Raw genomic sequence first — 72,089 nt, forward strand, 5'->3', positions numbered from 1 at the left:
TCATCACATACTGACCATCTCGAGTGTTACCCCACCCACCATCACTCTCATCACATACTGACAATCTCCAGTGTTACCCCATCCACCATCACTCTCACCACATACCGATCATCTTCAGTGTTACCCCATCCACCATCACTCTCATCACATACCGACCATCTCCAGTGTTACCCCACCCACCATCACTCTCACCACATACCGACCATCTCCAGTGTTACCCCACCCACCATCACTCTCATCACATACTGACCATCTCCAGTGTTACCCCACCCACCATCACTCTCATCACATACCGACCATCTCCAGTGTTACCCCACCCACCATCACTCTCACCACATACCGACCATCTCCAGTGTTACCCCACCCACCATCACTCTCATCACATACTGACCATCTCCAGTGTTACCCCACCCACCATCACTCTCATGACATACCGACCATCTCCACTGTTACCCCACCCACCATCACTCTCATCACATACCGACTATCTCCAGTGTTACCCCACCCACCATCACTCTCATCACATACTGACCATTTCCAGTGTTACCCCACCCACCATCACTCTCACCACATACTGACCATCACCAGTGTTACCCCACCCATCATCACTCTCATCACAAACCGACCATCTTCAGTGTTACTCAGACACCATCACTCTCATCACATACCGACCATCTCCAGTGTTACCCCACCCACCATCACTCTCATCATATACAGACCATCATCAGTGTTACTCACACACCATCACTCTCATAACATACTGACCATCTCCAGTGTTACCCCCTCCACCATCACTCTCACCACATACCGAACATCATCAGTGTTACCCCACCCACCATCACTCTCACCACATACCGACCATCATCAGTGTTACCCCACCCACCATCACTCTCATCACATACAGACAATCATTAGTGTTACTCACACACCATCACTCTCATCACATACTGACGATCTCTAGTGTTACCCCACGCACCATCACTCTCATCACATACCGACCATCACCAGTGTTACCCCACCCATCATCAGTCTCATCACATACCGACCATCTCCAGTGTTACCCCACCCACCATCACTCTCATCACATACTGACCATCTCCAGTGTTACCCCACCCACCATCACTCTCATCACGTACCGACCATCTCCAGTGTTACCCCACCCAACATCACTCTCACCACATACCGAACATCATCAGTGTTACCCCACCCACCATCACTCTCACCACATACCGACCATCATCAGTGTTACCCCACCCACCATCACTCTCATCACATACAGACCATCATCAGTGTTACTCATACACCATCACTCTCATCACATACCGACCATCTCCAGTGTTACCCCACCCACCATCACTCTCATCAGATACCGACCATCTCCAGTGTTACCCCACCCATCATCACTCTCATCACAAACTGACCATCTCCAGTGTTAACCCACCCACCATCACTCTCATCACATACTGACCATCTCTAGTGTTACCCCATCCACCATCACTCTCACCACATATCGATCATCTTCAGTGTTACCCCACCCACCATCACTCTGATCACATACTGACCATCTCCAGTGTTACCCCACCCACCATCACTCTCATCACATACTGACCATCTCCAGTGTTACCCCACCCACCATCACTCTCATCACATACCGACCATCTCCAGTGTTACCCCACCCACCATCACTCTCATCACATACCGACGATGTCCAGTGTTACCTCACCCACCATCACTCTCACCACATACTGACCATCTCCAGTGTTACCCCACCCACCATCACTCTCATCACATACTGACCATCTCCAGTGTTACCCCACCCACCATCAGTCTCATCACATACCGACCATCTCCAGTGTTACCCCACCCACCATCACTCTCACCACATACAGACCATCTCCAGTGTTACCCCACCCACCATCACTCTCATCACATACTGACCATCTCCAGTGTTACCCCACCCACCATCAGTCTCATCACATACCGACCATCTCCAGTGTTACCCCACCCACCATCACTCTCACCACATACAGACCATCTCCAGTGTTAACCCACCCACCATCACTCTCATCACATACTGACGATCACCAGTGTTACCCCACCCACCATCACTCTCACCACATACTGACCATCACCAGTGTTACCCCACCCACCATCACTCTCATCACATACCGACCATCATCAGTGTTACTCACACACCATCACTCTCATGACATACCGACCATCTCCAGTGTTACCCCACCCACCATCACTCTCACCACATAGCGAACATCATCAGTGTTACCCCCTCCACCATCACTCTCACCACATACAGACCATCATCAGTGTTACTCACACACCATCATTCTCATAACATACCGACCATCTCCAGTGTTACCCCACCCACCATCACTCTCACCACATACCGAACATCATCAGTGTTACCCCACACACCATCACTCTCAACACATACCGACCATCATCAGTGTTACCCCACCCACCAGCACTCTCATCACATACAGACCATCATCAGTGTTACTCACACACCATCACTCTCATCACATACTGACCATCTCTAGTGTTACCCCACCCACCATCACTCTCATCACATACCGACCATCTCCAGTGTTACCCCACCCACCATCATTCTCATCACATACCGACCATCTCTAGTGTTACCCCACCCATCATCACTCTCATCACATACTGACCATCTCCAGTGTTACCCCACCCACCATCACTCTCATCACATACTGACCATCTCCAGTGTTACCCCACCCACCATCACTCTCATCACATACCGACCATCTCCAGTGTTACCCCACCCACCATCACTCAAATCACATACCGACCATCTCCAGTGTTACCCCACCCACCATCACTCTCATCACATACTGACCATCTCCAGTGTTACCCCACCCACCATCACTCTCATCACATACCGACCATGTCCAGTGTTACCCCACCCACCATCACTCTCATCACATACTGACCATCTCCAGTGTTACCCAACCCACCATCACTCTCACCACATACCGACCATCTCCATTGTTACCCCATCCACCATCACTCTCACCACATACCGATCATCTTCAGTGTTACCCCACCAACCATCACTCTCATCACATACTGACCATCTCCAGTGTTACCCCACCCACCATCACTCTCATCACATACTGACCATCTCCAGTGTTACCCCACCCACGATCACTCTCATGACATACCGACCATCTCCAGTGTTACCCCACCCACCATCACTCTCATCACATACCGACGATGTCCAGTGTTACCCCACCCACCATCACTCTCATCACATACCGACCATCTCCAGTCTTACCCCACCCACCATCACTCTCATTTGATACCGACCATCTCCAGTGTTACCCCACCCACGATCACTCTCACCACATACCGACCATCTCCAGTGTTAACCTACCCACCATAACTCTCATCAGATACTGACCATCTCCAGTGTTACCCCACCCACCATCACTCTCATCACATACCGACCATCTCCAGTGTTACCCCACCCACCATCACTCTCATCACATACTGACCATCATCAGTGTTACCCCATCCACCATCACTCTCATCAAATACTGACCATCTCCAGTGTTACCCCACCCACCATCACTCCCATCACATACCGACCATCTCCAGTGTTACCCCACCCACCATCACTCTCATCACATACCGACCATGTCCAGTGTTACCCCACCCACCATCACTCTCATCACATACCGACCATGTCCAGTGTTACCCCACCCACCATCACTCTCATCACATACTGACCATCTCCAGTGTTACCCCACCCACGATCACTCTCATCACATACCGACCATCTCCAGTGTTAACCCACCCACCAACACTCTGATCACATACTGACCATCACCAGTGTTACCCCACCCACCATCACTCTCATCTCATACCGACCATCTCCAGTGTTACCCCACCCACCATCACTCTCATCACATACTGACCATCTCCAGTGTTACCCCACCAACCATCACTCTCATCACATACTGACCATTTCCAGTGTTACCCCACCCACCATCACTCTCATCACATACTGACCATCACCAGTGTTACCCCACCCACCATCACTCTCATCACATACCGACCATCATCAGTGTTACTCACACACCATCATTCTCATGAAATACCGACCATCTCCAGTGTTACCCCACCCACCATCACTCTCATCACATACTGACCATCTCCAGTGTTACCCCACCCACCATCACTCTCATCACATACCGACCATCATCAGTGTTACCCCACCCACCATCACTCTCATCACATACCGACCATCTCCAGTGTTACCCCACCCACCATCACTCTCATCACATACTGACCATCACCAGTGTTACCCCACCCACCATCACTCTCACCACATACCGACCATCATCAGTGTTACTCACCCACGATCACTCTCACTACATACAGACCATCTCCAGTGTTACCCCACCCACCATCACTCAACCCACATCAATGTCCGATCAGACCCACTTATTCCACAGTATGAATCTATAACTTGTTCCAGCCATTGATTTAGCCTCATTTCACATATCGTGAGTGGTGATTCTTTTTGCCAGCCTGCTATGTATGGTTCTTTATGTTAAAGTTATAAGTTGTCGTGCATACAGTGTATACTATAACTAATTTCAGCCATCATGTTCGGTGTTTTATCGTTTATCATCGGTAAGCATCGTTGATCTCCTACCGCGTGTTTCAACTAATTTGTAACACTGGTTCATCAAACAAACCAACAGCTCCTTGATTTTAAGTGTACAGTTCAAAATGTTTGATATGCAGAGGCATATATGTAAGTTCAATCTTAAGTCAGAAAGGGTAGACATGAGAACAAATGAACTGATCACATGCGTTCAGTTCTATCCAAACACTAAAGAAAGAATTCGATAATATAGTGGTACCTGTTATTTACATCCGTGAGCATCCAGGGGAGAATTGGCCTTCTGCAACCCATGCTTGTCCTCAGAGGCGACTATGCTTGTCGTAAGAGACGACTAACGGGATCGCTGACTTGATTTATGCATGTCATCGTATCCCATTTGCGTGGATTGATGCTCATGATGTCGATCAGGGTTTCTCTGGTCTAGACTCGATTATTTAATAAAAACAGCGTTCAACAAGAAACAAACCTATCATTTGATTATAGTTTGATTCAGTGCCAGCTATTTACTAACATACATGTGGTGTGGGTATGTGTTTGTACCAGAAACATCAGCTCGCCATTCATTTATAGACTGTTTCAGTTATCTGGTGAACATATCAAGATACCTTTCACCTATAAAACCTCGCATCTTTATTTACGTGTTAGCAAGGTTGATTCTATTTATGTCGCATAACTAGTCAACTAACGACAGTGATTGATCGGTTTCTGCACAATAAATATGTAGCTATTCTAAAAACTTCACGAATTTATATGCAGGTATATTTCTGTTAATTGACTCAGACATGAACTGACCGAAATTCACTGAATTTTATTTATACAATATTGTAATTTTAGTGTGCTACATGCTACGCAACAAAACCCGGGTATGTCCGTGTGTGTGTACGTGTGTGTGTGTGTCTGTATGTGTGTCTCCTCCATCCACACGGAGTAAATCCACACATGCCACCTCCAGGCTGCAATATCACGGCGGGGGACACCAGAGATGGGCTTCACACATTGTACCCATGTCAGGAATCGCATCCGGGTCTTCGGCGTGACGAGCGAACGCCTTAACCATTAGGCTACCTTACCGCCCGCATGGCTGATTGATTCATTAGATTATAATCTACATATATGGCCCTTTTAGGACACCGTTTGCCCAGTCGACTAAGGGGTCGAAGTTCGCTGTGCTGAGTCAAAACGACTGGACCTGGGTTCGAATCCCAGAATCCCCCTGATTAAGATCCTTGGTTTGTTAGATCTTTTTCAAAGTAAATAAAAGCGACAGTACTCTTTCCGAAAGCATGAGAACCAACTGATGGTCATCAATTGTACGACCCCGACTACATCGAAAGCACTCTCAAATAGTGTTTGATAACATTGGTTCCTCACACATCAAACTGATGCAAATGTTTGGTGATTTGACTGACATACTGTTCAAAGCGGTCAAATATCAGTCGGCGTCAAATAAAATTATGGAGAAAGCCGTTATTCAGCTTCTCAATCCTATACATCAGTGGTGACGAGCAACAACAGCTATCATGTAGAGTGTCAACATGTTTTATTGTCTGTAGACATGGTTACACTCTCTGATGACAGCGTGGTGTCCGATCACGATCTGAAAAGACGAATGCAGATTTGAAGTAAACATGGATGCCCCCTCACACATGTGCGCGCGCACGCAACCGTGAAGTTTTGACGATGTACTAAACTGGTATAAATGTACACTATGTACGCTGTTTTGATGTGTAATTGAAAGTAAATACGTCATTGTAGAGGCAATAAATTATTATTTTGGAAAACATTGATTGTTTTCTGTCAAATGCAAATTTATAAGGTATATTATAAGCCAGACTTATTGTGTTGCTACTCATATCAAACACTGCATACCAGATTCTAGGGTCAACCAGGACAATCGGACAGACCGTTGGGACGTCCAAAGTGTAGTTCAAGTTTTCAATAAATGCATTCGAGGAAGAGTTGTAAACCTCAAGATTTCTGCAACAAAATAAACATTATACAGGTATAAAGTACGGTGTTTTTTTGCAAAAAACAGCTGATTGAGGCAAGGTTATATTTATGATCAGGAAGGTAAACAAAATATGTAAATGATGAACAACATACATTAACGTAGCTCAGAAAATGAATGGGATCCTTTAACCCAATGATCATCCATTCCTTGTAATGACGCGGGGATACCGTCCTTGAAGGATTCAGTTCACAGGACAGTGCTCTCTCTCTCTCTCTCTCTCTCTCTCTCTCTCTCTCTCTCTCTCTCTCTCTCTCTCTCTCCTCTCTCACACACACACACACACACATTCATACAGGCGGTGAATATTTGTCGCAGACACCTTTGATCAATGCACCTTTTCTTTTGATAATCCTTAAACCCATGATTATTGTATTATCGCACGCACGAAGGCAGCCTCGCAATAAATTGAAGAAAATATTATATAATCTGACACTCATCCTTGTGAAAGTACTCACAAATGAAGAATTGTGTGTACAAATGAGCCATCAACAAATCATATCCCCCCACTCTACGTGCACAAATACACAAATACATCGTTATGAATCACCTAAGTCAATAATAATCACAGAAACAGTCATTATCGGGAACGTATCAATATACAATGATGAGGCATATACATCTCGATACCATTATGCAACAACACCACCACCGACCTTGTATCTATCAATACTGATCTTACAAGTTCACTGAAAGTAACAATAACCACATGATTATCCAAGTTGTGATCAGAAGCCCACAACAATACAGCTTTTATCTCTATAGTCAAGTTAACAGTTTGTGTCTAGCTATCCATCATCGGAGCGGCCCAGTAGTGTAATGCCTCGTTGTGCAAAGTCCCTTCGTTGTGCCAGGTTCCTGTGATCGTAAGTTAAGGGTTAAAATGTCACACAGCTTGACAGAGTTACCAATACCAAATGCAGATCGAACCTATACAGGTTAGTGTGATGTTGAACACTGAAGTAAAATATTGATAATTTTGACAGCAATGTATGTGCAGTTATCTTGTAGGTCAAACAACTGTACTACATACAACATATAACAGTTTTGTTTGGGAAAAAAAAGGTTTACTTACGACTGGCCATCGTATGCGACGTAGATAAGGCCATCAGAGGATAAATCGATTGATCCACAGACTAGGCCTGGGGTTGGCACTTTCAACTGCATGAATGATCCTATGGCTGGTTTGAACACAAATAGGGAGCCAGAGCCGTCACAGAACACGATGTTTTCTGTATCATAGACATAAATGACTTGCATAACAGAATTGACGCAGTGATTCACGCAAGATTGTCACAAGTGGAGACAAAACTAGAAATCAGTAGTCACAATGTTGATCTTGGGGATGTTTGATGGCCGATTATCATGTACAGTAAACTACGGTTACAACGAACTCAAGGGGACCACTAATTTTAGTTAACTTTGTTATAAACGTAGTTCGTTATAAGCATTTCAACTAAAACAAACAGCAAATGTCCGGGACCTAAAAATCAGTTCGTTATATCCGTTAGTTATTTTAAGCATGTTCGTCATAAACGTTAAATTATTAAAACCTCAACTGAATTTGCAGTGCCATTTAGCATACTTATACGCCTCAGAAATGCAGCATGTTAACTGAGCATCACTGTTCTTCGCAACAAATATATGTACAAAGAAACAACAATCGAATAGGAAGGACAATGTTTCTAAGTTTCAAGACACTTGTTTCCATTCCTTCACTCTTTCCTTCCTTCCTATTGTTCAGTCCCATCCTACTCACCATCATCATCAACTGCAAACGCAATGGGATCTATAGGCCAAAACACTATTGTCGTCCATGAAGTGTCGCCTTCCGTAATCCTGACGACCTTCAAACCATCAGCCATATAGAGAAAGCTGCAAGAAGAAACACGTGATTGAATTGGATTTGATAGACTCGTAAGACGGAGGGCTGAGAAAAATCAAATAGGCAGCTACCTTTCTTATAATGGGACAATAATTATTCTATAACGTACATTTGAACATGTAGATTAGAAGGTCGTATCATGAGCAAAGTTTAGAAACGTCTATTTATCGTAAATAATATTTGAACCTCCTACGAAGGCTAAATGGGGTCATTGTGTAAGGTTGACATTATGCAAAGTCCATCAAGGAGAAAGCAGTATTTCAAATTAGTTGCCATACAAAGCGACCTCATCCTCATCTGCATTTAAAAGACAACAGTGACTGTGAGAATCAGTTCTCGGAATCAAGGATCATTTCCTAATGTACGTTATCTACATACTCTCCAGATAGGTAGAGCAGCCCAGTGGGGCCATCAAACGGGAAGACCAGCCTGATATCCGGAAAGCCGGTCCTGTTGAAGGCATAAACCCCATTCAGTGAGGAGTTGTCAAATGTAATGGCCACATACACTTCATTCGTTGGCTCAAAGTAAACAATGCCAGTTCCAACAGCTGACGCTGTTAATGGCGCATCTGTCAACAAAAGCGTACAGACCTGTTACATGACATGCACTCGCTATGAACAAAGGAGACATAATTCATTTGGTTTCAAAAACACGTCGGGGCGGTGAGGTGGCCTAGCGGTTTAAGCTTCCACTCATCACACCACTATAAGTTCAATGTGTCATTTGTCATTTCTCCCACCCCCACCGTAATATCACTGGAATATCGATAAAGAAGAGGTAAAACCACACTCACTCACACACTCACTCATTCACTCAATGCCAATAACAAGAAGAAGAGTATTGTTATTGGGAGCGGTTGTACAATGTATACGAAAGATAACTCATAATTAGTCAATGACATTAGAGGGTACGTAAAATATCGTCTTCCATGAAATTGCAGTTAGGGACCGGTCATTTCACAATATTGAGTGCCATCCTAAACCACCTTATACACTTCCCTGTGCCATCCTACACTAAACGACCGCCTCCGTGGTCTAGTGGTAGTGTGTCCGCCCGGAGAGCGGAAGGTCCGGGGTTCGATCCCCGGCCGCATCAGACCAAAAGACGTTAAAAGATGGTACTTGTTGTTACCCTGTCTGGTGCTCGGCATTAAGGGGCTAAAACATGGACTGGTCGGCTCGGAGTCAGTATACTGTGTCTGAGTGGGGTATCCATGTTAAACTGCGGCATGGTATCTCAGTGAGCTACCACTATAAATCGGCATCAGTCCGGACTAGTACAAGCAGCCACACAAACACACACACGTACATGCACGTCGCTATATAAGTGCAATAATTTTGGACGCGACGTTAAACCCCATTTCACCTCACCTCACCTACACTAAACACCATAAAATGTCCACCCCAAATCGCCCAATCTTACTCATATATATACCTCTCAACATCACCCTACACCTCACCACGACACCACACCAACATCGCACAGTTTACTATGGATACCCCATATGGCTACTCACTCCTAACCGACCAGTCTTTGTTTGATTTCCTTAACGTTAGGCAGGGCCGCACGTATAATTTTTTAATGTCTTTTGATATATTGTGGCAGGGGATCAAACGACGACCCTTCCACTCTCGACTCTCTATCCACTAAATCCAGTGTGATTAAGGACTGAATATAGAGACATTGATATCAAAGGTTGTAAATAAAGAGAAGTTGTCATTAACATACCAGAGCTGTTACCCAGAATAACCTCGACACCACTTGGCGTTTGTAGACATCGGAGTACAAACGGATCGTTTGCAAAGTAGTCAAACTCAAACGAGCTCGCAGTAGTCGGTCCCACCGTCCACCCCGAAATATTCGAAGATAATTCAAAGCCATTTTGGACGACACCATTAGGATCCAGCTCCGAAACAGTAGTGGAATCACAAGCGGCCACGAACACCGAACCGGTACCTTGAGAAAAGGAATTGGAAAACAAATAAACACATATAGAATATGCATGTTCTCGAACCAACAATATACTTACCATATTAAAGATTGTTTAAAGCTACATCGAACACAGGTGGCACATGTGATCAGAGGGATGTGTGCAAATTCCCTTGCACAATTGCCCTTTGATATAATGACTGTAATTCATTGTAGTCCAAGGCGTCGCAATTCATTTTGCTACTGGAGTTAAGTCGTCGGTTCGAATTCCAGATTCGCCCTGGTTATGTTTCTTGGGCTTCCACACCATACCCGCGCTCGTCGGTTTCATACCAGAGCCGGCAAAGTGATATATTTACATGCCCTGTTCCAGACATGCTCTGACTGTCGGTATGGTCCAGCCGAATGCCATGGATCTGGTCAAATCAACACTTGATGAGTGGTTTAACCATATATAATATTTAGTGTAATTGACCTAAAAATACATACGGTTGGGGCAAGCTGATGAGCTGGCATTCCCGAGAGATTGGAGATTTCTAATTAAGTTATTCAAGTGACTTCTGAAGACTTCAACCTTCGTTTCAAAGCAATCCACATCTTGAATTGTTTCGTTTCCAATAAGGGTTACGTCATCTGCAAGAAGATTGATGATTCATAAGGAAAACAAACATTACAACTTGTTCTTCCGTTTGCTGTTTAGCACTGAACAATATTTCAGTTATATGCAGCTGCCAAGTTAATTTGCCAACCCACATTTGTTTACATTCTGCAAAAACACCGCGCAAAATGTAAGTGTACCTCTGATGATGCTGTTGTGTATAAACACTGTATGTAGAAATTTGGACATGCAATTAACTGCAAACATCAGACGGTGCGAAATGACCCCATCATCGAGCCAAAAAGAGCGGCAGATATATGAAGCTATTTTTAATCGTACACCAATAAAAGTCCCGTGCGATGATAATGTAATTTAATGTGTCGGGGTAACGTAAATTGTGACAATAGATATACTGCCTAATATCCGAACGCCATAATGAAGACAGACTAAAAAGTCACATGAGCCCACAAGGCATTGTAGACCATTTTGTCACTCGATTGTAATGGTGAAAATTCGTTACTGTTCAATAAATCTCTGTTTGCTTTGCGAGTTACCAAACTGTTGCCACACAAATACTGATATTTAAACAATACACTTAGGTTTAACGCCCAAGTCCTTAGTGCAACAGCTTAATAATAGCGGCCTGTAGATCAAGTATGGATCAGACATATCCAGCGATTGATATTATGAGCAACGATTCTGGCCGTCGGGCTACGTTGACGTGCTATCAACTAGGTCACCGAGCCTGACTACCACCAGTATAGTGAGTGAGGTTTTACGCCGCTTTGAACAATATTCCAATAATATCACGGCGGGGGACACCAAAATGGGCTTCACGCATTGTACCCTGTCGGGAATCGAACCCGGGCCTTCGGCGTGACGAGCGAACGCTTTAACCACTAGGCTATTCGACCGTCACACACCCAGTAGAGAATGCTGGGGAAAATTTCTAACTTGGAAACACCACGGACTAAAAACAAAACTTTATGCTTTTTGCCATGAATAGAATAGCAATCACTGTTTAAAAGAATTCAAAATACGAAATGATAAGCATTCTGTCCCACCGATGGCACCCGTCACAAACACATGCAGAGCCAAGTCAATTGTCCGCAAGAAACAAATCCAATACAAAAACACACGGTCCAAGTGAAAATTGTACCTGACATCATGCATCACTTATGACAATAATAAAACCATTGAAAAGATTGAGTAAACCTATGAATGTTTACTGAAGCCGGATCAAACAACGTTTGAGCAAGAGTTTTCACAAAATTTGGTGTGTTTTTTGTTTAACGCCACACTCAGCAATATTCCAGCTATATGACGGCGGTCTGAAAAACAATCGAGTGTTGACCAGACAATCCAGTGATTGACATCATGAGCATCAACCAAGGCAATTGGGATACGTGGACATGCATCAACCAAGTCAGCGAACCTGACCACCCTGTCATCAATAAGAATTAAGAAGAACATTCAATTAATTCCCCACACCAGTAAGCGAGTGCGTGTGCTTTACACGACAGTCTGTTAAAGACCAACGCTTCCCGGTTTGATGACCCACAATCTACCTGTTCGCACACTGTGTACACGCGATCGTTATTTAAATCTCCCCCTGGATATTCCTGGTGTCCAAAAGGTCTCATGGGTCTGTGAATCCCGTTAATACATTTATTCCCAGCACTTGGTTATTCTATGCGAATCATAGTTTATTTGTTTCCCCACCTCCAATTACCGTCATTCTTTGAATGTCAAAAACCACTCACTCAGAAACACACACGCACATACGCACGCACGCAAGCCCGACTATTAAAGGAAGCCTCAAGTCTCCTTTTCAGAGCTGATAACCTGATGTGTATTTTATTAAACAAATCTCTAGGGGCGTAGGAGTCAAGAAATAACTCTTTGATCTGTCCATCTCAAAAGTTCTCAGCTTACCCCTATTCGAAACTGCAACTATAGGTATATTTTGGAACATGCTATCTGTTTCTGCTATTTTCGTTCCTTTTGGACAGGGGGCACGGGTGGCCCAGTCGTCCAAGGCGTCGCAATTCGCTGTGCGGAGTTGCGTGTTTTCGGCACGACAGAAACCTATGATTGTGGGTGTCGAATCCCAGTTCGCTCCGATTATGTTTTTAGGGTTGTCAGCACCATACCCATGCTAGTGGTTTTCACCGAAGTGGTAAACGTCTAAGACCTGCATCACTTCGGGATTTCCTCCCACATTAAGCTGACACGCCGTGATATAACTGGAATACTGTTAAACGCGGCGTTAAGCCCAACTCACTCACTCAGTCCTTTTGGACATGGGGATGGGGAACACCAAATGAGATGGATAACCTTACAGGCACACTTGTACAGGTGCTTTATTGTAGAACTGGGAGGAGCATGTTGTCTATCCGGTAGACGCTATTAATAGATACAAGCAATATTTGGGTTGGGTCAAAGCGCCACGATCAAGATCCGTGACTGACCATATCTACAGAGAGTATATCAGATACAAGTTTGTAAGTTTCTGGCACATACCATATCCTGATGTTGTTACGGCTCCGAGTTAATAATCTTAACGCAAAACAGCAACACGAAAATAATTGAAATAAACTTTTGAACACAATATTGTAACTCGGAAAGTGCCTCATCAAATCCTGAAAACACACTTAACAACATCCGACAGGGTGTAGAACAAAGATGAGGAAAACATATGTTCATTTATCACCATGCTGCTTAGTCATGAAAAGGGGATTCATGGAATGTTTCAAACAAATATAACAAACACTGCAACGAACTAAATATTTCATATCAAGAACTAGAACCTAAATACTAGTATTCGAAATAACGAGAAAACTCGAAATGTTGCAAAACATGAATACTTGAAACAACGAGAAAATAAATGAAAATACGAGCAAAAATCTAAATTTCGAAATTCTGTATAATTTTACGACGCGAAAAGATCCTCGAAATTTCGATTTAAAAATGAAATTATGCAACCAAAGAGGCAACATTGGGCCTTACTAGTAAAGCGCTATTTCAATCGAGGTGCAGATTGACAGTGCGTATATATGTAGCTCCTATTAGAGACAGACAGCAATTTAAGGAACGTATGTATCTCCCTCTCATCAGCCGACATATGCTTCGTGGGCATTCACCATCGAGTGGGGACATTACACGATAGCCACGTACAAACAAAACAATATCAGTCACGTAGTTTTCTAAAATACTAGATTCACCAAAATGGGGATGTGAGACACGAGGTGAAAGGGAGATGAAATGCGGGCCGAAGGTTTTACATTTTCAACCCCCGATCTCAAAGGGTTTACATCCCAAAGCATAACCGACAAATAGTGTTTTAAACATAAAAATAACATGCCGAAAGGGACAAATATTGTATTGGAGTCTATATTGGACACGTTCAGCGCCACGTTAACTTCGCAGGTACAACAACTTTCATTTATTAACAAAGACAATTAATATTTTAAAATCCATAAATCTTATCCTTACGTAATTAATATTTTTTTATGAAATCATTGAGACGCGATTCCACATTTAAGTTTAAAATCAAAACTCACAAGAAAAAAGCATATTGTGTTGCATGTTCAAAATACTAATTAGTATTATTTCCAAAGTATTATTTCAAAACGTTTTCTTTCTGTGCATAGGACCTCAGCGGCCGAATTGTTACAAGAGAAAAAGCAACACGTTTGTAAGGAAGTATGTCAGCGGAGGTACAGGTTAACAAACTGACTTAACAAACTATTACGAAGCGATTCAATGTCCTGGGGGGTCAGGTTTGTTGATTTTGTGAGTGGTGTATCATTGCTGCCCGATGGCGTACATAGTTACTGATAATATCAATCACGGAATTGACAGACAGACAGACACACACACACAGACAGACAGACAGACAGACAGACGGACACACACACACACAGACAAACACACACAAACAAAAACAAAACAAACACACACAAGCACATAGACGCGCGCGCACATTCACAGAGAGAGGTTAAATTGTTAGCTTTTTGGTACTTGAGGTGCTCCTTCAATACCTATGCAGCCACTATAAATAACCGTATATTGTATTACTTACCAAGACATGGACACTGATCGTCGGTGACGTCCAATACGCCTCCAAGTTCGGAATCAACTGCATCAAGAAATGTCAAGAGAGCATTAGTTTTCTCCTCTATGGTTTCTGATGCTGCCGGAACGAGTATGGCTAGTAAGAGACACGGGAACCAGTTGGAGGCGAACATCATCTTCATTCTTGAAACAGCTACTAAAAGTAACAGCCAGTTACCCAAATTTATACTGATGATCAATAGCCTTAACCTTGGTCGCTTGAACTGTGTCACTCAATTGATTTTCGTGAAACAGAAGTTTTACGGGGTTTTTTTCATTTACTCATACAGGTTGTCACACATTACCGATGGTCGTTTAACCTAGATATTATATATATCTAAGAGGTCATCTCTGTGAACTACTGACGTTTTTCATAGAATGTTTAACGTCATTAGGGCAGAAAAATTAAAACACATGTATGCAATGACATTGATTGTTTAGAAAAGCGAATAACAAATTAAAAAGACATGTTTAACATAAATATGCATACATTTGTCTAGGCGCGGTCCGACTAACAAACTTAACTGTTTGGTTCATCAAATTGAGGCGAGTAACATGTATATCTTTAATTACTGGTAAATGTATATTTCGACCATTATGTTACATAATTTTTCTACATGTAGATTGATATCCTTGTCAAAACCAATCAACTCTGTTTTACTCCGCCTTCAGCAATAACCAAGTACTTTCACGGCGTGATTGACCATAAATGGGCTTCACATATTGCAGCCATGTGGGCAATTGAATGCGGGCTCATATCGAATAGGGGCCTGGGATTTTCTTTGGCTCATAATTTGTAATTACCAAAAATATCTGGTTTTGCAGTCGTTGCTTAAGAAATATCTAGTCTCAATGCAAAATCCCATTTCCCCGAATATCAAATGGTCGATGCTTTAGTGCTGTATGCACCCACTAAAAAGGATTGTTAAAACAACCAGGTCAACGTAGGTTTGGCAGAACGTAGGTTTGACTATGCACAGTGGGCAACATATTGTACCAAATGTTACTTTTACATCCCGTGGGTGGTATTAGTCAGATGTCTGCTGATAAGCGTCAGGTTGACATGAAACTTCTTATAATATTCAACATCTGTTGTCTTTACACAATCAGGATACAAGCTTTATGACGAAAAGATTTACTTTTCACTCGGCCCGCTACCGTCAAGTCAGGGGATCCCTTGCAGACGCCTCCTTTAACTCGGGGAAACGTTTTTGTGTGACTACTATCCCCTTTTGAGAAGACATTCAAATTGCATCATCTCAGGAATTTGAAGAACATTATAGGCTTCTTAAACAATCATGGAAGTAATTTTACCTCCCTCGAACTAGATCAATACCGGCCTTGTGACCTTATTTATGGAAATGTGTGGGCGATAGTTCTGTTTCAAACGTTCAACTTGTCGCTTTCGTGCTGATTTCCCGTAAGTAAAGAGGAAATTAAATACTTCAATGTTACAAAATGTTATTGAACAAGTAATAGAAACATTTGGATTTGGATTTGGACCAAATATCATTAAATGGATAAAGATTTTAATTGATAATGCATCAGCATCTGTTATACAAAATGGGCATCTTTTATCCTTTTTTATGTTAAAAGGGGGATGTAGACAAGGAGACCTGGTTTCTCCCTATCTTTCCTATTTGTAGTCGAAATATTCGGTTTAATGATCAGGGATAATTCTTACATAAAAGGCATTACACTAAATAGCCTAGAACGCAAATTAGGACAATATGCTGACGGATCACAACTCTTTCTGGATGGATATGAAAATAGCCTAAATGCTGCCATAGAAACATAAAAAAAATTCTATAACATGTCTGGCCTTAGAAATGAATATAGATAAGACTGAATAATATAACATTAGGTAAAGATTTTAAAACTAGCCTGGCACAAAGAAAATCTTAGGTATTAAACTAAACCCTTCTTTAAAGGACCTATGGGTGATCAATGCAAAGAAACGATTGGATATCATGAACAGAATATTTGGTCGAAGAAATTTAACAATAATAGGGGAACTTAGTTATAAAAACGTTGGCTGTCTCTACTCTCGTACATATTTTCTCTGCACTACCTAACCCACCAAAAACATTCATGAAATCAACACATTTTTTTATAATTTACTTCGAATGACAAAAAGGATAAGATTAAAATAAAAAAATATGATTCGAGCATATTGTGACTGTGGTCTTGACGGTGGTCAATTGAAATTGAGTCTTTTATTAATGCTCTTAAACTGTCCACCTTTAAACGATATTTAAAAGAGAATACAGGTAGCAATAACATATTTCCCATAAGGCATATATTCTGACTCGGCTCTAAACCCCTGAAGATCCGGGGTAGAATAGGTCTTAAGCAACCTATGCTTGCCGTAAAAGTCGACAATGCTTGTCTTAAGAAGCGACTAACGGGATCGGGTGGTCAGGCTCGCTGACTTGGTTGATGCATGTCATCGTATCCCAATTGTGTTGATCGATGCTCATGATGTCAATCACTGGATTGTCTGCAGCAAACTCGATTATTTACAGACCGCTGTCATATAGCTGGAACATTGCGGAGTGCGGCGTTAAACAACAAACAAACAAACAAACATCATTCTGATAATCATGATCCAAAATAGTAGTAAATAAGAGAAATGTGTCCTTACAATTATGAAATCATACTGACTTCTCCAGGAAGATGTGTATGGTACATAAATAGACGCCCAACATTATTTGAATGTGAAATGTATGGAAAAAATATACTTATAGAACATTGTTACCATGCATTCTTTTATTAACTTAAGATCAGTCACAAATCAAATAATAGTTGATCACCTTATCACGATAACACGTCATTACATCATTTTAATTACTATTATCCAGCATATGAAATAAAAAAACAGATACAATTATCAAAAGCCTAATCACTGAATATCTATTATTATGGTCATGATGAAAGTATGCCTTGCGTTATAAAAAAAGTCCAAACGTTTTTATTCAACATGTATATGTCTCAATCTGTTTATGTCATGAATATCAACAAAGATCAAAGGGCATAAACAAAAACATTTACTGGTATTACCACTTAATTATCAAATCATGTAAATAGTATTTGTTGAGTTCAAGTGATGAACACACTGGTGTTCAAGATTGTTACACTGTGCCTTCGCGTGCTGTCGTTTTGTTTATTATTTTATTGAACTATGAACCATGAACATGGATGTTTTTTTCTAGCTGAAGCATGGGCGTTGTTCTGCTGTACGGTAAGGAGACCAAAATATAAAGCGGCACACATCAACGTCAAGTCAACAGTGACATATGGGCTACGATCAAGTCTTTTATCCGTAAGTTAATGTTATTATTTGTACCCCCCACACACCACGTGGATAATTGACATGTGTATGTGTGTATCAAGGTGTGTGTGTGTGTGTGTATGTGTGTAGGGGGGTTGGGTGTACGCTGCCAGTATGGCTGAAGTGTGTGTGTGTGTGTGTGTGTGTGTGTGTGTGTGTGTGATTGAGTGATATGTATGTATGTATGTATGTATGTATGTGGTGGTAGCACTTACTCATTACCTCACTGTATTGTCACAATTTGTGAGTGAGTGTGTGTGTGTGTGTGTGTGTGTGTGTGTGTGTGTGTGCTTGACCCGAGCAATTACGGCCGAGATGCATGATGGTGAATTTGAGATTTTACGTGCGCTTCCCGACCTGATGCTTATTTTAACACGGGCCTGTCATGCCATTTAGTGTGTGTTTCAGAAAATGGAGCGAAGGACTTGACCAAAAGGAGAAACCCAAGTGAGGCAGCGTTAGGGTAACATATTTTAGATTTTGGAGAATTTTGATATTAGAATTTTGCCAGAGGTCGGAGGAAGGAGGAGAGAGTGGGAGAGGGGAGGTAATATATTTTTTTATTGCGATAGTTTGGTTTTAAGAATCGTTGTGATTATAGGTGTGATTATATCCGACCAAGAAAGCCAATTATAATTAGGACGATGCCTAAGGCTATAAAGGTTTGTGTGTTGTTTAATGGGCTAAGGAATGTTTGTAATTTAAGGTGTGTGTTAATGTCCAGTGTATTTGGAAGCGTCGTTTTGTGTTTGTAGTGCGAGCAGTGAAAAAGGTTGCGGGGTGATCGGGTAGCCTAGTGGTTAAAGCGTTCGTTCGATTCCCGACATGAAGCCCATTTTTGTTCTGTTCTGCAGTGTGTGCATTTGCCCGTCTTGTGTTTCTTAATTTTATGTAGGTAAGAGTTTAGTGTGGCGTGTCTATTGTTTTAGATTTATGATAGTTTTTTAGTTTTTTTGAGTGGCTTTGGAGTATCTAGTTTGGTTTACAATTTGAATTTTGTTAATTTGACTGCCGCTGTCGGGAATTTCTTTGTTTAGAGAAACTTTTGATTTCGCTTTTAGAAACTGGTAGGATTAAGCTTATTTCTGATAACTTGAGGACCTCTTTCTTCGTTCCCAAACACTCCGACGTGGGTGGGGGGGCACTCTAAAGGTACTCTACTTGTTTGCCTCGTGTATTAGTTGTTGTGTGCTTTTCAGTTTTTGGTAGGTGGGGTGCTGGTATTTTTGTGTTTAATTGCGTGTCCGTTACTAAAAGGATTTTATCGTGTTGTTTGATGAGCGGGTTTTGTAATGCTGCAGAAATGCTCTGCCGTGAAGAACGATTCCTTGTCTGAGAGCCTGTTAGATTTAGATTGCCTAATAGGTTGTGATATAGAATGTTTGGCGGTGCTTGGTATTTTCAATATTTATTTTAGTTGAGTGATGTGTTTATTTTAGGGCTTTGTAGTCTAGGTGTGGAGATATTACAGAGCTTGGTGTTTTGTTTTGGATTTGTTAGGTAGTGATTAGTTATGTATGCCTCGTGATATGGGGGATAGTAGTGGGTGTTTGCGAGCAAGCGCTTGCAGTTTTGGGCTTGAAGTTTTGTTGGCTTATTAATGATTTGCTTGGTTGATGCCAAGAAGTTTATGGTTAGTTGTTTTCCACCAAGCATCGGAGGTTGTTTAGGTCTTCAGGGCACCTGTTATCAGATTTGTAACGTGGGTATCCCAGGTTAGATGCTCATCGAAGAGAGGTCTGGGAATTTGGTGGGTGTTTTTGAATTTGATGTTATTATTTTGTAGATGAATTAAGGGCGTAATTGGACGCATGTGTTTATGTAGGAATACTACTCCAGTGGTTCTTTCGGCATTTCGAGACAAAAAAATTATCAGTCCATGTTTGGACCTTATTATTGTCAGCAGGAGTAATGTTTGTGCACCCAGTAAGTTTGACGTTTTTACTTTTGGGGATATTACCTCAATGAGGTCATCTTTCATTATATTGCAAAGTGGGGCTTAGAATGCTCAGGGGACACTGGTCGGATAGAGTTTGGTCGATCCCCACGTTTACTTTACGTTTTAAGAGGAAATACGGGATGTAATTAACTATTTGACCACAGAGGCGTGATTTTTGAAGTTTTTGGATAAGCCCATTACGCCAAACCAGGTCGAAAGCTTTGGAGAAATCCAGGAATATGCCTATTGTGTATTGGTGGTCCAGCTGGCCCACTTTTATATCCTGTTCTAGGCAGGCGAGGTTGTCCAGAGTAGATCGAACTGGGGAGTAGCCGCTCTGGTTCAGGTTTATTAGTTTACGTTCGTCTAGATAGTGCTGGAGTCGTTTATAACCATGACATCCATGATTGTTTTTCAAAAGTTAGAAGTAAGGGAGGTTGGTCGATAAGAGTTCGCCTCGTCAGTGGGTTTTTGGGGGGCTGTCGTATGAGAATGACCAATTCCTGTTTCCATGAGGAGGGAACCTAACCGTTTTGGTAAATCAAATTTCATAGCTTTGGTAAGTAGAAAGGACGAAGTTGTTTTATTATTTGGTAAGAGGTGAGGTCAATTAGTACATGAAGCAGTTCCTCCAATGTATTAGCGTGGTTTATTTCGAGGTTGCTTTTTAGTTGTTGTTTTTTTGTTTTTTCTTTGAAATTCTCCTCTGAAGTTGCTTTTGCTACTAACGGCGGGGAAATGATTTGCTAGATATTTTGCTTTTTCTGTGTTTTTGTGCGTCGCTTTTTGCCCCAAATTACATGTATTTTCCGACAGACGAGTCTAGCGTCGGTGTGGTTGTTTAGTTCGGCACAGGACTGCTGGCAGTTTTCAGTTTTGTACTTTATGGCTCAGTTGATGTGCTATGTGAATGTGCGAGTAATTCCGTTCCGCTTGATCAAATGGGCTTTTGTGTTCTTTTCTGGCCTTTGTGATTTCCTCGGTCCACCAGGGTCCCGAAGGTTTACCTATTCTTAGTTTTCTAACACGGGTCCCGAGCAATTGGGATACGATGACATGCATCAACCAAGTCAGTGAGTCTGACCACCCGATCCCGTTAGTTGCCTCTTACGAAAATCATATTGATGTTTGAAAGAATGCAAAGATGATATCTGTTGTTAACCTGCCTGTTTGGCATTAAGAGGGATTACCTAAAAGTCTGGACAAGAAAAGCCCGGGTGAGCGGGTAATACTTAAAATGGATTTCAGAATTTTAAAACGAAACGTGCGTGTCTTGACAAATATATAATTTTATCTCACGGTCACAGCTGTGTACATGTAGTTTTGCTCCAGGACTTGAGTTTGAATCAAACTGTCTAGTCAATAGTATAATCTGGTGATAACTATGACTACATACCGTAAGTCCCCATGGAAGAGCCAGTGTCTTGAGCGTATGTGTTTTGTTTGATATGTGTATGTCCGAAGGTTTCTCATTTACCTTAGCATATGAAGTTTGGGGTCCTGGGCAGGAAGTGACAGTGTGTTCACAACGTTTCGTTCATTAATTAACGTGTTGGACCTACCTAATTAACTTTTACTTTTTTGTTTTGTACGTGCAGAATTCTGTGGTAACTTGGGTAGACTTGTAAGATGTTATTGCTCATGGAGAAGAGTATATACTGAACCGCAAAAGAAACGTCACCATGGATAGATATATGAGAAACCTTATTAGTCTCACTCTGTAAACATACTTTGAGACATGAAAAAGATGAAACTGAGCAAAAAGGTTGAAATTAAAGTGTCAAATGTTCCGGTCCGTTTGTCCAGCTTGCAATCGTCCAAGGGCTTGGTGTCACTGATTGCTTGTCAATCTTGGCATGTGGTAAGAATTCAATAACGAATGAATGTTATCCGATCTCAGTGGATTTTTATAGGGCAATAAATGGGGGAACGCATGGTCATTTCAATTTGCACGGAACTCACGTGCATCGGGTTACCATGGCCGTTGCCGTGATGCGTTTGGGCAATCGCTTTATTGTCATCTGCTTTGTTTTTTTATCATCAAATTTCATTTTTCAAGGTAATGAAACTTTGACAAAAATTACCCAGATATTTAAATGACAACGTTTCATGCAGTGTTACTTGGGGTGACGTTTCTTTTGCGGTTCAGTATATTTTGCATCTTATCATGTTATCATTTCATATCAGATTTGAATTATGTTCACGTCATTTTGTTGTATTGTTATACTATTGTTGAATTGCACATTGTATTGTCCGATGTATCAAACCAACAACTGAATAAATGTATTGACTGTTTTTTTAGTTTGCTTTTATTTATCTTGACAACAACAAGAGAATAAAGTAACAGTCAAAAATGTATTTCCCTCCACCATGATATTCACATGATACCAGTCAAGAGTCGAGGGGAAGGCTTACGTACAGCATCTTACAGGAAATTTTACAGTACAGTAGGTTATCAGTCTGTGTCTGTCTCCTGATCACTTGCTCCTCTGTCAAGTCTCAGAGCGGTCGACATGAGAAGGTGTATCTTTCACAAGAGGCTTCATCCTCTTCTTGATGGTAGAGGAGATCTCCTTCGGGTCGGCATCTGGGTCCATGACTATCTCTTTATCTCGAATAGGTTAGAAAAGAGGTTCATTGCTAAAATAGCTCACAAACTGCAAACAACTCGGTCCAAAAAACGTCTCCTCCAAACACTTTTGCAGTTTCTTCTCAATCCATCTCTAAGTCCATGCTTGTTCTTCATACTATTCTTTTTTGACCAGGATACAATTTTTGCAAACTGTCAGTGTTTGCTTCCCAAAATACTCCAATCCTTTCATTTCTGTTTCCTTATCTGCTGCACTGCCTTCAGCGTGAGTGAGTATGGTTTTACGCCGCTTGTAGCAATATTACAGCGATATCACGGCGGGGACCACCAGAAATGGGCTTCACATATTGTCTGGTTCAAAATTATTGAGAATTTAATGTCATATTCAAGGAAGTATACATAAAATATCAATATTGACAATTGTTTAAAATTGAGGGATGGTCAAAGGGAAGCAACTCTTCTTCAATTTTAGTAGTTGCAAATTAGAGTTATCTCCCTTGATTATGGAGCAGACGACTTTTCCTGATATATGTCAGTAATGAGGGCAGAGGAGAAAAGAAGGTTGATTCTACAGCTCCATGATGAAGGCATCACTGATGCTGCTACATTAGCAAAGAGCACAGTGTATAGAGTTAAGACGAATATTGAGAATGGTTCAGGAATTGAGCACAGAAAAGGAGCGAGGAGACCTCGAAAACTGGTGTTTGGTGATCGTGTGAGACTGTGTATTTTGGCTTCTAAAAACAGAAGGGCGAGTATCCCAAATATCCAACATGAAATGGTAAATAGAGGGACAGTAAATGTATCCAAATCTACAGTAAGAAGAAATTTGATTGAACTTGGATCGGAAAAAAAGAAAGGAATTGCCTCTCCGCTCTTGAAACAAGAACACAAGGATAGACGTGTAGAGTGGTGTTTGGCGCATGAAAACTTTGACTGGAACAGTGTTATTTTCACAGATGAGAGCTCTGTATGGGTGTATCCTAACAATGTTAAAATGTGGACAAAATGTCATTCCGTTCCATTGTACCAGAGACCAAAGTACGGTCCGAAGTTTCATGCTTGGGGAGGGATATCTTCACTTGGAACGACGCCTATGTGTGTCTTTGAGGGTAATTAAACCAGTGAAAGGTATATAGACATTTTGGAAGCTCACCTGATCCCAAATGCAGATTTTTTTTACGGAAATACTTGGATTTTGCAACAGAATAATGACCCCAAACACACCGTAAGACATGCGCGGCAGTGGTTTGTGGACAACAATGACCGTTTTGGACTGGCCTAGCTACAGCCCGGACTTAAATCCTATGAAGGAGTCGGTGAACCAAAAGGGATTGACAAAAGTTGATGACATGAAGCGCGAGGTGGTGCGATATTGGGACTCTCTCACCCACGAGACTCTAAACTCTCTCATAGGAAGTATGCCCAATCGTATAAAACTGTGTTTGGAAGCAAATGGTGGTCTGATAAAATATTGATGTTACTGTGATGTGATTAAAGAAGGTTTGTGCTCACTTAAAATATGTTTTATTTTTGGGGGGGAAATTTTCATATTTACAATTTTAAAGATTTTTCAATTCTCAATAATTTTGACTCATACTGTATTGTACCCATGCCTGGAATCGAACCCGGGTCTACGGCGTGACAAGCGAACGCTTTAACCATTAGGCTACCCCACCGTCCCTACTGACTTTAGAAGTTACGGGATGTAAATATCAATGTTGTTATCCTGATCTGAGCTAGGGGACTTTCGATGGTTTCCTGAACGGTTCGGTATCGTTTTCAGTTCACCACATTCTCACATGTAGCTGTGAAACATGATTGTTCTCAAACATGATACCACACTCGTCACAGGAAGGCCTGATGTCACTGTCAGCGTCACTGTTGTCTAACTGAAAATTATGTGCAGCTATTGTTTCTGCTTGAGGTTCAAGAGAGGTCTGCACAGGTGGAGTCTTAACGAAAGGTGTTTTCAGGAATTCAGAAGTGAAACCTCTTCCCTATTTGTGAAGTCGATTGCAATTCATTTGTCAGACTGTAGGCTGATAAGGCTGTTTCGTCGCTTCTTTGTATACAGACATGACTCGATATTGGGATAAATGTCTTGCAAATACATTCTCCTGTTGTCTGTCCACGCGAGAATTAAATAAACTCACATAATGAGAATTCAAAGCAATATTAGGTGACTTCCTGACTCCCTGCTTCTTGGAAATAGGTTTTGTAATGGTAGGACAATAATATTCTTGTGATGAGAGGTGCGTGTGAACAACATACTGATACGTGTATCATCTTTAGCCTCATACATTAGATCATCTAAAATGAAAATGAAACTAATCTTCAACATGTAGGTTAAGTGGAATATCTTTCACAAATTGAATATGGAGCATACATTTTTACAATTATGTAGTAGATTGGTTGCTATTCTGTGTAACACCATCTGATGTCAGGGATGGGTTTGATACGTCTTTTGTAGTAGAGTATACACAAACATAGTCTTGCCACAGCCACTGGGTCCCACGATGACAGCATTTCCTGGAGCATATAGTTACTCAGTTCTCGTCCGTTTGTTGTGGTTGTGATGGCCGTAAATTGGCGTTGGTTACTGGCTGCCCCTGGTTTCCAGCTGCTGTTGGTGGTGGTCATTGTCTGCCATTTCTTCTCCACCAAGGAACAAGGTCGTGAGGCTAGACATACCTTTTGGATGTTCATATTCATGTTGACACATTGTTGTAAACTGAACCATAACTGTCTTCACCCCACTGTTTGTACTTTTCGTAGATTTCCTCCTGGGATCCAACTATTAAATTGCTTAGGGTATCCTTTCCACTTGACAAACATTTCTTTCTGACCAGCTCTCTTCCTTCTCTTATGTCCGTCTCCACACGCCACATAGTGTCAGCTGATTTATCAACTTTCTGCAGTTCATTGCCATAGAAACTACCCTGTATAGGATCATCTGCCATTTCGTTCAACATGTAGATAGGTATCTCATCACGTTTGCATTGTTTTCTTACAAGGAAGATTTCCTCAGATTTATTGATAATTTCTTTGAAAATGGTATTTGAAATGAGAGATTCTTCTTTTTAGCCTTACGATTCATTTCCACTTTGGGATTGTCTGATTTCTTAAAGGCCCAATGCATACTTACGGTTGCTTCATGCTTCTTATTACTGTCTGAGGGGGTTCTATGCTTCTGATATATGTGTGGTCCGTCGATGTAACCGATCACAAGATCTTGCAAAATATCTAAATAATGATAAGTCTGCGTTTGGATGAAAAAGGTGAACATGGACTTCGTAAGGGTACGGATTACTTGCTCTGCATAGGAGGCTTTGGTTTCATTCTATCACATAATACCTGATGTCTTTCCTTCCTTTTTAAATCCTTCTTAAGTTCTCACTCTCTTATAATTAAATTCTCGCCCCTGATACGTTCTGATTATATTGGACATTGGGGTACTTGTAAATATTTCCTCAACCCCTTAATGACAGCATCTGGTGTTTTATTTTTCAAGAGCTCCACCCTCAGAAAACGTGTGAATACATTGATAGCTATCAGGAAGTATTCACACCATCATTGTCTACAGCTGGGTTAGATACGTCAGCTAAGTCCATATCCCAGCGGTCAATCAGACCGGTTCTAACCACTCTATTTTTCTTAGTCGTATTTAAACATATCAAATTTGCCTTCCATTTTAACCATGAATATAGCTTTGATGGCCCCGGAATGAAGCTCTATGTTTAGGATTAACATAAATTCTGTACAAATTTTCTTTCCCACCTTCAGCAGGCAAGGACCATAGAAATTATGTATCACTGACACGCATCTATCTCTCTGACCTCATTTCGCTGTATAAACATACTCTCAGGGCAACCAAAATGTCGATAGAGAACAAACTCGGAACAAACCGTTCACTTAAAACTCTTAATTAATGCTGCAGGCGAACCCATTCGACAGGCGCATGGTCAAAGAACACCCCCAAATGAAACGCGCAATAACTGTTTAACGAGTAGTATTTGCGTATCATTTAAATTACATGTGATATGCATAAATTCTAAGCTTGCAAAATATCAAAACTTTCAGTAGTTAATATCCCTAAAAAAGAACCCATCGCGAGTGAAGAGAGCTTCGGCCAAATTTCTCGGCACACAACTACCAGAAACAGCCATTGTTGACCTTTGGCACTCCACGCTGAGCGGCTTGCAGTAGTAAGGGTAACTTCATGATATGTTCGACAATAATTTGTGAAAAGAAAATTATAAACATCATCAATTGGATGAAAGACTATTACAATCCTTTTGATTTATCTAAATAATTTTCTGGAATTATCTACATGGATGTATGAGTCTTTGTAAGAAAATATCTTATGTTTATCAAGTTTGCAAATGATTTCGTTTTAAAAAAACTTTGAGACTTTGACAAGCGTAAGTGACACTAAACTACTGAACAAAGTTCAACGAACACTGAGATAAATGCTAAAATATTGGAAGATACGCAAAATCTGAACTGCTTTGCATTCTAGGTGAACCATTCAATAGTAAAATGATGCAAGTAACTAAGAAAGTAATCAAACTACTTGCAATTTTGTCTATCCTTGCTGAAACCGGAATGTCAAACATCGTGGCAAAATATGAAAGAGTTGGTAAGCTATCATCTAGAAAGAGATTCCGAAAGAGATTCACATTCAGAAGAAATTACATAATTTACTATATATCGTCACCTGTTGACTATTTTTTGACCTGGGTAGCAGACTTCACTCCAATGTTTTATATGTTTTCGTGATGGCACCGGTGCGTAGCATCAAATTTGTAAGTCTATATCCGAAATCGTAATCGATTCCACGCTCGATGATTTTCGAATTATTTTCTGAAAACAACGACAGCGGGAAGCGATATAACATTTTGATATGACATGATTATAACAACATAATATTGTGACTGAGTGAGTTGGGTTTAACGCCGCTTTAAACAGTGTCAGCTTAATGTGGGAGGAAAACCCGAAGTGATGCAGGTCTCAGACGTTTACCACTTCGGTGAAACCCACGAGCACGGGTATAGTGCTGACAAACCCAGAAACATAATCGGGGCTAACCGGGGTTCGAACCCACAATCATAGGTTTCTGGCCTGCCCAAGGGACGCAACTCTGCACAGCGAATCGCTGTGCCTTTGACGACTGGACAACCCGTGCCCCCGGACATTTTAGAAATATAATTTCTTTCGTTTGAGGGACGAATTAGAACGAAATTATTTTCTCCTAACGTCGGAAAGCACAACAAAGGGAGGTAACCTGGTTTCGTAATGGGTATATAAGTAAAGGCGGGAAGTTGAAACTTCATTCTCAGGTGCGGTGCAGTCGGGCTGGCTATATTAAACATGGACGCTGACAAGCCCATATCGGAGAAGTTAGATGAGATTCTTCGCCAATTGGAAAGATCAAAAGCCGAAATAGCGCAATCAGTTGAAGATCGTTTACTTGGTTTTCGTGAAGAATTTGAGAAAACGACCAAAGAGATATCCAAGTTGAAAGCTGATAAGGAATTTGTGTGGAAACGAGAAGGTTGTAGAATACAACACTCATTCAATACTGAAACTTTGGACAATTTAAATCAGTTAAAGTTTGCCTTAGAATTTAAGAAATACGACTACGCGGCGGAGCTTGTTGAGACTGAAAAAACTCGGATCGAGCAGAGAAACAAACTTATTAAGATTGCCGATACGTCGGAGGGTGGATGGGAGACTGTAAAAAATTATGTTGCACGAGATGTGGCGTCCGACTCCGAAGACGACAAGAAAATTACAAGAGCAGAAAATAAAGCTGTCAAGAAAATCAAGTCCAAGATGGGGCGTTCTGCACGCTGTCCGTACTATAGACCACGTGGTGGTCGTGCTCCTAGTGCTACTGTCTCTTCTGCAGAGCCAGCGGCAGTCAACAGCTTCTCCATGTTCAATCAGCCCTTTCGGAGGAACTCATCAAGTGGAGCGTGCTTCTCATGTGGGGGATTTGGCCATTTCAGACGTCAGTGTCCGATGTCCGGAGAACAACAACCCGCTCAGACTACAGGACGAGGAGGAGGATCTGCCCATTAATAAAGAAACTGACTCACAAGTTAAGTATGACGTAGGTCATAGTGATAATCTGACTGATGATTATTTTGAATATGAACAGGGCCATGCAGAAATCATTGTGAAGGATAGGCTAAAACAAAACATTGCTTTTTGGCGTCGAATCGGAAGTTCAGACTACGTCACTGATATCATAGAAAATGGATACAAAATTCCGTTTTATTCAACACCACCCAATACGGTTTTAGGCAACAACAAGTCTGCTAGATGGCACGAAGAGTTTGTATCAGAGGCTGTGTCTCAATTACTCAAAAAAGGTTTAGTGGTGCAGTGTGATATAAAGCCTACATTTGTTAATCCTTTGTCAGTGTCAATCCAATCTTCAGGTAAGAAGAGACTGATCTTAGACTTGTCATGGGTCAACAAGCATGTATGGAAACAATCGGTGAAATATGAAGATTGGATGACAGCCATGATGTACATAAACAAAAATGACTGGCTTGTAAAGTTTGATATTCACTCGGCTTATCACCATATTGACATATTTCCACTTCATACCCAATACTTAGGTTTCTCATGGGGGACTGGTCAAAAAATGACATATTACAAGTTTCTTGTTTTGCCATTCGGGCTTACATCGGCGCCTTATGTTTTCACCAAGGTGACCCGTCAGTTGGTAAAGTATTGGCGTTACAAAGGCTATAGAATTGTTACTTTTCTTGATGATGGTATTTTGTCCAGTGACTCTATGGCTAATACTACGATTATTGGAAATGCTGTCAAGCAAGATCTCATAAAGTCCGGTTTTGTACCAAAAAGTGAAAAATCTTTGTGGGCTCCATGTCAGGTTATGGAATGGCTAGGCTTAATAATTGACACGAAGTGTATGAAACTATCAATCCCTCGTCGGAAGGTTGATAAGTTACATCAGAGTATCATCCCGTTATTGAAAGGAAGCGGTATTGTCCCGGTTAGAAAAGTGGCTTCAGTCGTGGGGCAGGTGATAAGCATGAGTTTGGTTGTAGGATCTGTCGCTCAGCTCATGACTAGGGCTTTGTCTATGCAGACGGTGAGTATAACATCATGGAATGAGTTTGTTGTGTTGACACAGTACAGCAAACATCAACTCGAGTTTTGGTTACATGAGATAAATAAATATACAGAGAGAATATGGTGTGATCAGTCCATAGTAACGAGAGTGGTATACAGTGACGCCAGTAGTGTCGGCTACGGAGGGTATTGTGTACAGTTTGGTGAGGAACAGTCTCATGGGCAGTGGTCGGTGGAAGAAGCTGCGTTGAGTTCTACACACAGGGAATTAAAGGCAGTGTATATGGTTCTGCAGAGTTTTCTCCCTTTGCTGAAGTCACACAGAATCAAATGGTTTTCTGATAATAAAAATGTTGAATCGATTGTAGCTAAAGGATCTATGAAATCTGGGCTGCAAAGCATTGCTATGGACATTTTTAATCTTTGTCTCCAAGGTCAGATTCAGTTGGAAATGCAGTGGATACCCCGGTCAGAAAATGAGAGATCAGATTATCTTAGCAAGCTTGTGGACACGGACGATTGGGGAATCAGTGATTTTGTATATCAGCACATACAGAGTATGTGGGGTCCATATGATATAGATGTATTTGCCTCGTATTATAACAACTAGGTTGCTCGGTTTTATTCCATATATTTGAATCCTGGATCATGTGGAGTGGATGCATTTACCATGAGTTGGTCTGAAGGCAACAATTGGATAGTGCCACCTGTTTATTTGGTATCTAGGTCATTACGGCATTTGAGAATGTGTCAAGGCAGGGCTACGTTGATAGTTCCTGTTTGGTATTCAGCTACTTTTTGGCCATTGTTATGTCCTAGGGGAGAGTTTGTTTCACAGGTGAAGGAAGTGGTTTATCTGCCTACTTACAAAGATGCATATGTCCCAAGCAGACAAAGCAATGGTCTGTTTGGTGTTCATGATTTAAATTTTATCATGATGGCGATTCGGGTTCAGTTTTGATTTTCCTGTTACAGGTGTTTTTGATCATGTGTTTGGTGACGAGATAGCAGAGCTACCGCCGAGTGTGAAGGAATTAGCCAAAGCAATACCGGGACTGCTTAATCATGCCAGAGCGACTTCCACGTGCAGAAAGTACAAGTATGGTTTCCGTGCTTGGAGAAAGTGGGCTGTTTCTAACGGTATGCCTGTAGGGTTACCGTTATCTCCCTTACATTGTGCGCTTTATTTGCTGTCAGTTATACAGCGGTCGGGTTCTTTTTCGCCCGTGCAGTCAGCGTTTTATAGTATTCGACACTTTCATGTTATTGTTGGTTTGCCCACCCCCACGGACAACACGTTGGTGATAAATTTGTTGGAGGCAGCCAAACGGAAGTTAGTTAAACCCGTTAAAAAGAAAGAGCCTATTACGGTTGAAGTACTTGAAAGGATGTTTGATTGCAAAATGCAAAACCAAAATGTATATAATTTGAGAACTGTGTGTATGTGTTTGCTTGCATTCGCAGGTTTTATGCGGTCTGCTGAGGTGCTTAATATTAAGCATGGCGATTTGTTGTTTTTTGATTCTCATATGAGAATATGTGTTTATAGAAAGGTCCAAGACCGATGTATACAGAGATGGAGCTTGGTTGGTTATTGGTAGAACAGGGACAAAGATGTGTCCTGTGAAGTGTATGGAATGTTTCTTGGAAAAATCTGGATTAAAGAAAGAAACTAAATTCAGAAACTTATCTTTTCAGAAATCTGTCCAAGACCAGTGATGGCTATATATTTAGAGCCGAAAACAAACCGATGTCTTATACTCGGTTGAGGGAATTATTTATTGAAGCCTTTAAGCCTTATGTACGTGACATAAAATGCTACGGTTTGCATAGTTTGAGGTCAGGTGGAGCAACAGTGGCAGCCAATAGAGGCATCCCTGACAGAATGTTTAAACGACATGGTCGCTGGAGGAGCGAGAGTGCCAAAGATGGCTATGTTAAGGACAGCATCGAAAATAGATTAATAGTGTCTCTTTCTTTGGGGCTTTGAATTGCCCGTTCTTTGTTTCCTCAGTCAGTGCACCGTACAGTACCCCAATATGTTGTAGTTGTGTATTTTGTTGTGTTAAGGGGGAGAAGGAGGAGAAATATAATTTCTTTCGTTTGAGGGACGAATTAGAACGAAATTATTTTCTCCTAACGTCGGAAAGCACAACAAAGGGAGGTAACCTGGTTTCGAAATGGGTATATAAGTAAAGGCGGGAAGTTGAAACTTCATTCTCAGGTGCGGTGCAGTCGGGCTGGCTATATTAAACATGTTCGGTTATCTATGATGCCGTTTGGAGTACACGTCGGTTGAATCTATATTTTTTATTATTTATGTGTGTAGTACCTGCGGCTGTCAATATGATGATCAGGATGTTATGCGTTGCTTGCAAGTTGTGCTGGCGAGCCATGATAATACGTCGTGAGATGGATCGGTATCCATAGTTGAAATCTCGAACACTCCAGTTGTGAGAGTATGGATTTGGGATATACTCTGATGAGTATGCGCTGACGAGCCATTAGAATACGTAATAAGGCGTCGATGCCTGTGTATATGTACACGTTGAAAATATGAAGCATCGAATCTATATTCATGTAAATTACGGTTGGTTGATGGTCATGATGCTGGTGATGTCCCTGATGCGGACGATGTTCATGATAATGTGAATACTTGTTGAAGAATAAACTGCGGTCAGTCAGTGCACCGTACAGTATCCCAATATGTTGTAGTTGTGTATTTTGTTGTGTTAAGGGGGAGAAGGAGGAGAATATCAAAGGAATATATTAGATGTTTTTAAAACATTTGTTACCAAAATACTTGGTGATTTTGTACCCAAGAAAATATAACTAAACCTATATTATCATTTTTATTTTTTCATGCTTATTGCAAACAATGAGCACAGGATTATCATAAAACATTTCATCAAGTTCATAATACAGTTCGTGGTACTTGAGTGAGGTCAGTCCACATTGGCAAAACTCATATTGATTGTTTGGTTTCGATAGGAAAGTGACTCTTGTCACAGAAGAAGAGGCCATTTGTTTTACCTAAGTTGATTGTATTGTTTTGATAGGAAAGTAGTCATAAAAGTAATGTGTATTTGGGAAACTAATATACAATTATTCTGGGTACAAGATCACATACCGGTTTGTGTATTGTTTGTTGTTTAACGCCGCACTCAGCAATATTCTAGCAATATGACGACGGTCTGTAAATAATCGAGTCTGGACCAGAGAATCCAGTGATTTACATCATGAGCATCGATCCACGCACTTGGGATACGATGACATGCATCCACCAAGTCAGCGAGCCTGACCACCCGATCCCGTTCATCGCATTTATTTTGAATTTTTCTGCATCACACTGACTGATAGACGAAAACCTGTTGACCACAGTTCAACAGGTTTTCCTTTAGAGACATGCATGAGCGTCACTTTCACACACCTGAGCACACTGCAACAAACCTGGAAAGTCCTGCCAGACTCATTTGATTGGTTAGAACCCAGGAACAAATACATGAGGTAGGATATTTTCCTTGTACTTTTCTCCAACAGAAGAGAACTGCAAGAATTGTCAATATATGTACATATATATATGTGCCCGATTCCTTTTTCAAACGATGACATTCTCTTATAAATATATGGCTACCTCGCCAGCTGAAGTGCAACCCCGGTTCTTGTGATTAAACAAACAATAATCACCTGCACTGTTATTCTATCATATTACAAGTATACTTTTGAATTGTTTGGTTTGGAAACAAACCACTTAATACACAACCTTATTGTCTATATGAGTTTTGTATGTATATGTTAAGGATCTTATCTATTTAGTTATTATTAATGGATTACTTAAATAAAACAATGACATCAAATAGTTACTTATTCACATAATTGATGTTCAGGTGAAAGATAATAATTCAAGACTGATCAGTTTCACTGTGCTGATGCAATAACCAATACCAAGTGTCTGTGCACATATTTATTGTGGAAAACATAACTACAGTCAATGCTCGTTAATCCGACACTCGTTAATCCGATAATCGGCTTTATCCGACACTAATCATGGGAACCGATTCAAACAGAGCTATTTAGACCCGTTTATCGCACTCCGACTCCGACACACCTCATTTGCAACGAATTACCGAAATCAATCATTAATTAGCTTCAATCCGACACAGTGATCAGCGTACTCCGTGGTCATCTGCCCGCGAGTCCACAGCCCGTGTTTTGATGCGAGGCGAGTCGTCTGGTAGCTGCATATTACAACAGTTGCAGAGATAAATTGTGTAAATGTGCTTAACAATAAACAATTAATGCTTTAAATAAAGAAAACAGGATTAATTTAATCACATGCTTAGAATACCTCAATCTCATTAAAGTCAGATACTAAATATAAAAATATAACTTAAAATTTTACAAGCTGCCGATGGATGATATCCGTTGGCGTATTGCGTGGGACAGAATTATTATAGTGAAAACAAATTCATCAGGTGTGTACATCGCGGATACATGAATCATATCCATTTGTACTCAACGTAACATCGCATGGTGATCCTTATATATAAGTTCAAATAAATGATACCGAGAATTGCAGGTGGCATGTTTATTTCTAGGTAGGTAGATACAATGCTATTCTATAGATGCAAGTGCATTTGATGATACATCAGTGACGCTCGAGTTGATTTTGAAAGCCCGGCCATGTCGGACTGAACACTTGTCAAAGAGACTACGTTGAGAGTATGAGGAAAAGTGGGTGGGTCAAATGGGGTTTAACGTCGCATCCAAGATTATTGCACTTATATAGCGACCTGAATGTACGTGTGTGTGTTTGTGTGGCTGCTTGTACTAGTCCGGACTGATGCCGATTTATACTGCTAGCTCACTGAGATACCACGCCGCAGACTCCGAGCCGACGAGTCCTTGTTTTAGCCCCTTAATGTCGTGCGCCAGACAGGGTAACAACAAGTACCGTCTTTTGGTATGACGCGGCCGGGGATCGAACCCCGGACCTTCCCCTCTCCGGGCGGACGCTCTACCACTAGACCACGGAGGCGGTCGTATTGGTAAAAGAGCTTCACTTTTACTCACGTGTCTGCGTAAAATACGACGATCAGTGACATCATAAAGTGGTATTCACTTAAACATAGTACTATTTAAAAGATGTAAACGCTATGCAGGACAGATGGAAATTTGTATCACGATAGTTGGAAGTACTTAAAACGATTCAAATCCTGTTGCGTTTACCGATTCCTCTTTTTTGTGTAACATCGCTCAGCAACGCGCACAGACTGTCCGAATGTTTGATGTTCAAGCGATTTACTCGCAATAACCTAATTATCCTACACGTGTTTTGGTTTGTGATTGTCATTAAAGCCATGTGTGTATGTTGATTAATAAAATGTATGTATGGTCGTCGATGATGGAGTAATCTGCCAATAGTCACCGTGATCCGTCTTGACCCACCCCGGCCCGACTTTCAGGCTATCCCGCATTAAAAGGATAAAACAAGTTATGACAGCATGTTCGGCTCGGAGTCAGTATGATGTATCTGAGTGGGGTATACATGGCTATCAGCGGCAAGGTATCTCAGTGGGTTAGCTGGCACTACAAATCCAGCACACACACGTCCACGCGCATGCAGGTCGCTTCATAAGTACAATAATGTTAAACCCCGTTTCACGTAGAAATGGTACCCCTATTGACACCCTCTGAGGTATCTAAATCAGCCGTGCCACCTCTGTGGCAAAATTTGACAGGTCAGACTGCAGTCGGCGGCTTCACACAGGTATCTGCTTGTACACAGGTAATATGATGTTAACCTGAATAACGCTTCTGTCAGTATACCTGACACTGACAGTTAATTAATTCCAATACATTGGTATCGAGAAACATTTGTTACAGTACTGTGGACACTTGAGAGACGTGTTGCTGGGTCAGGGTCTGTACGTGTCTATCTCCGCTTGACAATGTACTTCAGAAATCACCAAGCAGTACTGAGCTTCTATTCAATGGCTCGTATATAGAGAATACTAAACGAATACCAATGTTATGAAACGAGTAAATAGTTTAGGTATCGGACGAGCGAAAGCGAATCAGAGTCCAGAACTATTCACGAGTTTATTGGTGTAAACACGGGAGAGAGTTTAGTATTTTGTTTATTACTTGTCGTTTAATTATTACTTTTGCTAAATAAATAATGCTCATCATGTTAGTGATCTGTCATCTCTATAGGCAATGTCGTTGAAAAGGCCCAGGGATGTTTGGGAGTTATTTTATTTGTTCGTGAACTTTGTTCCCTCAGTACATACCGTACTTCCTCTATTATACGCCCGGGCTTCTATTTATTTCGGACAAGCCTTTGACCCGGCGTCTATTAGAGGCCCGGCTTCTATTTTTGCACTGAACAATTGACCCGGCTTCTATTAGAGGCCCGGCGTCTAATAGAGGCAATACGGTAAGCACTAGCTTTGGTATTACGCAATGTACAATACAGCTGTATGTTTACTGAACGGGTGAGCTCTTCAGGGGTATAATAAAACCAGGTTGTAAATGTAAGCAAACACGACACTGGTTGTTCCACTAACGTCGACTGTAAGCCCAATGTCAATGTTGAAATGTCATTAACTGACTTCCCTTAGGGCGCCTGTAGGGTACATGTATTCACATATCACAATATATAGACCCTGTCTTCATTCACAAAAAGCTGCGCAGTTATTATCAACAACGAGATTTCGCAATATTCAGTCCATAAGGGTAACCTACATCTGCCGCTGTCTCCTAACATTTGTCGATAAGTATGACCTATATTTGCCACTGTGTGAACCGCTGTCACGTGAGTAAATGTCTGGATCAAATATTGTCCGGTTAGGTAGACGTCCTACTGTACGTGACTAACGTTCCAGTGTGAGATAATGTCCGATTTGCATACAATTATCCTACCCGAGTACATATTGTGCCAGTGCATCCTATAGGCATAGTAGATGTTAAATCCCAGCGGACTTGTGACCGCTAAGTATGCCCCGAGGTTTACAGAATGCAGACAGTCATAAAGGCACATATTGGGCGTATTTGCAACACATAACATCGATAAAGTGATCGATCAATAATCACTATGTTTTGCCTGTCATCTCGGGTGTTGTTTAGCGCAGTTTCATGCTTCCTGGCCACTTCAGTTGATATTGAAACATGCGTTAAATAATGTCAGAGGTAAACAGGATTGTGTATTTAGAGTCATCCACAGTGACAAATAGGTTCCCGCTCGTTTAACTGTATTTAACGATCCCGTGTTTCCGTACCAAAGCCCAGTTTGAAATGTTACTGGTTCATATATGATAATAACCTCGCTTCTTAAATATCTTGATGTTGGAGTGTGTACTGCAGGTTCATGACGCTGGATATGGAGTTGCTACAGAGGCTGCCTTACCTGGAGCAGCTACTGGACTGGATCAAGGGGTGGGAGGAATGGTTGCCTACAAGTCCCACCGCCCGGGCTGTTCTACTGGGACTAGGCGTCGGAGTAGCCGTTTATCTGATCACCAAGAAGAGGTACAAGCTACCCCCTGGACCCCGTGGATGGCCGTTGCTTGGGAACCTCTTGGGTAATGTTATGAGAAGCTGTGCTGTTAATCATAACCTGAATACGCCATATGTAGTGATATAAATTATACATCGAATGTCTACGGTCATATTCCAACTACACCGGGACATTGAATGTCACTGGTAACACTCTAACTGTATAAGGAACACTGCATATGACTGGGAACATTCTAATTATATCGGGAAGAATGTATGTCAGTGTCAACATTCTAACTAAATTGTATATCGGGAACAGAACGAATAACGTCTACTAATTTCTAAGTTTTGAGAAAGGGTTTCTATATCAAAGGTGTGACAACGCTAAAGTGTTGTGGACAATATCATTGCTCCATGTTTTGTTTAAAAAATAAAATTCATAAATATACATATTTTATCAAGCCAGCTTTACTTATAAATAGAATACCAATTTTCATACCTTTCTTGGTATCTTCCCGTTACCCAAAGATATTGTAAATATTATCATGCTGACCTTGACTTGCGTTTGCATCGACGAAGGAAGATATATTCACATTTTCTCGAACACCCGGTGTCATCACTAATTGATAGTGATTCATAAACACGTGCTTTATGAAAAAGTCGGAATTGTTTGGACTCATATTTCATATCATAATGTATATGTATCTGCACAAAATAAGCATGACTAAAAGAATGCATTTCGGCATCAGCAGTAACACCCACATTGTTTTCGAGTAAGTAAAACATATATATAAGTTTGAAGTAGCAACATACAAGTATGTTTGTTTGCTGTAATGTGTTATTATGCTGCCTTTCACGACGTCAATTTGAGAAACGCAATTGCTATGGAATTAATGTATGGACATTAATAACATGATCAGGGACAGTAGTTGTCCCACAGGAAACATGGTCTTAAACGAAGTTATTACAACTACAGAGTTCCGGAATGCAACTATCTACGAGAAGATGACGGAGTGGAAGGCTCGGTATGGTCCCGTTGTGAGCTTTAATATGGGTATGTCAACCGTTACACATCACTGATACTTCTGAACGTTTGAAAACTAAAATATAAGCTTTAACCCCCATCTTTTCTGTTCCAGTGTTTTATATCTCCTTATAACATATACCCTGGACCCTGTGACCATAGCTTTGTGTTGAGCCCGATTCGAATGTCCAGTCCAGTCAAATGACACCTATGAGCAAGAGTGAGTGAGTGAGTATAGTTTTACGCCGCTTTTAGCAATATTCCAGCAATATCACGGCGGGGGACACCAGAAATGGGCTTCACACATTGTACCCACGTCGGGAATCGAACCCGGGTCTTCGGCGTGACGATCGAACGCTTTAACCACTCGGCTCCCCGACCGCCCCTTATGAGCGAGAGAAAGTGATGAGAGAGATGAGGATGGTGAAATCACTTGGTGAATCTACGGTAGCGAATGGATGAAGGATGTTCAACATGTTCAGTGTGAAGATATATTACACTGGATATTAGTGGATTCGAAACTCAGAATCAACAGAATAATATTTGTTGTGAAGAATGCAAGGCATTTGATCCATGACAATATCGAATTATATTCGTGTCATAACATCATCGAAGAAGTCAGTCCTATTCAGTTCTCGCCATGAGGCTCAGATGATCCCAAGCAAACACTGAGGAGGTTTTATTACATGTGCAACTTAAGGAAAAGGTAATTTGATTTTACCAGTGTAGAAATTGATATAATAACAAGAACGTTTTCTCGTTACAGGACCTATGACAATGGTGGCCCTCAACAATATAGACGTTGTGATGGAGGCGATGGTCAAGCGACAGGCGGACTTTGCAGGGCGCCCCAAGTCTTATTCATGTAATTATAAGAGCATTCATTCACAGTTTCATAACTATTTCCTGCTCAACGATGCTCATCAAACACGATATGCGTCATTCTGCCTTGATAATATTTTCGTTTTACAAATAATTTTAAAGATCTGCACGTCTGATAGTGATCGACATTGGCTTGATGTCCAAACAGTCTGTACATCTATTTGTGCTAACTGAATACGAACATTGATGCAAAAAGAGGATAATTTGGATAGCCCGTCTGCTTTTATCCCTGTTTTACCCATGCTTTACTCCATTGCATATGACGACATAGAACTATCCAAACCCTCCTGTTTGAATGACCAACTATTTTCAGAAAATGGCTGTATGGGTGCCTATGTCAGTTGTGGTAGTCGTAAATAAATGTATTATTGCCGATTGATTCATACATACACGTGCACCCTGTATCAGGGAAAGAGTAAATACACAATGGTTTTACAAATTGTTTTAAATATCTGCACATATGGTTGTGATCTGTGTTGAAGCTTGATCCCATTTAGTCTACACAATCTGTACAATCCTTGGTGTTGGCTGAACAAGAACATTTCTTGCCAAAAGGGTAATTAAAATTGTGTGTTTGTTTGCTTGGTGTTCAACGCAGCACTCGGCAGAATTCCAGTTATATGACGATGGTCTGTAAATAATCGAGTCTAAACGAGACAATCCAGTGATTGACCTCATGAGCATCGATAAACGCAATTGGGATATAATGACATGCATCAACCAGGCAAGCAAGCCTGACCACCCGATCCCGTTTGAAGAAACAAACAAACAAACAAACAAAATTTCTACTATCCTTCCCGCCACAGTGTGTAGCGACATAGGAACAGCCAAATCCCTTCAGTTGAATGACCAAATCAAAAATTGTAGGATGTGTGCCTATGTCAATTGTAGTAGACAGACATGAATGTAAATTCATTATCCAAGAAAAGCGTTAATATTCAATTTGTTCACAGACTTACATGTATATGATGTTTCTGCCTAGCGCAACTCCTCAGCGACGGAGGTAGGAGTATCGCCCTCGGAGACTACAGCCCTACTTGGAAACTACACAGGAAGCTGGCTACAAAAGCTTTGAAGTGAGCTACTTGATATAAGAGAGATAGTCACATCATGTATCAATTTCGCAGGCTTGCTGAAATATTTCTGCTAATATTGAGGTGTGTTTCCACCCATGATTTCACAAGGCAAGATGAGCTTTTAAAAAATGTAACAAACTGTCCTTAATATCATTTTTATAGAATAAGTATCACCAATAAGTACTATAGTTTAAACATTTTTCTATTGAATTATTGAATATATGAAAATATGATAAGTTTTAGTTATTGTGTTCTTGTTAATGGGAGATACCTCCGCCAATACTAATATCGACTGTGTCGACCACAGATGCCTCCAGCATATATTAATAGTCAGTTTCACAGCATTCGGGTCCACTCCGTTTATTCAGCTACCTACGTTATGGCTGGACACTAATGGAGTAGTGACATTGTGAATTCACCGTAAACGTCAGATTCCGCCACATATTGTTTATGAAGACAGATTGTCCCATATAGTACAAATGATGAAGAGAAGATAGTGTTCAACTCTTTATTGGCCGAGTCCTTCGTAACAAATCATAAAATAGGTTCTGAAAAATGAAATAAATACACTCCTTAGTGATAATAAAGCAAATAAGTCAACTACAGTTCTTGAAATGTATTTAAACATTCATAATTGAGAATGGAAGCAATCTTTCAGGAGGCAATTCAGCCATCACAGTGGTATGACCAGGCTGACGTAACTTCCTGCACACAACATAATCTTCATAATACTCTTGGCTTGGTTCCGCCCGCGCACAACCCAATAATATATCCCACTCTCGCACAATGTTCTCTCTGGACCAGCATGACCCATTTGCACATGAACATCACACATTATCAATCTGCACACATGGTGACCTGGAGACAATAGCACTGGGTGAATCTGATCACACTGCAGTGGAGAATGTCTGAGTCTACCTCCTACTCGAACAATACCCTTTTCCTCAAAGGGAGCTAGATCACAGAAGTCACTCTTCCAATCACTCATTCAACGTTGGACACACTTGATCCAATACAATTCCGCTGCTTTCATCTCTTCACAACGCACTGTCATATCATTATCCTTATTTGTGAAACCTTGTGTATCTTGTCCTTGAGTTTCCTTACAAACCTGAGGCAGTATGCTGTAACTCGCAGAAGTCGTTGCCATGATGAAAACTTATCTGCTTCTATGACAGGGTTGATTGGTGCACAAGCAGCAAAAGTTGGACACTTCCTTTTCTCTTCACTGGATTCTGTAGTTGCTGCATCATGGGGCTAGATCGGCCACTCATAAGCTGGTAACTTCAAGAATTCTGAATTCTTCTACCATTCAATTCCTCCACTGAAATTCCTCTACTAAGACCATCTGCAGGATTTCAATATGTTGGCACATATCTCAACTGAGATTGCATCTCGGCTATGCAGATACCAACAAAGGCTTTGAATGATATTGATTCTGCTCTGATCCAATGAAGCACAATTTGTGAATCTGTCCACATTATTACATATGACAGCTTCTGTCTGATTTCTCTTTTGATCGTCGTAGCCATCCTTGAAGCAATCAATGCAGCAATAAGCTCCAATCTCCGTATGGTTGTCTGATGCAATGGTGCAACTCTAGCCTTTGCCATGATCAACTGTGTTGAAGTCTCATTTTCTGTTGCACATGTGAGATATGCTGCAGCTCCATAGGCTATCATACTTGTGTCTGCAAAGACGTGTAGAGGTGTTGTGTTCATGGAATCAGGAGGTTTCAAACAGAGTGGAAACTGAACATCTCTCAACCTTTGCAGTTCCTGAAACAGGTTCGACCACTGAACACACGTGCACATGTCTTTGGGTACCTCATCATCCCAGTCCAACGATTTCTGACGCCAGATATCCCACATAGCTACTCTGGCTTTAATCGTGATGGCTAAAGCTAGTCCAAGTGGGCCGTACAACATTGACATTCTGGATAATACTTGTCTCTTAGTGTATTTCTCTGCAACCAGATTCTGTCCAGTGGCTAACATAGCATTAACCTCATTGATTTTCTTCGTAACTTTTTCTGGGGTTTCACACGAATGAATCAGGTCGTCCATATACCTGTCATCTCTCAAAATTGCTGATGCATCAGGATATCGGTCCTATTTCTCTTCAGCAATTCGAAGCGTTACATAACTTGCCATGTCTAGAGTTGACTTATCACTGAAAGCCACCCTGAACAATCTGTACACTGACGTCTCTCCATAGGAATCTGTGTAAATGAGTGTCACTCTCTCTCAACCTGATCTGAAGATACATCTTAGTTACACCAGTCGGATGCATCTTTAATTGCACCAGTCTCATGGCATCTGTTAAATGTGCTTTATCATGGAAATGAATTTTGAATCTTTCCATGACATTCACATATTCCAAAGGATCCCCCGAATATTTAGGAAGAGTGATATTTGGTGTGTCCCTACTGGCTTCAATCTTGATCAATGCCTCCGCTACACTCATGTTTGGGGTGTTGCTTAGACAGTGTGTTGTCGCTTGATACTCCTTCAGTGAAGTTATCCACCCATCAAATCCTTCACTTGATTATAGCGGAATGAAAAGTCATTTGAAGCAATTCGAGGCCCATTTCGTGGTACAAGAGATATCAGAAAACAGGAACATAGTGGTCAGTTTGCATCCCTCCTGGGAGGACAACATACGGGAATTCTTTTACAATCTACACGATGTTACAAAGAAAGCTATGCTGATGCAAGTCAATCATTGAGAAGGGGGTTTGGTAAGGAACAATATGTACACAGATTTCAATTAGATTCAGCAAATAGAATGCAGAAAGAAGGTGAGACACCATCATCAATACGATTTGCACCAGAAACATTGTGCGAGGAATTATTCTCTGACATTAAGAAACTTGAGACCAGATTGTGTTGCCGACTGACATTGATGACTTTCGCAGTGCTGCAGTTGCTTATGTGGGACAGCAGCGGATGCTTATTGGGGACAGCAGCAAATACGATATGCTTCTCAAAAACGCCGACAGACTCCAGCTTGGCAACAAGATTGTGAACTTTACCTTGATTTGCCTGATTCAGGACCATACAGATTTTGAGCAGTTGTAAATAGTATTGCATTCATTTTCTGTACATATAGATTTTGTCCTGAACAGTCCTGTTCACAAGTCAAAGTTAAATGTTTCATGGAATGTGCATTAATATGAAGGAAATCCTGATGGGTCTTCATGGGTAGGGAGTGTCAGCGTCAGGCCTTCACAGTCTGGCAGTTGGGGGATGTTTCTGTTGCTATGTAAGTGTAAGTAATGCTTAAGGTTTCAGTGAACGGTAAGCACATGAAAACATGGCAGCCAGTTAAGTGCCTTAACGTGTGACACATCCTCCCAACCAAAGGAGAGCTCCTGATAACCTTGCTTGTCATTAAACTACATCCCGGCCATTATATATCACTCGCTCTGATCATATCTGTATGTTCTCTCTCACTGCACAGACACTACATGACGGGTACCCGCCTAGACCAGGGGATAGAGCGCTCCCTCACTAAAGGCATAAAGCTGATACAGGAGATGAAGGGGCCATTCAATCCTCATCACGTCGTCTCCCTCATTGTGTTCAACATCATCAACAATATCTGCTTCAGTGTCACGTGAGTGGAACATTTTCCAATCTTCTTACGTTTAGACGTAAGACAATAATGACTTTGAATAGAATCCCCAGGAGCGATGTAACGATGTATCTCATGCATTGATATACGAAAAAGTGATACGTTCTGGATATGTGTACCCAGTTTAAGTTTATACTATCCTTGTGAAAAGGGGTAACGAACCATGTGTGGATATGATAGAGGGGAATGTATGATATAATAATGTAATGTGTTATTGTAAGGTACTTATGTGCTTCCTTTTCTCCAGCATGGACACTCAATCGTATAAGATGTCTTAGAAATAACTGACCCGTGAAGACTTTTACGTGACAAAAACGGTTTCTCATATCAGAACAGAAGCGCCAACCAATGTAGATATTAGGTATTATATGGGTTTTTGAATGTCGCTGTTTGGTCAAGAGATACACTGTCAGAGAATCATATAAGTTTCGAATGGATTGTTTACTTTTTGCTGACCGAGGAGATAATTGGAATTGCCGACACATCTTATGCCTGAGAATGAAATAGCAATTGATGGGTAAAGCTGATACGGTTATAATAGAATGCTTTTATATGGTAACTCCAAATGTGGATCTGGGGCTGTTGGTGTTTTAGTGAACGATTTAAACGGTATCCCATCTTCTGTGCCGAATAATTTTATATCGTTACGCGAGTGTGCAGAAACACTAGACCAGGTTGTACAGACACTATAGACGCGTCAAGTTTGAAAAAACTACGCGTATGATGTATTTGCTGATACTGAAACTAAAGAGATGCAATGTTCTCTCCCTGGTAAAACTGTGACCTCTTCAAATTGGAACGCTAAGAAAGAACGTATTAGAAAGGAGTGGTTGAATGACAATCTGTCTGTGTTGTGGAACGACATGTGTGAGGCCGAGAAACGTTGGCGCGAATGTAAAGAAGCTCGTAAGAATTGTTTTAAGAGTATTTATGTATCTAAACTTAAGCGTTTCGATAAAGCCATCCACAGGGCTAAGCGAGATTAAACTCGTATGACGCTCCAGGAACTAAAGGATGTGTGTGATTCCGATAACAGCGAGTTCTGGAAGAAGTTAGGATGTGTTGTTGTGGGTTACGAAAGAAAAATGAAAATTCTCATGGAAGTCGAGTTGGAGGATGGAAGTACAAGCAGTAACACAGAAGTAGTGTTAGATGCATGTAAGAGGGTATATTGTGATTTGTTGAACTGTATAAGTTTGTGAATGAGAATGCAGTTTCTGCCCTGAAATCACAAATTACATTGCAGGAAGTAATACACGTTATTCATCAATCAAAGGGAGGCAAAGCATCGGGATTTGACAATATTACAGCTGAGTTACTAACATATGAGAACAGTTGTATATTTCTTCACACAAACTTCAATAGGTGGTTTGAATCTTGTGCAATACCCTGTCCCCAAGTCATCTGGCAAGCCTAGATATCCTCTAGCCTACAGATGAATCACACTTCCACAGTATAGAATATGTCTGTGGCATCATAAAATATCCAAGCATGTTGAAGATAATGAAATAGATCACGATGCACAGAATGTTGTCTGGACGAGGTGATCAACAACTGAACATATATCCATCAAGACATCAATAATTGATTAAACCTTGTTAGACCTGCTTTGAGGTTTTATGTTTGAATTGTTAGACCTGCTTGAAGGTTTTACAATTGAATTATAAGACCTAGTTCATTCTGACAAAATCGTTTTTCACATGAAATTTCCATGAAGTAAATCGAACCTGCGCCCTCACATGTCATTTCTAATATTGTAAACCACTGTTTTCCCATTGAGCCACCCATAAAGGCGAAGAAAGGGTGTTCAATCTGACATGACATGATGACTCCCTCGTGCGCTGTGATAGAATTCGTTTTATACCGCGACTGCTTTGTTGTTTCAAGGTATCCAAATGCAGTCCTCGGTTTTAGTTGAAATTGTAAATCCTCAAGATCGTGCTTTTCCCTCGCTCTCGTTTTTACCTTTTCCAACGAAAGCAAGGAGGGGTGCCTTGGTTATAGCATCATGATGGAGTAGCCATGTCATTAACATATTCTCATATAAATACGTTAACTTTGTGAATCCCATTAATGATCCAAGCATATTTATAATATATTTAGTATTTAAATTACTTTGAGCTTAGCCTTCCATGTTGCACTGGTACGACATGGTACTGTCAGTAACAGTCTGAACCACTCTTTCAGATGCGACGTTCATGACAACTACTTCAAAGAGATGTTGCATATTCTGGATGCCTTTCTGGATGACTTCGGCAATGGCTTTCTTGAAGATGTCATTCCTCCCCTGCGTCTCTGCCATACCAAGAAGCTGAACACTGTATTGAAACAATTTGCCAAATTCTTTGGCAACTTGAATGAAGGAATTGACAAACATCGACAGACTATATCCAAAGGTGCATAATGTTTTATTAGTTCGTTTGAGGTTCATTCTCACGCGAGTTGTCAACTATTTTACATCACCCATTCTGGAAAAGTCATTTCCTAATGCTCTCCTTGATGACAAATTATTATTAATACCCCCCAAATATTATTATTAATAATAATAATGTAAAAATGTAATTAAATAGTCCAAATGTAATACGGCGCCAGGACCTGATGGTATTAGAAACCGGTTTTGGAAACTGTTTCCTTATGTCCAAACACCATTACTTCATTGTTTTAATTCTCTTGTGGATACAAGGGATGTTTTGCCTTGCTTGTGCAAGGGTCGAACAATACCAAAGAAAGGTGATTTGACTGATCCCCAAAACTTCCGCCCTATTACTTTTTTGAATACACAGCACAAAATATTTACAGGATGTCTTACAGATATTGTGTCATACGCATCCGATGACATTATTTTTTGGATTTTGAGGTCACTGGAATGTATTGAATTCCCCAAGCGACTACATGTTTTACTAAAGTCTTTAATGAATTGCTGGTCAACTCAACTTGAGATGTATTCGCAGGGGCAGGTGGTGACTTCGGAACCCATTTCCATCAGAAGAGGCATATTCTGTTTGTCACTAAATCCTTTAAGGTTTTTGCTCAGCAAAGAGGAAGTTTATCATGCTGGACCTCCTCAGCACAGATCCCCAGCACCAATTGCTCAACTCCTTTACATCGATGACCTTGAACTTATTGCCAATGGAGGATATCGGCATGTCCTTCGGACTCGACAAATGCAACATTTTTTATTTGAAACGTGGCAAGGTAGAAGAGGGACGATCAGTCAGTTTACTTGGAGGAGGAGTTATTGACCATCTCGAGGAAGGCCAGTCCTATACGTACTTAGGGATGCAGACTAGGGCAAACTCCTGAATGCACATATGAAGGAAAAATTTCGGGCAGAGTACAAATGTAGACTTAAGAAAATCTGGAGTTCAGAGCTGAATGCGTGCAATAAAGTAAAAGCCACAAATACTTATGCTGTAACCATCCTTTCATATTCGTTTGGTGTTGTTGATGTGGACCAAACAAGAAATTCAGGTTAACGCTGGGGCTGTTCATGATAGAATTGTTTTGTGAACTTTGTACACATTTATTTGTCTGATGATCCTCTTGTGAAGCATGTCAAGACTCATGATGAAAACAAGGCATTCCACAGTTTAGTACGAGCCAAGGATGTGGGACATAATCTCAATGTCGGTGTTGATTTTGTTGATCGTTCTGTACTGCTGGACGGTACAGAAATTAGTGTCAACCAAGCGAAGTGCAATATCAAATCGGCCCAGACTCAGTTTTTATAAAGGAGAGGCTTTCTGAACGACCACTGCATCGAGTTCATGTGCAGTGTGTTGAGAAGATCAGCAATCCTGCAGAGTCCTTCTCATGGATGAAGTCGTCTGGCCTGAAAAGTTAAAAAGAAGGCTTTCTGTTTGCTGCTCAGGACCAGTCACTTCAAACTCAAAACCATCAATGTGTGATTTTGCATCAAAATGTAAATATGAAATGTGGATTATGTACGGAATTTAATGAGACTGTCCAACACATTGTCAGTGGATGCCCAGCTTTGGCACAAACACAGTATCTTAAACGACATGATGGTGCAGCTCGATCATTTTATTACCGTCTTCGCCATGCTTGTTTGACACAGAAGTCCACCCATGGTACGACCCGGAATATGTAGAGAACATGATAAATACCAAATTCTTTGGAATAGGCCCGTTGACAGCTTCAGACGTATCTAGGCCAACAAACCTGATCTTGTCCTTTTTGATAAATCCAATGAAATCCTTTATGTCATTTAATTTTCTGTCCCTTCTGACACTAATATGATTGACAAGATTGAGGAATAACATGGCAAATATGCAGACCTCGCTTTCGAAATGTTACGCTTGCATCCCAAGTACCAAGTTGTCCGACTCCCCATTGTTCTCGGTGCCTCAGGTTTGGTACCTCCCAATCTTTTGACTGACATTGGGAGAGTACCCGGGTTTGCTACCAGGAATACAACCCTTCTGACAATCTGGGTAATGCAGAAGGCTGCAGTGTGCGGGAGTTTTCACATTGTATGAAAAGTTCTGGTAGGGTTTGACAAGGCAGCGCCTCCTGGGAGAAGTCCAATTCGCTGTCTGGGCTGCGTGTAGAGGGGGCAACGGCCCTGAGCTGATGATGAGCCTAACCAGTCTGACTGTGCCAGGATCACCCAAACCCTCTTTGCTGCATTTTTTTTAAATCTGTACATAAAAAACACATTTCTTTCCGCAAAATGATATGTTTCGAAATGTCAGCGAAAGGTTTCAAGAGTTTTAGAGCATCTGAGTCTGATAGGGATTGAATTCCACAGAAGTGGGGCTGCGACGGAAAAAATCTCCCTCTGCAAGTCTGGTTTTGGGTACTTTGACTCACAGTTGGAATTTGAACCCAGATCGTAGATTTCGTGTTGGCTCATACACTTGAATTAGTTCCTTGAGACACGGGAGAGTCCAGTTATGCGATATACTATCATTCCTATTAACGGAAGTCAATGAATATGCACATAACTATAAGAACAGTATTAATGTATACCTATGTTAATCGTTCTGTTCATTATGTTCTCATAACAGATAACACCCGTGATTTCTGTGATGCCCTGTTACTGGCTCAAGAAGAAGCTCGTGACGAGGAGGACCCGGAAGTGATGTCACAGATGACTGACAGCCATATCACTCAAACCCTCTCTGATATATTTGCTGGTATATATTTGAACCTACGCTTCTCCATGTTGTTTCTTGTTAGTTCCGTCTAGTGTGACTCTCTTCTTGAACGTGTTGGCTTATGGTTACAGTTCATCATAACTATATTGTGTCGAATGGGAAACTCTTTGGCACCCAACTCCCGGAAGAAATGGTCGATCCTTACATGCTATGATCTGCATAGTCTGAACCAGGTTCAAACTTCCAATTGACCGACAATTGAACATTCGATTGTCAGAGAGAGGATGAATTTAAGATACATGTGAACTTCCATATTCACTTCGTTTAATGATATACTTTAAGTGATTGTACTGTATCCCTGCAGCCGGGATGGACACCTCTCGCTTCACGCTGCTGTGGACGCTGCTGGACCTGGCTCAGCACCCTGACATCCAAGACAAGCTTCACACGGAGGTTGACCGTGCACTGGGTAAGTTCATACCCTGATATTATACTACGGTATTATGACGACAAGTGATATGTTCATACGCTGATATTATGATACGATGTCATGATATGCTGATAGGATGACACGACAAGAATCGGGTATGAAGCGTAAGACGACAGCAGCTATGTTTATGTTAAGGTAAAGTTCGGCTAACGGTCGAGAGAGTACATGAAGAAATGTATGCCCTGTCGCTAACACTCTGAAGCAGTTAGACATTGACCATTTATACTCTACCAAGTCGTGTTGATGCGATGGCATCTGACAAGGTCTCCCTTCCCGACCACATTGGTCACGTTTTGTTGGAGATGCATTACGTAGCGTGCACGTGGTTCAAGGTCAGTGACGTACTTACCTGTCAATACGTAAGATCTGATAAATTATTATGTGTTACCATAACTTTTATGCTTACAGGTTATGGTTAAGGGTCCAGCCAAGGGGCTCAAATTTGATTGGGTGATTCACCAACTATTCGGTGAATATCAAAAACACACAAAGGCAACATAATTTCAGTGCACTTTGGAACCATATTATAACAGTATGGGACAAACGGAGTTTTATAGAAAACTACTGATGTGGTTTTTACTCTAATAACACGGGGATATAATGACACACTGGGTGATGCTACGGTGATATGATGATACGATGGTATGGTGATACAATATTATCATACAATTATTCAATATAGTGAAATGATGATACGCTATGGTGATACAATGACATAATTGTATTGTTGTATAACAGTATAATGATGCGATGATATGGGTTTCGTTGATGATGAGACAGTGATGAAGATACGGCTGTATGATAAAAAAGTGATGTTGATGAAAGTTCGAGCAACGGCCACCCATGCGAACTGGGTTTATTTGAAATTGGTAAGATATCAGACATGAGATTATCTTTAGTTTATTCTCGTGAGTGATATATATTTATGAATGTCCAGGTGCAAGTCATTTCCCCAGTGTATCAGACAGGAATAGTCTCCCTTACACTGACGCTGTGCTACACGAGAGTATGAGGTTGCACACCGTGGTGCCAAGCGGACTTCCCCACAAAACACTGTGTGATACGAACGTCGGTAAGTCTCCTTTTAAGGTTGTCCAATAGTCGATATTCTGATTAGATATTTTATAGATCTAAGCTTCAAACTTTATTTACCATATTTACTATTCATGTTTTGCACTTGGCGCATTTATTAGCTTGAGCCAAATCCACATTTCCCAACGACATTCCAGGGCAACTAACAGGAGTTTACAATGCATGATCCCATTTCTTATTACCGAAAGCCTGTCGTAAACTTTGAAATAATTCACTTTTCCTTGCTATGTTAGTGGTAAATAATGTTTTGATTTATAGTCCACGTATGACGGCTTTATCCTCTTTTTCTCAATAGACGGACTTAAAATATGTCGGGAAGGACCTCTGTGACATAACAGTTCGAGTTGCGCAGTGAATTCAAAATCATACATGCACATCCTTAAGAGATCCTGCCAGAGAAGCAGCCAACAAGGGGACGTTTGTTTGCTGTTCTTGGGTTGAGAGGGTGTGGTGGTTGGGTGTAATTTAAAATATTATTATTACAAAAAAAAATTATTTTTAAGAAATGGGATCATAATGAAAACATAATACAGAACAAGTTATAAAAGACTGAAGAGGTTGTTGGTTATCAATGGTTATCAGTATGAACGTATTTCAATCATTAAATTTTCAGGTGGTTTTGACATTCCTAAAGGCACTACCGTGTTCATCAACCACTACGCTTTGCACCAGGATCCAGAGCAGTGGCGGGACCCGCAAGTGTACAATCCAGATCGGTTCCTTGACCATGATGGCAAAATGGCTGCCAAACCAGAGAGCTGGCTTCCGTTCTCCGCTGGAAGAAGAGTGTGTCTCGGAGAGAGCGTGGCCAAGCCGGAACTGCAACTTCTGCTTGCAGGAATCATGAGGCATTTCAAAGTGTCCCTCCCACCTGGAGCTAAGGTGAACCTTGAGCCACGTGGAGGATCTTTCGCAAACGTTCCGCGTGCTTATGAACTCACTTTTGAATCGAGAATCTAGCTCAGATTTTTTCTGTGATGGATATGTATAGTCATGAACACGAACACATTGTAACAGATGAGTAACAAATATGTTTTCCATGATAGTGTGGCTTTGTTGATATTCATACATATTCTAGGAATAATAATTTTGCTGGATATATATGGACCATTAGTGTGAAGCCTCCATGAATGAGTGCAACAATGAAACGGGAATTCAACGTTCCTGTCAAATTACTGACACCTCAAGTCATTATTAGAGCCTGAACTACGAGGGGCGTTCAATAAGTTTTGCAGTCGCAGAATATCTTTTGCACTTTTGATTTTCAATATAATCTCCATTCACCTCAATACACTTATTCAATTTGTCCATCAAGCTTTTAATACCACTTTTATAGAAATCCGCAGATTGGCCCTCTAACCACGCCTCTGTGGCAGCCTTTAATTATGTCCTGGTCATCCTGGATGCGTCTTCCACGTAGGGCAGATTTCATTTGCCGGAACAGGAAATAGTCACTTGGGGCTAAGTCTGGGCTGTAGGATGATTTAACTGTACAGCCCAAACTTGGCCCGGGGTAGATAAGGGCCATGCTTGCCGTAAAAGGCGACTATGCTTGACTAAGGGAATCTGGTGGTCAGGCTCGCTGACTTGGTTGTCATCGATCCCAATTGCGTGGATTAATGCTCATGTTGTCAATCACTGGATTGTCTGTTCTTATTGTTATACCCGCTACTGTTCTGTTTCACCTGTAATGTCAAGTAGAGACTTCAAGGAACATTTCTACATGAAACATCAAATGTAACTCGTTTACTTAATTCTGCAGCTCCATACGTTTTTGAGGTATTGTCTAAGGTCCAAAACAGTACCTGTACATGATGTTTTTGTCAGTAAATTCCAATCACAACTCACCAATATCTTTTTTATTTGTCAAATGTTTGTTCTATCCGATGACATTGGTGTCGCCCAGCTCCTGTGGTCAGTCATCCCATGCCATGATTTTTGCAATTCGCATGGTTCAGAAATAAGGGTGTGCTGAATTTTTATCTTTGTGTTTATTATTTAAAACTGTTACACCATTTTAGCCGAAATACCAACTTGAATATAAACACAAACATGGTTTATTGAGCAGCAGTTGTAACAAGTATATAACAATGTCATTCAAAGAATAGGAATTACACAATGGGCATCCGGTGAGTTATCACTACTGGGGTCAAGTCTTATTGTTGATAGTCATTTGGAGACATAAATACGAAGTTAATCAATGCGAGCAAATCCACGCGTATTTTTCGCATTTAAATCACACTCGCGTTAATTTCAAGATTTACAGTAGTCGGAATCGTTGCTTTTGGCAGAGGTTTCTTATGAACATGGTTTGGTCGCTATGATTTATAAATGAAAGCAGATTTGACAAACGCGTATTAGGCAAGCATTTACAGAGGATAAATGACTTTGTAAACATGATTTAGTTCATGTGTATTCTTATAGGTTGCATCAAATATTAGGTGTCCATATCCATTTGAAATGTTTTAACGTGTTTGTATACTCAACCGTGAAAATGACACCTGTTAGATAATTAATTAATTTGGAGTGTGTTCCAATTGGCTAAAAAGTGTTGTTAAACTGATTTTGAAACCCGTAAATGCTTCTGGGTATTTCACTGTAAATGACATATTTCTTGATAAGTATTTTTCTTCTATGGGTTAGTAATTGGTCCCCGTTTTAAGATGGAGAATACTAGATTTCGTGCTTTTACCTTTGATTTATTGGATCACATTCCATACCTTGGACATGACCGTTCGTGAATTTATTTTTGAAACTATTTCGCCAAGATTGGCGTTTACGTTGTTAAAGTGTAAGCCGTGCTTTTGCGCTTAAGATTCTCAATTTATTCAAATTGTGGACCATTGCGAATTGGATGGCGACAAAAATTACGTTCCGCCTTTTCCTTGCCTTCCTAGCTTGTTTGAGGTCATCGTTTAACAACGATTTACGTATGTGAGGATGCTGTGGACTTGGAACACGTTCTTCAGCTATTTTGTTTCGTTCATCACAAAAGCATTTATAGGGTCAAGAAAAGCGACCAGGCTTTAGTTTGGCTGTACAAAGAATGTCATATATGAAAGACCAGTTAGCTTTAGTAAAGTTCCATCGAGATGATGGAGGAACATCAGATGGGGTAATAGGTTTTAGAATGGCAGGAAAGTGGCCACTTCCACAGAGGTCGTCAGGGACTGACGACTCAAATATATTCAGCAGGTAGGAATCTATAACAGACAAACCAAGAGAAGAGAATATGCCTGTTTCAGGGTGTAAATATGTTTTTGAATTATCATTAAAAAGGCATAAAGCATTGTTGGAAATACAATCTTCAAGGATCTTGCCTTTACTATTTGTATGATCACTACCCCAAAGTGGATTATGTCCGTTCACATCGCCCATTGTGATACAGGGCTTAGGAAGCTCGTCACAGGGAGCTTGGAGATCGGTTTTCTGATGAAAAGATGCAGATGGAGGAATGTAAAGAGAGCACAGAGTAAAAACAATGTGCATGGTGATATGAACTCCGATAGCTTGAAGCGGGGTATTGAGAAGAACTCTGCTTCACCTAGACTCTCGAACCTCCAGTTGCCTTAGCCCCTGGAGGTGAAAAATAATTATATGAATCACATTGTCTTATGTTGAGTTTGAGATGAGTTTCAAGTATTTTCCTTGTAAACAAAAGGCTAATGGCTTCAAATAATGTGTCAGTAGCTGCAAATTAATACAAATGTTCTTTAGGCCTCTGCAATTCCACTGTATTTAGAGTTAGAAATCTTCCTGGTGATTCTTGACCGGGAGGGAGGTCTACTCCCATGGTCTGTTTGTGATGGAGTGACCTCCATCGTCAAAGTCTCAAATAGACTCATAAAATGGTGGTATATACACTTTGGGACATCAATCAGTTCCATTTATCTCATTCGGAGCTTTCCAAAGGTATATTGTGTTTGTGCAGGTCGATTCCTTGTGCATGGTCATGTTCGGGCAGCATGCTTGACATTTCGAAATTGTTACGCTGTTCCTTCACATATTTTATAAACATCCTAGCGTTTACGGGGCCTTCATTTAGTTGATTAAACTCTAAGGTTGTCTAGAACCTTGAAATCTTGGACGCGACGTTAAGCCCAATTTCACCTCACGTCACCTCACATATTCATAAATATCTCTTAAATATGCATCTGAGGGACAGACTATTTGATATTCCGTTGGGGGCTGGGACTTTGTATGCAGGCTAGATATTTCTGTTCAGCTACAGCTGCAAAATCAGATATTTGTTTTAATAAACACTATGAGCCTACAGATTTTGGTGATACAAAATGCACCTTGCAACCATGTAATATTTGTTGTTGAACACTTATTTTTTCAGTAGTGTGAGCATAATTGTTCTGTTCAAGCATTTTCTGGGACGGTTATCTCCCAAAACCCCTACATCCCATTTCCCCTACAACCCAGTTCCCCTACAATTAGTTAAAACAACACGCGGCATTTACCTGTCTGGCATTATGAACTCACCTAAAGGAGAGATTAAGGTCTGGAGTAGAGGTAGTAGAAATGAAAGGGGTAGAGCTTTAGGGGATTAGGGGACTTAAAGGAAAGTTTTAAAAAAAAAAGAATTAATGTAAGTGTAATGAAAGATGCCTGTATCAAGAGAAGACAATATTTAGAAATTACAAAAATAACAATAGGAAGAAACAATTATTACACTGAGAAACTGAGATGAGACGATTTACAGTTGAGATGGCTAGGTTTCGTATATAGATACTTGAAACTGACTAACATGACCCAAATTCACACTACCTAACTACGACTGAGTTAGAACTGACAGAGCTAAACCGAAAACAAGAAGAGCCGCAGGAGGACTAATCACATTTATCAGGGAAGATATAAATTACGAAGAAATAAATATAGACACGCCAAACCTAGAAGCCAACGGCATTAAAATCACAATAAATAACCGAAACATAAACATCATAAATATTTACCACTGGGCGGAACAAAAAGTCCAACCTGAGGATCTATACAAACTACTCCAAATAAGCGATAAATCTACTATATTCCTAGGAGACTTTAACGCTCACCATCCTACATGGAGCATAGATGATAAAATAGATAATCATGGCAAATTAATCTCCGAATGGATAGAAACAAACGACCTAGTACTCCTTAATAGCAACCAACCCACGAGGTACGATAAGATAAACCAAAAAATGTCGGCTATCGACCTTACCATATGCACCGCAGATCTAGCCCAAAGTACTCAATGGGAAGTGCACGACGTCCCGCTAGGTAGTGACCACTTCCCCGTAAACATAACCATAGGAAATACAAACGTACCAATCCAAACAGAAAACCAAGAACCAAAATTCCATTACAATAAAGCTAACTGGGACCAATTCCAAGATACCTGCAACGAAGCTAACTTAAACGAAATAGAAAATAATGATCCAGAAACCTATTGTAAAAACCTAACAGACTATATAATAAACGCAGCCAAAACCACCACCCCCTTCAAAACATCTAAGACAAATTCTATATAAGCAACCCCTAAAACCTCCCTCTTGGGTTGCACAGACCACTTTCGCCCCTTTCGGAAACACATTAAATGGCCTGGCCGGGCCCGTGTGCGAAATACGCATCAGTCGGAAAGCGCACGTTAAATCTCCAAAGTAAGTAAGTAAGTAAGTACTAACATGACCTAAACCAAAACATCAGCCCCAAAAACCAAGCTCTAGCTCGTAAACACCCCTTACTTACCCCAATATCCCAAAGAATAACAAACTACCTAAATGAACACCAAATTAAAAATGTATTTTGAATTTTGAAAAATGAACATTTTGTTATAATATATTATGAATTTTGAATAATATCGTAATCGTAATTAAATGTTTATCTCAATCTATTCGTGTTTCTTGGGTTGTTTCATTGTATGAGATAGGTAACAGACTAGGGATTAGCATAGCCATGGACCGTGAACTTTGTTGTCTTAGGCTGTAGGGGAAATGGGATGTAGGGGTTTTGGGAGGTTACCTCTGGGACAATTTATTTTTCAGTCGATGTGTGTTATTCATGATAGGGAATCCAAACTTTAGAAATTGAACTTTTCTGGCGACTGCATCAATTATATATGGTCATCGTCTAAACACGGGCATATTCACTAATACAAATGATTTTCTCTGTATGATCTCACATTCACATTATATTGAGAACTGAATTTTTCAATAATTTAAAAGAAACAAAAAATGCATAGCTGAAAAAGTCAACATTTAATGGGATTATGTCAAAGCAATTTTCTTTTCCTTATAATAACTTAACAATTTTGACACTAACACACGGGCCTCCTAATTGTAGAATGAAATGAAACAATTATCTTAACTAAGAAACAATAACCCACAAACACTCCTAAATAAACACTTAATTGTCAATATTCATGTGTTTACACTTTTACTTAGCACATCCTTTAGAAAGTTCTGTTATGTTTGTATACAGCTCTACTAATTGTCTTCCATAACGAGACACAGTTTGTCAACAGGTCGCACAAATTCTGAAGAAGCAGTCTTCACTTTTACACTTTTTTTTAACACACTGAATAAGATTCTCACCGCTTGCTGCAGTAGTTTGTGGAGCCAAGTGTTGATTGAAGTCTTCTTGAAGAGGTAAGTTTATGTTATCAGGTAAGTACCGTTTACGTTCAGTGTTGAAATGTTCATTTACATCTTCATTCACAGGAACAGGGACATATGGATCGTGCGGTTCTAGTGAACGTTCTGATTTCACACTACCTCTGTCAGAGAAATAATCTTGAAGCACTTTAGACTTTGCTTGAGAAATCTCCATTTCTGTTTTCATTTCTAACTCTTCTTCCTTCATTTTCAATTGCATCTTAGCTAAGTCTATTTTCTGTTTCTCTTTCAATGCTTTCATCTTTGTCTCTAATTCAACTTGCTTTTGTTTTTCTTTGAGATGGGCTGATGAAACACGACTTGTTAGTGATGAATGACTTCCTTTAGAGGAGGCTGATTCTTCTTTAAATATACAAGCACTTTTCAGGCTGACTGAACCTTGTCTACTTATATCTTTCTTATCAGTCTGTTTAACTTCTGGTTTCTGTTCATCTTCACTTTTGTCATTCAGTGAATCTTTAACATTCTTTTTCTCTGTTTCACTTGGTTCACGGATGTGTTTGAGAAAGAATGCTTCTGACTTTGATTTACATGTCAGCAGAACAGAGTCTTGTGATTCACATTCTTCAATAAAAGGACTAAGTTCAATTTCATCCAACAGTGATGCAAAGTCTTTGCGGAGATCTAACAGTGTTTCGTAGAATTTCAACCAGCTTCCATGACTACATCTAATCTCCTCTATCTCTTCAGAAGTGAAAGTTTCAACATGAGATTGGGCATAAAGTTTATCAAAATCATCCACGATTGTTTATATAAACTCTTAAGTTTCTTATATTAAGTTTGCTTAGCATACTGCAAACCCTTTTCTGTCATCTTCCTTAGTCTTTGTTTCAAAACATTATCCTTTTCTTTTTCTTCCATACCTTTGTCTAAACAATGTCAATGCTGTAATAACTTGAAGTCTTTCTTTCTCAAATGATGATCTCTTTATTCTTTCCTGTTGACTGAAATACAAATAAATAAACAATAATTACTATTTTGATCAAATGATGCATTAATGCAAATAATCATAATGACATTAGAAATGAATTAACCTAATAAAATTGACTACCTTTCAGTGACATGAAATACTATGCAAAATGTAAACAAACGCTGAAAAACACTTTATGACTAAATAACTGCTCTAAAACATTTATACACATGTAGATAATGATAAAATAATATATATGACAAAATTTGGCAAACTCACCATTGTTTTCAGACTCTTTTATCCTTAAAACCTTTTCTCATTTCTTTCATTCTCTCATGCATGCTGCATGCTTTTAGGGCCACATGGAAGATAATACACGATACTAAGCAGTTATGCCCCTTGGCATATTATGATGAGTAAACATAAATTTGAATGGAGAAGAAATGAAATATGAATTAATACTTGCCAAAAACGAAATATGATTTATATTTTAATACTTTGATAACAAACAAAGGAAATATGATTCTGAACTTTGAAAATAATAACTTAACAATTTTGACATTTACAAAGATATGGAATGAAATTTAACATAATTGGAGCAACAAAGTTTGTCTATATGATGATCCGGATTTCATAACACACGGATGTCGTGCAGATGGTCAGTTGTGACGTCAAGTTCAATATCTGTCACGACCACCACGTGCTTTCATAACCGCACGGCAACGAATTTTGGCCTGGGGAATCCTTCTCCATTCCCCTGCAGTGTTCGCGCCGGTTTGTGAAGTGTTGCAGGCTGAGGTTGACGCTGTCGTAGACGTCAATGGCAGGAAGAAGGTGTTGCTATAAAATTTCGCCCCTGCAACGTAAAGCCGTCAGATACCCTGCATGTGAACAGGAGTCGGACGTTGTGTGTAGGATATTATTTTCCCCCACATGACACTTCCTCCACCAAGTCTGTCCACTTGACGTACACAATTACGATCAAAACGTTCGTTAACACGTCTGTACACACGAATCAGCCATCCCGTCTTTGTGAGAGAAATCGTGATTCAGCACTAAACCATATTCATCTCCAATGTCGCAGACGAACATGTTGAAGGCGGTCATGACGTCGTATGCTTATTAAGACTGGTCTCCTGCCTTTCAGTCAAGAATGGTTAAGATGATTCCGTACAGCCTAAGCGGATATCCTTCGAAGACCAGGCACGTTGGCAGCTGTGTGTTCGACCGTGACAGTCCAATCACGTAAATGCAGCACCCGGATGTACCGATCTTGGGCGGGTGCAATGACTCGTTGTCTGTCGGGACGTGAAAGGTCATTGGTTGACCCAGAATGTTGAAATCGTACAACGAGACGTAAAATTGTACTCTAGTTTTAGACGACGTGCAATTGATGTCTGAGACTATCATGCTTGAAGTCGGTGTTGCCGAGTCAAGCCGTGGCATAGTTAAGTTCTTCCAAAATTGCAAAACCATGTAGCATATGTGTATACATATGTTGTTGTGTTAATAGCCAAGTGAAGCCTGTACGTTTTCCATAAACTGCACGTTGGAAACGGTAACGGTGTCGTTTGGGCGACATGTTTTAGAAATATATATGAACGATGCACCCAATGTGAAAATACTAGTACATGTAGTACGAGAAACATCATATCCCAGATATATTGTGATTATTCAAAAGATATTATTGAAATGGTATCATTTTTTGGTACTAATTATCTTTTTTCAATTCTTTTTCATTAAATAGTAATAATTATTTCAGAATATCAAACATGAATATTGAAGCAAAATATCACTTTGACCATCAACGGTATCTTTACGTACATGTACTTACTGGAAACAGTAAATATGATGGTACACTTTTTGTCCCATTAGAGGTTATATATGAGCCGCAATTGTTCAATTACATAAAGAACCTGCTGCTGGCCAATATGACATCGTCTTTTGTTGGTTAAAGAGCCATTCAGGAATCATTAGTCACACAATGTCTGATGTTTCAGACCTCAACAAATCTGTGACACCACTTCAGATCCCATATATTAAACTTGCAATTCGATGTCACACCCGAGACGTAATGCAAAAGAAGTAGGACACCCAAACAGGTATAAATCAATTACATGCAATAAAATCAACTATCGGATACACCTACTTGGGTTGCCAGTCCAAATTTGAATAGGTCATTTTATGAAGAAGTTGTATTTGCCATACTATTTATACACATGACTATATATTGAAAGTTTGGGATCCTCCGTATTGCTGTAACCCTTGTGTTGAGTTTCACAGTCAAGCATGTCCTGTTTTTTCCTTCACAAGGGATAACTATTTGAAGGTTTCACACATAAAGGATCTTTTTTATATTATTAGTCCTCATTTTAATTTTTTTATTTGTTAAAATGTTTTCTATAAATTAAATGACCTTTTAAATTGGTAGAATGAATGTATATTTGAGATACTTAATGGCTGAATCCTCGAAGGGGGGTTAAAGTAATGTACCATTATTGTCTCCTGTAGGTCCATGTCATTCTAGAATATGTATATCTACAACTCTTTTAAACTAACTACAGTCGCCAGCGACTGAAGGATGGTGTTCATCCCGCAGAGGACTATGCAGGTAGCATGATGATGATGATCACCCTTCGGTTTCTAGCGATCTATAGCCCATTTTTATCATGTATTGTTCTGTTAAGTGATATCCTTGTATGGCTTGTAATATAATTCATCGTCCTTCGACGACAGATTTTTATACATATTTTTCAAAGCCACAAATTTCACTGCATTCAAAAGCATCCATAAAGGAATCAATATTTTTCATAAAGGTTTGTTTATACATCCGACAACTGTTGACCAGGTGCCTTTTTTAACTATGCGGCAAAAATCTCGAACGATTTAACAGGTTCTTGCAACTCATCGTGAGAACGGATGTAAGAGAAAATTAACCCTAACACGGCTTAGAAGTATTCACAACCAACAGCTACATATGAGAAGATAAAGAGAACAGTTCAAATAAATAATTCAAAGGAATCTGATCAGCAATTCGTTTCTTACAAAGGAGTGAATATCTATATTAGCATCTTAAGACAGGTTCAACGATCTAAAAGAATAACGATAAACAGAACAGTAAAGGGAAAAATTCGGAACCCTGTCAATCGATCTGTACCAGGAAACTGTACTTTCACGGAACTGATGTTTTACTGAGTAAACATATTGACACAGACTTAGTTTCACACTTCACACTTCATACAGCTGTTCATTAAATGATTATGTGAAACATACCAGCATAAGTATGTATGTTTGTGCAGAAAAATTTACAGTAACACTGAGTGAAAATATATCCCACCCAATGGATCTACATCTTGTAAAATGGGAGGCAATCCTTCCTTTTAGTACTATTCTAACAATGGTGCATTATAATCGATTCTGTTATCGCACCCCAAGCTTATTTGAATATTTTGAAACGCGACATATGCATGTAGACATATGCATGTACTGTACAGTATATCGGAGATATGATTACTTAAATCAATTTGCACAAATTTAACAATTTAGACGGGTTTTTCCTAACATGAAACACATATCACCTTTAATAATGTATTTCAGGTAAGTTCAAGAAAATGTACAAATATTATGTTCGGTTAGCTCTTCAACTTGGTATGATTGAAAACATCAGGATATTTTATATTGTAAAGAAGGTTTCTATCAGGAATAAATGTGCAATTTAACTTCAATTTTCCCTTGTTTAATAAAGCACCAACTGTTTGAAATCGACCACCCTCTTTTCAGCGCCTTATTCAACTCAGCAGGTTAAAGGTTAATGTAAACAAGGCCAAAAGTGAGCGTGGCTCACTAATACCCCCGATCCGCCTAGTGTGTCAGTAGTTTCAAATTAAATAATGGATAGGGTTAGGGTTTGAAATTTTCTTTCATTTTTTCTTTTGACTGCACCCCTCCATATGACACAGATTATATGTACTAAGTTTGAGATGAATCAAACGGACAAAGTTTTCGGACGGACGGACGGACGGACGGACGGAACCTTGGTATAACTATATACCCCCGACTTAAAAGGTCGGTGGTATAATAAATTGTAATACATAACTTCTTTCACCAATCTTATTGTGAAGAAATTGGTATAGCCCCGTCTTATACAACTATCAGATACTGGCAAAGGCAGATTTGAATTGTCGACGGTGAACTTATCATAGCATGGTATTTTCCGTCATTGCACCACATCTCGCCACACACTGTTCTCACCTACCGCTGGCGAACTATTTTTGCCAGACGCGGCATTCAAGGGTTTCACTTTAACGGACCAAATTTCTTTAAATGCGACGTACGGTGACATTATAATGTGTTAAATAGGTAGATAGAATAATGGGCTCTCGATGTCGGGACACTGCATGATACATATGTGATTTTTAAGTTGATTTTGAAAGCCCGGCCATGTCGGACCGAACACTTGTCAAAGAGACTACGTTGAGAGTGGGAGAAAAAGAGCTTCATTCATACTCACGAGTCTGCGTAAAATACGGCGAACAGTGACATCATAAAGTGGTATTCTCTCATATATAGTACTGTGTTAAAGCTGTAAACACAATGCCGGACAGATTGAATTTTGTATAACGATAATTGGAAGTATTTGATATCCTGTTGCGTTTACCGATTCCTCTTTTCCATGTAACCTCGCTTAGCCACTCTCAAAGACTGCTCGACTTTTTCATTTTCAAGCGATTTACTCGAAATAACTGAATTATGCTACACGTTTCGTGATTTGTATTTGTTCAATAATGTCTTGTGTGTATGTTTATTAAATACATGTAGGTATGGTCGTCGATAATGGAGTAACGAGCCAACAATAACTTTGGCCCGGCCCGACTGATCATGAAGGCAATACCGCATTCAGAATTCAAAACAAGGGTTGTTCGGCTCGAGGTCGGTTATAATTATGTATGGTATCTCAGTGGGCTAACTAGCATTATGAAATCAGCATGAGTCAGAACAAGTACAAGCAGCCACACACCCACATACACGTGCATGCATGTCGCTATATAAGTACAATAATCTTGAATTGTACGATGTTAAAACCCCTTTCACGTAGAAATGGCACCCCTATTTACACCCTCTAAGATCCCCCATGTAGACCCTCAGTGGCTGTATTTAACAGTCCGCCTGTAGTCGGCGCCTGCACAAGTGCATCTGCTTGAACACAGGTAATGTCAACCTTAATGACGCTTCTGTTAGTGCACAGTTTATTCCAATACAGTGCTATCTAGAAACGAGACGTATTGCGGGGCCAGGGTCTGTATATATGCGTCTATCTTTGCTTGACAATGTGCTTCAGAAATAACCAAGCAGAACTGAGTTTTTATGATTCAATTTTATGAAACGAGTGAATAGTTCTGGTATCTGACGAGCGAAATCTAATACGTATTAAGTGTCCATGGTATTACACGGGAGGTAGTTTAGTATTTTATTTATTATACTTGTCATTTGTAATTTCTTAAAGAAATAAAGCTACTCTCAGTGATCTAGCATCTCACATGTCGTCGAAAAAGCGCAGTGATGTTGGGGATTTTTCAATATGTATTAGTGTAACTTGTTCCCGCAGTCCATTAGCACGCGCGTTGGTATTGCACAACGTGTTGTACAGCGGAATTGCCTAAAAGTCGGACCGGGCCGGGCCAGCGGATAATAAGTGATTCGAACCCACAAGCATAGGTTTCTCGCGTGCCCAAGGGACGCAACACTGCACAGCGAATCGTGGCGCATTAGCCTAAAAACAAATGTTTTTCTTCAGGAATATTTTGTACGGGACACAATATTGCAAGTCTGTTTTATATGGAAATATATAGTAGCGTTTTTTTTACATTCGTATATGTTGTAAAACATAATTGCAAGTATTCCGTGGCATTTGTTGGGCTAACAAAGCAACATTTGTTGCGTTTACATGTATGTTTCCATTAACCGATAGGCCACCAACGGACTGCCGTTTCTTTATTGGCTGATAATAGAATGGGACATGAGTTGCATAACGGCGCTGAACGAAGTCACTGATTCGTGTAGGTGTCTTCAGATTTGTGTATGGTAAAGGTGAAGTAAGCAGGTTGACGTATTTACTTATACGAATTGATTTCAATATTTTTTTGCGTTTATGAAGCTATATACACTGCTGTGTACACATAACCTCGATAAACGCCAAAAAAGGAATAACCTCGCTTCTTAAATATCTTGATGTTGGAGTGTGTACTGCAGGTTCATGATGCTGGATATGGAGTTGCTACAGAGGCTGCCTTACATGGAGCAGCTACTGGACTGGATCAAGGGGTGGGAGCAACGGTTGCCTACCAGTCCCACTGCCCGGGCTGTCCTACTGGGACTAGGCGTCGGAGTAGCCGTTTATCTGATCACCAAGAAGAGGTACAAGCTACCCCCTGGACCCCGTGGATGGCCGTTGCTTGGGAACCTCTTAGGTATTGTTATGACAAGCTGTGCTCACACCATATGTAGTAATATACATTATACATCTAATGTCACTTGTCATATTCTAACTGTATGGGGAACAATGAATGTCACTGGTAACACTCTAACTGTATGGGGAACAATGAATGTCACTGCTAACATTCTAACTGTATGGGGAACAATGAATGTCACTGCTAACATTCTAACTATATGGGGAACAATGAATGTCACTGGTAACACTCTAACTATATGGGTAACAATGAACACTGGTAACACTCTAACTATATGGGTAACAATGAATGTCACTGGAAACACTCTAACTATATGGGGAACGATGAATATCACTGGTAACACTCTAACTGTATGGGGAACAATGAGCACCGGTAACCCTTTAACTATATGGGGAACAATAAATGTTACTGGTAACACTAACTATTTAGGGAACAATGAATGTCATTGGTAACACTCTTACTGTATGGGGAACAATGAATGTCACTGGTAACACTCTAACTGTATGGGGAACAATGATTACTGGTAACCCTTTAACTATATGGGGAACAATAAATGTCACTGGTAACACTGTAACTATATGGGGAACAATGAATGTCATTGGTAACACTCTAACTATATGGGGAACAATGAATGTCATTGGTGACACTCTAACTGTATGGGGAACAATGAATGTCATTGGTAACACTCTAACTATATGGGGAACAATGAATGTCACTGGTAACACTCTAACTATATGGGGAACAATGAATGTCACTAGTAACATTCTAACTATATGGGGAACAATGAATGTCACTGGTAACACTAACTGTATGGGGAACAATGAACACTGGTAACACTGTAACTATATGGGGAACAATGATTGTCACTGGTAACACTGTAACTATATGGGGAACAATGAATGTCACTGGTAACACTATAACTATATGGGGAACAATGAATGGCACTGGTAACACTGTCACTATATGGGGAACAATGAATGTCACTGGTAACACTATAACTATATGGGGAACAATGAATGTCACTGGTAACATTCTAACTATATGGGGAACAATGGATGTCACTGGTAACATTCTAACTATATGGGGAACAATGGATGTCACTGGTAACACTCTAACTCTATGGGAACAATCAATGTCACTGGTATCACTCTAACTGTATGGGGAACAATGAATGTCACTGGAAACACTCTAACTATATGGGGAACGACGAATATCACTGGTAACACTCTAACTGTATGGGGAACAATGAGCACCGGTAACCCTTTAACTATATGGGGAACAATAAATGTCACTGGTAACACTAACTATTTAGGGAACAATGAATGTCATTGGTAACACTCTTACTGTATGGGGAACAATGAATGTCACTGGTAACACTCTAACTATATGGGGAACAATGAACACTGGTAACACTCTAACTATATGGGGAACAATGAATGTCACTAGTAACATTCTAACTATATGGGGAACAATGGATGTCACTGGTAACACTCTTACTGTATGGGGAACAATGAATGTCACTGGTAACCATTTAACTATATGGGGAACAATGAATGTCACTGGTAACACTCTTACTGTATGGGGAACAATGAATGTCACTGGTAACACTCTAACTATATGGGGAACAATGAATGTCACTGGTAACACTCTTACTGTATGGGGAACAATGAATGTCACTGGTAACCCTTTAACTATATGGGGAACAATGAATGTCACTGGTAACACTCTTACTGTATGGGGAACAATGAATGTCACTGGTAACCCTTTAACTATATGGGGAACAATGATTGTCACTGGTCATATTCTAACTATATGGGGAACATTGAATGTCACTGGTAATACTCTAACTATATGGGGGGCCGTCAGGTAGCCTAGTGGTTAAAGCGTTCGCTCGTCAGGCCGAAGACCCGGGTTCGATTCCCGACATGGGTACAATGTGTGAAGCCCATTTCTGGTGTCCCCCGCCGTGATATTGCTGGAATATTGCTAAAAGCGGCGTAAAACCATACTCACTCACTCACTCTAACTATATGGGGAACAATGATTTTCATTGGTAACACTCTAACTATATGGGGAACAATGATTGTCATTGGTAACACTCTAACTGTATGGGAACAATGAATGTCACTGGCAACACTCTAACTGTATGGGAACAATGATTGTCATTGGTAACACTCTAACTGTATGGGAACAATGAATGTCACTGGCAACACTCTAACTGTATGGGAACAATGATTGTCACTGGTAACACTCTAACTGTATGGGAACAATGATTGTCACTGGTAACACTCTAACTGTATGGGAACAATGATTGTCACTGGTAACACTCTAACTGTATGGGAACAATGATTGTCACTGCTAACACTCTAACTGTATGGGAACAATGATTGTCACTGGTAACACTCTAACTGTATGGGGAACAATGAACACTGTAACTATATGGGTAACAATGAATGTCACTGGTAACACTGTAACTATATGGGTAACAATGAATGTCACTGGTAACACTCTAACTGTATGGGGAACAATGAACACTGGTAACCCTTTAACTATATGGAGAACAATGAATGTCACTGGTAATACTCTAACTATATGGGGAACAATGATTGTCATTGGTAACACTCTAACTATATGGGGAACATTGAATGTCACTGGTAACACTCTTACTGTATGGGGAACAATGAATGTCACTGGTAACCCTTTAACTATATGGGGAACAATGAATGTCACTGGTTATACTCTAACTATATGGGGAACAATGATTGTCACTGGTCATATTCTAACTATATGGGGAACATTGAATGTCACTGGTAATACTCTAACTATATGGGGGGCCGTCAGGTAGCCTAGTGGTTAAAGCGTTCGCTCGTCAGGCCGAAGACCCGGGTTCGATTCCCGACATGGGTACAATGTGTGAAGCCCATTTCTGGTGTCCCCCGCCGTGATATTGCTGGAATATTGCTAAAAGCGGCGTAAAACCATACTCACTCACTCACTCTAACTATATGGGGAACAATGATTTTCATTGGTAACACTCTAACTATATGGGGAACAATGATTGTCATTGGTAACACTCTAACTGTATGGGAACAATGAATGTCACTGGCAACACTCTAACTGTATGGGAACAATGATTGTCATTGGTAACACTCTAACTGTATGGGAACAATGAATGTCACTGGCAACACTCTAACTGTATGGGAACAATGATTGTCACTGGTAACACTCTAACTGTATGGGAACAATGATTGTCACTGGTAACACTCTAACTGTATGGGAACAATGATTGTCACTGGTAACACTCTAACTGTATGGGAACAATGATTGTCACTGCTAACACTCTAACTGTATGGGAACAATGATTGTCACTGGTAACCCTCTAACTGTATGGGAACAATGATTGTCACTGGTAACACTCTAACTGTATGGGAACAATGATTGTCACTGCTAACACTCTAACTGTATGGGGAACAATGAACACTGGTAACACTGTAACTATATGGGTAACAATGAATGTCACTGGTAACACTGTAACTATATGGGTAACAATGAATGTCACTGGTAACACTCTAACTGTATGGGGAACGATGAATATCACTGGTAACACTCTAACTGTATGGGGAACAATGAACACTGGTAACCCTTTAACTATATGGGGAACAATGAATGTCACTGGTAACACTGTAACTATATGGGGAACAATGAATGTCATTGGTAACACTCTAACTATATGGGGAACAATGAATGTCACTGGTAACACTCCAACTGTATGGGGAACAATGATTGTCATTGGTGACACTCTAACTATATGGGGAACAATGAATGTCACTGGTAACACTAACTATATGGGGAACGATGATTGTCACTGGTAACACTCAAACTGTATGGGGAACAATGAATGTCACTGGTTACTCCCTACCTGTATGGGGAACAATGAATTTCACTGGTAACATTCTAACTGTATGGGGAACAATGATTGTCATTGGTAACACTAGCTATATGGGGAACAATGAATGTCATTGGTAACCCTTTAACTATATGAGGAACAATGAATGTCACTGGTAATACAATAACTATGTCGGGAAGAATGTATGTCACTGGTAATATCACGGCTCTATGTAGAAGTTTTGTTGTTGTTTTGTTTGAAATAAAAAAATCATAAATATACATATTTTATCAAGCCAGCTTTAGTTATAAATAGAATATAACTCGCCTACTTTCATACCTTTCTTTTTTTATCCCAAGCTATTGTCAATATTACTACCTTAGAAAATATTATCATGCTAACCTTGACTTGCCTTTGCATGTGTTGGACGAAGCAGTTGGTATCGTACAATGGACTCTGCTCTGTACATGTGTCTGCACAAAATATTAATGACTGGGGGAATGCATTTCGGCATCAGTAGTAACACCCACATTGTTTTCGAGTCAGTAAAACATATATATATATAAGTTTGAAGTAGCAACATACTACTACTACTACTACTACTACTACTACTACTACTACTACCAGTAATAATAAGCTTTCGAAATGTAACGCTTGCATGACCACCCAAACCCTCTTTAATGCATTTTGTATTTTAACCTGAGGCTTTTTGTATTGCGCAAAATCCACATCACAGAGGGACATGCTCACTGCACAATGTCTTCTTATGCTGCCACTCACGACATACATCAGTTTCAGTTGCTATGGAATTCATGAATGGACATTAATAACATGATCAGGGACAGTAGTTGTCCCACAGGAAACATGGTCTTAAACGAAGTTATTACAACTACAGAGTTCCGGAATGCAACTATCTACGAGAAGATGACGGAGTGGACAGCTCAGTATGGTCCCGTTGTGAAGTTTAATATGGGTATGTAAACAGTTCCATGTCACGGATACTTTTGAACGTGTGAAAACTGAAATATAAGCTTTAATCCACCTTTTATTTTCCATTGTTGTATATCTCCATTTCCTTATAACATATACCCTGGACCCTGTGGCCATAGCTTTGTGTTGAGCCCGATTCGAATGTCCAGTCCTGTCAAATGACACCTCTGAGCAAGCGAAAGTGATGACAGAGATGAGGATGGTGAAATCACTTGGTGAATCTATGGTAACGAGTTGATAAAGGGTGTTTATCATGTATAGAATGGAGATATGTTACATTGGATATTTGTGGTTTATGAAACTCAGAATCAAAAGAAGACTATTTGTTGTGAAGAATGCAAGGCAATGGCAATATCGAAATATATTCGTGTCATAACATCATCGAAGAGGTTTGTCCTATTCAGTTCTCCCCATAAGGCTCAGAAGATGCCAAACAAACACTGATTAGGAATAACGGATATTGACGGATATATTTCTCACATTGAATTACACGTATATCAAATGTTTTTACACTAATGTTATTGCATATGATGTTTTGACTTGTACAAAATATATACACGCGGCGGGAGTAATGTATCGAGTGCAAACATGGTTTTATGACATGTGCAACTTAACGAAAAGGCGTTATTTGATTTTATCAGTGTAGTATCTGACATGATAATAAAAACGTTTTTTTCTTTACAGGACCTATGACAATGGTGGCCCTCAACAATATAGACGTTGTGTTGGAGGCGATGGTCAAGCGACAGGCGGACTTTGCAGGGCGCCCCAAGTCTTACACATGTAATTATGATAGGGTTCATGCAAAGTTGCACCACGATTCCATGCTCAACGATATCACACACTATAGGCTTTAAATTGTTTTAAAGATCTTCACGTCTGGTAGTGATCTGTGTTGAAGCTTGATCCCATACAGTCCACACAATCTGTACAATCAATGGTGTTGACTGAACAGGAACATTTTATGCAAGAAGGGTCATTTAAAATTTTGTGTTTGTTTGCTTGGTGTCTGAACCAGACAATCTAGTGATTGACATCATGATCATCGCTCTACGCACTTGGGATATGACATGCATCAAGCAAGCCAGCAAACCTGACCACTCGGTCCCGTTAGTCGCCTTTTTCGACAAACATAGTCGCCTTTTATGGCTAGCATGGGGTGCTGAAGACCAATTCTACCCCTGATCGTCACGGGTAGAGACTCCGCTGCTCTTATCCTTTATCCAAAATTGGCAATTTTGTCGTGTATTATGAAACATAGGTGATCTACTATCCTTCCGCCACAGTAAGTAGCGACGTCGGAACAGCCAAATCCCTTCAGTTGAATGACCAAATCAAAAATGGTAGTATGTGTGCCTTTTTCAATTGGAGTAAACACACATGAATGTAAATTCATTATTCAAGAAAATATTCAATTTGTTTACACACTTAGATATATGTCATGTCTCTGTCTAGCGGACCTCCTCAACGACGGAGGTAAGAATATCGCCCTCGGAGACTACAGCCCTACTTGGAAACTACACAGAAAGCTGGCTACCAAAGCCTTGAAGTGAGCTCCTCGATATAAAACAGATAGTCACATCATGTATCAATTCGCAGATTTGCTGAAATATTGCTGCTGATATTGAGGTGTGTTTCCATAAATGACTTCACAAGGCAAGGTGATATTTAATAAAATATAACAAGAATGTCCTCAATAATATCCAGTATAGAATAAGTATCATCAACAAGTACTGTAGTTTAAATATTTTTCTAGTGAATTAGTGAATTATTGAATATGATTAGTTTTAGTCATTGTGTTCCAGTAAATGAGAGATACCCCCGCCAATACTAATATCGACTGTGTCGGCCAAAATGACTCCAGCTTAAATTAATAGTCAATATATATCACAGCATTCGGGTCCACTTCGTGTATTCAGCTACTAACGTTATGGCTGAGGCAGCAATGGAGTGGTGATACTGTGATTTCACTGTAAACGCAAGATTCCGCACATACAGTTCGTATTTTAAGACGGTCCTTTATGAACACATAATATTCCATACTTGACAGAACATTGGCATACACTCTGATTTGAAGACAAAATTAAACGCAACCAATTTGAGTTTTCATGTTAAGGGATCAAGCTCCTTTTCAAAATTCTCCATGTTGTGTTGTTTGTGTCAGGCGCTTAGAATCTAG

At 40.3% G+C, this 72,089-nt stretch overlaps 3 protein-coding genes and 1 long non-coding RNA gene across 7 annotated transcripts in view; 3 read left to right on the forward strand and 1 right to left on the reverse strand.

Moving 5' to 3' along the window:
* Positions 1-6,197: 6,197 nt before the first annotated feature.
* Positions 6,198-15,380, reverse strand: LOC124111307. The gene is made up of 8 exons (XM_046470968.2): positions 15,180-15,380; positions 10,987-11,130; positions 10,297-10,524; positions 8,944-9,136; positions 8,440-8,555; positions 7,756-7,912; positions 6,542-6,649; positions 6,198-6,269 (listed from the first exon to the last, which is right to left on the reverse strand). Coding segments are annotated over exons 1-8 (1,122 nt in total). The 5' UTR covers positions 15,355-15,380; the 3' UTR covers positions 6,198-6,268.
* A 15,784-nt stretch (positions 15,381-31,164) lies between these two features.
* Positions 31,165-32,891, forward strand: LOC125380048. The gene is made up of 2 exons (XR_007221034.1): positions 31,165-31,324; positions 31,883-32,891. It is a non-coding gene; the product is annotated as an uncharacterized LOC125380048 (long non-coding RNA).
* A 2,990-nt stretch (positions 32,892-35,881) lies between these two features.
* Positions 35,882-52,848, forward strand: LOC124111335 (steroid 17-alpha-hydroxylase/17,20 lyase-like). Of its 3 annotated transcripts, none has more exons than XM_046470987.2 (11): positions 35,882-35,972; positions 37,550-37,767; positions 38,658-38,735; positions 39,472-39,570; positions 40,570-40,663; positions 44,126-44,281; positions 46,487-46,695; positions 49,330-49,458; positions 49,784-49,888; positions 50,847-50,981; positions 51,615-52,848. In XM_046470987.2, the coding sequence occupies exons 2-11, from the start codon at positions 37,554-37,556 to the stop codon at positions 51,959-51,961; spliced, it is 1,566 nt and encodes a 521-aa protein (XP_046326943.1). In that variant the 5' UTR covers positions 35,882-35,972; positions 37,550-37,553; the 3' UTR covers positions 51,962-52,848. The 3 variants fall into 3 exon arrangements, with proteins under 3 accessions (XP_046326943.1, XP_046326944.1, XP_048252111.1); XM_046470988.2 differs by lacking the exon at positions 51,615-52,848 and adding an exon at positions 51,297-51,582; XM_048396154.1 differs by lacking the exon at positions 35,882-35,972 and adding an exon at positions 36,908-37,001.
* Positions 52,849-63,697: 10,849 nt separating this feature from the next.
* The window catches only part of LOC124111336 (steroid 17-alpha-hydroxylase/17,20 lyase-like), a 17,385-nt gene continuing 8,993 nt past the window's right edge, over positions 63,698-72,089 (forward strand). The window contains exons 1-5 of one of the 2 annotated variants that reach the window (XM_046470989.2): positions 63,698-63,774; positions 64,817-65,034; positions 69,816-69,893; positions 70,595-70,693; positions 71,366-71,459. In XM_046470989.2, coding sequence (XP_046326945.2) covers positions 64,821-65,034; positions 69,816-69,893; positions 70,595-70,693; positions 71,366-71,459 — 485 coding nt within the window. In that variant the 5' untranslated portion in view covers positions 63,698-63,774; positions 64,817-64,820. The other variant, XM_048396155.1, reaches the window with a different exon arrangement.

This window comes from Haliotis rufescens, unplaced genomic scaffold (genome assembly GCF_023055435.1).
Source record: "Haliotis rufescens isolate VD_foot unplaced genomic scaffold, xgHalRufe1.0.p SCAF_15, whole genome shotgun sequence".
NCBI classification, from domain to species: Eukaryota; Metazoa; Mollusca; class Gastropoda; order Lepetellida; family Haliotidae; genus Haliotis; species Haliotis rufescens.

Bases quoted from the DNA above. Each gene is read 5' to 3' on its own strand.
- LOC124111335 (XM_046470987.2), top strand. From the start codon at position 37,554: ATGACGCTGGATATGGAGTTGCTACAGAGGCTGCCTTACCTGGAGCAG. The intron at 38,736-39,471 runs GTATGTCAACCG...TTCTCGTTACAG, and splicing joins CGTTGTGAGCTTTAATATGG to GACCTATGACAATGGTGGCC. The intron at 49,459-49,783 runs GTATATATTTGA...GTATCCCTGCAG, and splicing joins CCTCTCTGATATATTTGCTG to CCGGGATGGACACCTCTCGC.
- LOC124111307 (XM_046470968.2), bottom strand. From the start codon at position 15,354: ATGAAGATGATGTTCGCCTCCAACTGGTTCCCGTGTCTCTTACTAGCC. The intron at 11,131-15,179 runs GTAAGTAATACA...ATCTTCTTGCAG, and splicing joins CGATCAGTGTCCATGTCTTG to ATGACGTAACCCTTATTGGA. The intron at 6,650-7,755 runs GTAAGTAAACCT...ATTTTGTTGCAG, and splicing joins GTCGCATACGATGGCCAGTC to AAATCTTGAGGTTTACAACT.